Below are 60433 nucleotides of genomic sequence, written 5' to 3' on the forward strand. Positions count from 1 at the left end.
ACTGTAATAGCTTAGTAAACAGTAGGGTTTTAACTGGGCATAGCATATTATAGTACAGTGGGGCCACTAAAAATTGTGAAATAAAAAAAATTCAAAAGAAAAATAAAACCGACTTCAAAAACCAAAAACACTAAAAAGTAGAAAATAATTTTTGTTTAGCTACACATGTAATGTACCTAGGTATGAAGTCGGGCGAGCTTCACTCTTGGATTTCTAATTTTGTTTTAATATGCTCGCTCGACTTCATACCTAGGTACATTACATGTGTAGCTAAACAAAAAATATTTTCTACTTTTTAGTGTTTTTGGTTTTTGAAGTCGGTTTTATTTTTCTTTTGAAAATTTTTTATGTTTTATTTGTTCTCAATCACGACGCAACGGAGCAAAGAACAGCGTGATTTTTGCACGAGTATAGAACAATTTTTTTTTCTCTCGTCTGGCTTTACACTGATTAGCCAATGTCAAGTTTGTAGTTATTTACAAGTTAAGGAAACTATATGTATAAGTATGGACTCCGTCTGTGCCGGCGCCCGCCGACATACACGCGGCGCCCCTTTAGAGCGCTTCCCAGTCAGTTCCACCAGCAATGGACACCACCAGAACACAAAAACCGGCCACTTCTAACAAAAAAACACTCCAAAAAGTCACAACACGCGCGCCAGCAAACGCCACCACAGACGAAGTGCATAGTACTGCATAGAACAATTAAAGACCTGAAGACGGAAAGTGACCATAGACTATTTTTTGTCTCGGTTAATCAAAGAGTTCCCACAGGATTATTAAAAACCTAAATGCATGTGCAGAAAGACTCGAGTAAGCAATGACTTTCTAAGCAAGGACATCGCACTGGCGCGCATAACAAGGGACCAAGTAAGTGTGCTTATACTCGGTGTAAGCACACTTTCTTCATTAGTCGCATGTTGACTGCAAAGCTGTCAAGACGCCTAAATGCGCGATCAAAAAGTGCCAAAATAATACGTTAACGACGCAGAAAAGAGATGGTGTGACTTACCACCGGTAAGTTAATTTTATTTACGTAAGATAACATGCGAAAAAGTGTAAAATATTTAGTAAAACCATTGAAAACACTAGAAATATCTAAAATTATTTACAATGTTCCCATTCCTTTCTCTCACGCACATCGGAAAGAGACAGATGGAAGGGCGCGTCACGAATGTCGGAAAAACAAAACTGTGGAGTAGCTTTTTTTTGTTCAATGTAAAATCTATTGGCCATTATTGTATCACATTTATTTTATTACTAGCTGTGCCCGCGACTTCGTTCGCGTGGAATGGCTCTCAGCGCGCTTTATATAGCCACGGACGCTCAGGCGCGAGGCGTGTGTCTGTACGTTAAAAATGCTCGCCGTGATTCTTTAAATTGACATAACTTTTTTATTTATGAACCGATTGACATGAAATAAACACTAAATGTTAAGTGAAGCTTACTACAATATATTAGTGACAACCGTATCTAAATCGAATAAGCCGTTTCTGATATTAGCGTGCACAAACACACAGACAAACAGACAAAAAAAAATTTATTACAATTTCGGGTTCGGCATCGATAAAAAAAAAGTAGCAGGGGTTGTTATTATTAACAACCCCTGCTACTTTTTTTATATATTTCCATTGTACAGACACCACTTTTCTACAATTTTATTATATGTATAGATAGATCTTTTGACGACCTCCAGTGCGCAGTGGTAACGCGGTGGATTTGTATGACGAGGGTCCCGGGTTCGATTCCCGGCTGGGCCGATTGAGATTTTTCTTAATTGGTTTAGGTTGGCTGGTGGGAGGCCTTTGGCCATCTTGATTCAAGGCCCATCTTGAATCCGCCATTTTGGTTTTATTTTTCAGCTCCCTGTCAATTGGATGAAGTTCTGAGTGACATTTGTTCGAGCACCCCCCACCTATCTTCAATACCCTGGCCGTGCTCCTCACCGAAATCATCAGCTCTATCCATATTTTTCCTCCGGATCATTTTTTGTCCTCTATACGAAACCATCGGTAAAAAAAAAACATACAAAATTTTACAGAAGAGGTGATCAAATGAGTCAGTTAGTCAGTCAGTCAGTGAATCAGCACGAGCAGAATAGTATAATACTTATATAGTATAGATATAGTATAGATATAGTATAATAGTTTCATATTTACAAAAACGAAAAATCTCTCAAAGAAATAACAAAAATTAATAGTGCTACACTACTCCATTCCATTTTTTGTTCAAGTTTGCTTCTAAAATCACCTTATTCAGCTTCGAGTGCAATAATCGATTTACATTGCGGCTTAATCACTGAGGTTAGTTTACAGGACTTGAATGTTAGCGGGAATGTATAAATGGAGCAGTTGAAGCTACATAGGGTGAATTTAGAAACGTGTGCCATGTTTGGGCTCTTGTGTTGTACGCCACGATGTGTCCATGCTTAGAAAGTCATTGCGAGTAAGAGAGATAAGTTTATGATATTAGTAATTTTTATTCAATAAAATTAATTAGACGACCTTAGTGTTAAGCAAATTGTGAATTAAATGTGTATTTTAAATTATTATAGAATGAAATAATATTTGTATGCGGTATAATCGAATAAATTGCTTTTATGAATAATAAAACAAGCTTTTCTTTCGACTTCACCCGTTTCTTTTCACTTTACAACTTTTCAAATGTGCCATTGCATTTGAAACACTTATTACAGGCCCCTTTGCTAAACCAGTGCAGGTTAGCACTGGTGAAGTATGGGTGTGCAGGGTGTTTCCCCGCCTCATACCCTAATTGCCATATTGACCTATCGGGTACTTTATATTATTGTTGCAGTTAGTAGTTTAAAATCCTGTTTTTTTTCTATGTGAAATCAATAGCAAAACTATTACTAAGGTACTTTTTTCCTGGTAATCAAAGAGTTCCTGTAGGATTTTAAAAACGCCATGGGCATCATCTTGTTTATATTAATATAGCATAGCTGCTGGTAGTATAAAAAGGGAAAATTGCAAATAAAACAACTCATAAATACTTAGCCATACTTATAATTTACATAAAAAAGAACCTAATTTATTTAATGAAAAAAAAAAATCATTTCTTGTTTTTATTCTGTGGTCGACCCGCGTTCCCGCCGCCGCGTGATAAGGGCGCAGGCCTACCGCGGTTTCCAAACGCACCACGACTGCCTCCTCTACCAGACCTCATGTTTTGACCACCTCTACCCTTGTTCATCTCTCCACGACCTCTGGTTTTGACTTGGGTCTCTTCCTTCACCATATCGATAACTTCGTCAGGTATTCTAAGGTATTTGATCGTGCTGCCTCGTATATAGCACTCTGGCATCCTCCAGAACTTATCACCATCTCTCGAAGTGCAAATAACTTCTCGTAAGTTAATGTTCATCCAATTATCACAACTCACTAGATGCCCGTTGTATGTTTCGCCATTTTTCAACTCCACCAGCATAGGATGGTTTTGGGCCGTTCGTAACAACGATAATGGAAGCATTTTCTGTTAGTTTCGATTGAAATTTGCACAAAAACAGCGGTATTATTTAGAAAATCGGAAAATAATAAATTCAAGTTTATTTTTGTTTACTTGTCAGTTGTCAAATATTTGAGGTTATTACTTATGCCATTTTTCTAGAATGGTTTAACGGCTCTGGGTTCGTGCTTTTCTGAGCCTAGATTATACCATCCATAGACAATACCACAGACTACAGACCAAGGTTAGCATGATGACGGCAACCATCAGTCAATGTCAATGTCAAAATTGTTTTGAAAAAACAAGTGTTGATTTCTGCTTTGTAGATATTTCCAGAATTAATAACAATACCCCTAAGTTTAACTCTAAACTCAAGAGTGAAGATTTTCTATACTCCACTCCTGATTAACTTCATAAAATCTACGAGTAAGTGTTCCATTAGAAATCTTAATGATCACACTTTCACTACAAAATTAACCTATTTTTCGTGTGCTGTGCCCTTTGCTTTCTCTTTTCCCATGATTATCTCTGTTTGAGCCTTGTTTGAGCTGTTTAAATTAGTTTATTTTTTTAATAAAAATAGTGTATATTTTGATAATACCATGCTACGATTTGATTTTGCACTTTATCTGCATTAAAACCGGTAGAGCATGCGGCATGTACCAAAAACATTATAAAATACGTGTTTATTGAAGATCGTTTAAATGTTATTGTATTCCTACCCAGTCTCTTTATCCGTATATGATAAGGTACGTAAGGTACATAATATTATGCTGCCAACAAAAGATTATGTAAAAAAAAAGTAAATATAGTATCTAAAGTGAAGCTAATTTGGATCACATTTGTAGAGCGCTATCTCTTCTTCTCTCTTGTATATAGTATCTTCTGTCTTCTGAATTGCGATATTTCTACATCCAGACATTTTGCTTCTAGGGCATTTACTTTCATATCAATTTATAGTGCATTTCATGGAGAACAGTACCTATGGCGTTATCTTGGCTCACCTGTCTGTCCAAGTCATTGGCACCATATTTGCATAAGAAGATGCAGATTTTGTTTATTTTCATTTGATTTTCTTGAATGAATGAAATGAAAATCAAATGAAAATAATTAAAATCTGCGTTGTCCCATGCCAATGTGGTGCCAATGACCACCCAACAGACAGGAGAGCCAATATAACGCCATAGGTACTATTCGATGAAATGCACTATAGTAGTTGTGGCGTTATGGTGATACATTTTGTAATGTGGTCATTCTGATAGGCATCCATGAAATATTTCATAACCCTAAAAGAGTGAGACCCGACTCGCACTTGGCCGGTTTTTTTATAAAAACATTCTTTTTCAGGAAAACCCCAAGATGCCACAAGCTCGGCGCAAAACACCCTTCAGTGGAAAAGCTAAAAAACAGCAGCTCCAAGCCAAAAAGAATAAAACATTGATCATGAACAGTAAGTAGCATTTTTTTTTTTCTTTAAATCTGGCTTTACTCTGATTAGCCAATGTCAAGTTTGTGATATTTTCAAGTTATTGAATTTATACAAGTATGGACTCCGTCTGTGCCGGCGCCCGCCGACATACGCGCGGCGCCCCTTTAGAGCGCTTCCCAGTCAGTTCCACCACCAAAAAACACCAACTAACACAAAAACCAGCCACTCTTAACAAAAAAAAACTCTCCAAACAAGCACAGCACGCGCGCCAGCAAACGCCATGACAGACGAAGTCCAGTAGCATATTATAATGTAATTTTTTTTCATTTTTTTTTTTACTTTCACCTTTTTTTATGTAAATTTTTTCTTTTTTTTTTCACTTTCACTTTTTTTTTTAAATTAGCTTGTAATACACAAATTTCAAACCCCTATTCTACCTTTTTAGGGGTTGAATTTTCAATAAATATACAAGTGTAAATTAAAAATTTATAACATCGACAAGTGAAGGTTACAGTAACTAGAAAAGGGCTGATAACTTACAAATGGCTGAACCAATTTTCTTGGATTGTAGCTAAGAACACTCTCGGTCAAGCCACCTTTCAAACAAAGCTAAATTAAAATCGGTTCATTAGTTTAGGAGCTACGATGCCACAGACAGATACACAGATAAACATGTCAAACTTACAACACCCCTCTTTTTGGGTCAGGGGTTAAAAATGATAGGTGTAATACATTTGTATGAAGAAGTTAGTAAGAAGGGAAGAATTAAATGAATTTGTTTCATTCTAGCATCGTCTGGAACTAACTCCTACGACGTGGTGTCAGTCAACTACCAACCGAATCGTTCAAAGGGACGCGGGGATGCCAACCGGTATGCTCTCAAGTTCTACCGGGAGTCTGACGAAGAACTCCGGATGAAGAAGGAAGATGCATTGTAAGTTAATATATTTTTTAACCTCCGACCCAAAAAGAGGGGTGTTATAAGTTTGACGTGTGTATCTGTGTATCTGTGTGTCTGTGTATCTGTGTATCTGTCTGTGGAATCGTAGCGCCTAAACGAATGAACCGATTTTAATTTACTTTTTTTTGTTTGAAAGGTGGCTTGATCGAGAGTGTTCTTAGCTATAATCCAAAAATCTATATTTTCTAGTTATTGTAACCTTCACTTGTGGCCCCCCACAAGTGAAGGTTACAATAACTAGAAAATATTGTTGAAAATATATGTTGAAAATTTTTAATTTACACTTGTTTAAATTACTGATTCTGATGGCAACAAAATTTTAGAATATTTACATCTTTTTCTTACTGATGTAATAAGATTCACAGTTCGCACTAATATTTTAAAGGCGAAAGTTTGTATGTGTGTATGTGTTTTAGTTACTTTTTAACGCAAAAACTACAGAACAGATTTGGGTGAAATTTGGAATTTTGAAAAACCTAAATCCACGTGGACAAAGTCAAGGGCATTAGCTAGTTATTAAACAATCTTCCTAAAACGCTTAAAGAACAAATTAATGAAACAAATTACAAACACAAACTTAAAAAATATTTTTTGGAGCAACCTGTATAGTATGTAATATTCCAGTCATTGCAACCGGTTTCGCTGGCAGCGATGTTCACGACGTTACGCGTCGCGCTGCACATTGTTCTTACCTACCCACTAGATTAAGTACTATGTACCTACATTACCAATTTGTCATTATGCTGGTTTCTTTAATTTTATTTTTATTGTATAGCTATAATTAATAAACTCAGTGCCCGGTAAAACCAACTGTGGTTTTTGTGGCGCTGACTGTAACAAAAACTCTCTGTATATTTTTTATGTAAATAATAATTAAAAAAAAAAAATTAAAAAAAAAATAGTAAAAAATACTTCTATTCTATGTTTTGTTTCAGAAAGTCCTTAAATCCAGTGTCAGAGAAAGAGATGGAGATAGACCCAACAGATTTCTTCCCTAAGGAAATATCATTCCCCAAGAGACCACCTTGGGACTTCAGTATGACACCCGCACAGCTGGATGCCCAGGAACAGAAATATTTCAGGGTTTGTGCCTTTTTACCTGACTACGGCAAAGAAGGGTTATGATTTTAGCAGTCTATGTATGTATGTGTGTATGTATGTGGGTATGTATGTTTGTACCCAGACTCTGTGTGTTCCACCGTAGCGCCTAAACTACTCTTGTATCGAGTAGGATGTCAAATGAAAGAGGAAAAATTCTGAGTTCATAAATGTAAATGTACTACAACGTTAAAATATACCAAGCGATAGAAAAACAATTTTACTATAATATTTCAGCGATGATTTATTAAGACGATCAGACGATCGCAGTTGGGTTTTAGTTTTTAACTTTATCTTGTTTTTAACCCCCGACCCAAAAAGAGGGGTGTTATAAGTTTGACGTGTGTATCTGTGTATCTGTGTATCTGTCTGTGGCATCATAGCTCCAAAACTAATGAGCTGATTTTATTCTAGTTTTTTCTTGTTTGAAAGGTGGCTTGATCGAGAGTGTCATCATGATCAACCCATTTCCGCCCCACTACTGAGTACGGGTCTCCTCTCAGAATGAGAAGGGTTTAGGCCATAGTCTGCCACGCTGGCCCAATGCGGATTGGCAGACTTCACACACCTTTGAGAACATGGAGAACTCTCAGGCATGCAGGTTTCCTCACGATGTTTTCCTTCACCGTTAAAGCAAGTGATATTTAATTGCTTAAAACGCACATAACTGAAAAGTTAGTGGTGCGTGCCCGGGATCGAACCCCCGACCTCCGATTAGGAGGCGGACGTTCTAACCACTAGGCCATCACAGCTTTTTTTTTTTTTTTTTGATCGAGAGTGTGCTTAGCTATAATCCAAGAAAATCTGTTCAGCCGTTTGAAAGTTATCAGCTCTTTCCTAGTGACTGTAACCTTTGTCGGGGGTGTTATACATTTTTAATTTACACTTGTTTTTTAATTTTAAATTATCACCATCATCATCATTTAATCAATCATTTAATTTCTTAATATGAAATAAAATAAATATAAAATTCCAGGAATAATTTCATAATACGATATGAAACTAATATGAAATTCCAGGAATACATCCAAGCGCTCCAAGCCACGCCGCACTGGAAAGAAATGTCATATTTCGAGCTGAACCTGGAAACATGGCGGCAACTGTGGCGAGTGTTGGAAATGTGTGACATTCTGTTGCTTATCGTAGATGTTAGATATGCTGTGAGTATGTTTGCACTATTAACGGTAATTTTTAGGGTTCCTTACCTCAAAGGGAAAAAGGAACCCTTATAGGATCACTTTGTTGTCTGTCTGTCCGTCTGTCGTGTCTATCAAGAAAACTTATAGGGTACTTCCCGTTGACCTAGAATCATGAAATTCGGCAGTAGGTAGGTAGGCCAGCCAGGTAACCTCCCAGTGTGCCTGGATGCTGCTGGTCCCTTTTGGATGCGTCCGAGGGGGAGAGCAGTGTTCGGGCCGGTGCGCCCCGGTAACATGGCTAATAATTTCTCTTCGGAGATATTGTTGGCTATGGCTAATGACCTGGCAGGAGGGGAGATTTCTCCGCGTGTCCCTCTGACTAGCAGAGGGCACAGTGGACGAAGCGGAGGATGGGACGCGGGCGACGTGGGTGAGGGTCTGCCTTGGCAGACGTCGCTGGCTGGGTCGCGGTTGTTTGCTTCGGCCGTTCCCGTGACCCAGTCGCCAGGCGACGCGCAGTAGCGCCGCTGGGGTTTAGTGGGTATTCCGGTCGCCTCTCGGCCGGCGAGTCCCACATACCCTCCCTCAGCTGGCTGGCTGCCTCACGGCTGGCTGGCTAGCTTCCGGGGGGGATGCGTAAATGCATTCCCCAGTGTCAACAAAAAAAAAGGTAGGTAGGTCTTATAGCACAAGTAAAGGGAAAAATCTGAAAATCGTGAATTTGTGGTTACATCACAAAAAAATATTTAAATTCATGAACAAATAATCATTTCTAAACTTCCAAAGTAAGATTACTATACCAAGTGGGGTATCATATGAAAGGACTTTACCTCTACATTCTAAAACAGATTTTTACTTGGATTTTATGCATAATAGTTTTTAATTTATCATGCACAATGTCAAAAAAAAAATATCTTAGTAAGGAACCCTCTCTGTGCGCGAGTCTGACTCGCACTTGGCCGGTTTTTATATATTTAGATTCAGTCCACCTCTTTTACCTATTGAAGCATGATTCATGAGACATACTAACTCACTTTCTTCCTTCTCTTCAGGGCATGATGTTCCCACCCTCCCTCTACGAATACGTAGTGAATGAACAGAAGAAGAACATGATCCTCGTCCTTAACAAGATAGATTTGGTGCCGGCTTCGGTGGTGGCTGCGTGGAAGCAATACCTGGTTAATAGATGTCCTGAGCTGCGTGTGGTGTACTTCACTTCCTGTCCAGGGTACAACCTGGCTGGTGCCACGAGCGACAAAGCTGGTGAGTGGTCACCGCCAATATTTGTCAATATTCAGATACTTGGGTTTCGGCACTAAGAATGGGTAAGCAGTGCTTATGTGCCTCTATGAAGTGGTTTGAGCTGGATAGATACTCAAGAATAGGTAAGCAGTGCTTGTTTGCCTCTATGGAGTTTTTTGAGCTGGACAGACTGTCTAGTAAAACTTTATTATTTACTTACTACTGAGTTTTATTTACTTACTAGCTGATGCCCGCGACTTCGTTCGCGTGGATGTAGGTTTTTAAAAATCCTGTGGGAACTCTTTGATTTTCCGGGATAAAAAGTAGCCTATGTGCTAATCCAGGGTATAATCTATCTCCATTCCAAATTTAAACCGTCCAGTAGTTTTTGCGTGAAGGAGTAACAAACATACACATACACATACATACACACAAACTTTCACCTTTATAATATTAGTGTGATAGTACCTACTTTATTTACTTTGAGTACTTCATTTACTGTATGTTATCTAATTTGAGTACTTTATTTCTTTACAATGCATCATATTGTTTATGAAATCTTTGAAAAGAGCAACCGCCGAGTTTATTGCTGGGTCTTCTCGGTAGTTAAAGCATTCTGAACCAATAGTAAAAATGCATTTGACAATTCAAAAGTACTTGTAAAAGTTTGATTTAATAAAACATATTTTTATTTATTTATCATTTATTTAGAGTACCTACTTTATTTACTTATTGGACCTTATTTAATTTGAGCACTTTATTTCTTTAGAATCCTTTATTTATTCACTAGCTGATACCCGCGACTTCGTTCGCATGGATGTAGGTTTTTTTAAATTCCTGTGGTAACTCTTTGATTTTCCGGGATAAAAAGTAGCCTATGTGCTAATCCAGGATATCATCTATCTCCATTCCAAATTTCAGCCCAATCCGTCTGGTAGTTTTTGCGTGAAGGAGTAACAAACATGCACACACATATAAAATATTAGTGTGACACTACTTTATTTACGTATTGCCAGGTCTCAATGTGCGCCGGCGCAAGGGTCGACAGCGTATGTGCGCAGAGGGCGCCACAAAAATTCTAGAAGCTTGCAAAGACATCGTCAGCGGGGAAGTGGACTTGTCTTCTTGGGAAAAGAAGATAAAAGAAGAAACCAATGTGGAGTTTGAAGATGATGAGACTGAAGTTGGTAAGTGGAGGTATATTACTTAAGATTGGAGTGAAAGTGAATGAAAGTGGAAGTGAATGAATGATGATATTTCGAGTGAACAAGAGGTGAAATGATGAATTTCAATAAGTGAGTGAGTGAACGATAATTAAATGAGTGATTGAAATAATGTCTAAATTAAAAAATAAAAGACACGACTGCCAAAAACGATCTAAAAAGTTATAAAAAAAAACACATGTGAAGATGGTGAGATACATCTGTTTTTTTTTTCGATTATAGCCAGTGTCACAGTTAATAATAAAAATTTCAAAATGGCCACCATGAGAATAAAAAATAAATAAAGTGTTATTTTTTGTACGGTACAGAACCGTTTTTTTTTTAAGAATATTAGCCATGCTAATCATGACTAGTACTCCCCTTTCCCCTCCAATTAAGTGTCAAGCTTGTGCCAGGAGTGGGTACGACAATAGTGCAACGGGTGGGGTTTGAACCGCCGACCTATCGGAATTCAGTCCGCTCCTCAACCGTTGAGCTATCGAGGCTCCTAAGGCTTTTTGTTTGTGATGCGTTTTCTAAGGTTTCATATTTTGTTGTAGGTGAGACCATTCTAGAAAAATCAGACACAACATTCTACACGCATGAAAGATACAAGAATGGCATACTTACAATAGGATGTGTAGGTCAACCGAATGTTGGCAAATCTTCACTCATGAACGCCATAATGGGGAAGAAAGTCGTATCTGTATCAAAGACTCCTGGACACACTAAACACTTCCAGACTATATTCTTAACTCCAGAGGTAAGCACAGGTAACTTCTATTTTCACAGGTAATTTCTATTTTCTTAAACGCTGTAATTTTAACGCATCAAGTGAGTTCAGTGGCCATATGGTTACTATGGTATGGTGGCCATTCCAGAGGTAAGGACAGGTAACTTCAATTTTTACAGGCAATTTCTGTTTCCTAAAGAAAATGCTGTTATTTTGACGCTCTTAATGAGTTTGGTGCCCGCAGATAACATTCAGTGTTCACAGGTAACGTTTTTTGCATAGGTAATGGTTATTTTGACAGGTAACCACTATTTGATACTTTACGACGTACCGCAAAATGAGGACCGAATTAACTTAGGACACTGCATAGAGCTATGAGTATATCTGCCATGCATCACTTACCATCGGATGTTATTGATAAATGCTTACTTGTAATGGAATATACTTATAAAAGGCGTAGTACAATCAAATGTTGGCAAATCCTCACTCCTGGACACACTAAACACTTCCAGACTATATTTTTAACACCAGAGGTAAGGACAGGTAACTTCTATTTTCACAGGTAATTTCTATTTCCTAAGGGAAATCCTGTAATTTTGACGCACCAAGTGAGTTCAGTGGCCATATGTATCGTTAATAAGTAAGTTCTGTTTAGCTTAGTGATAACCTAGTGGTTAGAACGTCCGGCTTCTAATCGGAAGTCGGGGGTTCGATACCGGGCGCGGATCTCTGACTTATCAGTTATGTGCATTTTTAATCCCTGAGCCAAAAAGAGGGGTGATATAAGTTTGGCATGTGTATCTGTGTATCTGTCTGTGGCATCGTAGCTCCTAAACTAATGAACTGATTTTAACTTAGTTTTTTTATTTGAAAGGTGGCTTGATCGAGAGTGTTCTTAGCTATAATCCAAGACAATCGGTTCAGCCGTTTGAAAGTTATCAGCTCTTTTCTTGTCATTACTGTAACCTTCACTTGTCGGGGGTGTTATAAATTTTTAATTTAACTACACTTGTTAAGAAATTAAATATCACTTGCTTTTAATGGTGAAGGAAAACATCGTGAGAAAACCTGCATGCCTGAGAGTTCTCAAAGGTGTGTGAAGTCTGCCAATCCGCATTGGGCCAGCGTGGCAGACTATGTCCTAAACCCTTCTCACTCTTAGAAGAGACGCGTGCTCAATAGTGGGCTGGCAATGGGTTAACCATGTATTGTATCAAACACGCTGTATACGTATTTTTGTCCGTAGGTGCGTCTGTGTGATTGCCCGGGTCTGGTGTTCCCATCCAAGGTGCCGCGTCCCATACAAATACTTATGGGATCGTACCCCATAGCCCAACTGAGAGAGCCTTATACCACCATACGGTAAGCATTTGTGACCTTTAAGACAATTTTGAATAGAATAGAATAGAAATATTTTATTCTAATAAACTTTCACAAGTACTTTAGAATCGTCAAATGTATCTGCCACTGGTCCGGAATGCCTTTCCTACCGAGAAGAACCGGCAAGAAACTCGTCTGTTTGACGATTCAAAAGCACTTGTAAAAGTTTAATTGAATAAAAATATTTTGAATTTGAATTTAACCTCCCTAACAGGAGCCGGACCTAACCACTAGGCTATCACGGCTCTCCTGTAGATAATTAACTTTTATTTTGCAGATATTTAGCAGAAAGGTTGGACTTGCCACGTTTGCTAAGGATGGATCATCCAGAAAACGATGACACGTGGTCTCCTAGAGATATATGTGATGGCTGGGCCAAGAAACGTGGCTACCTCACCGCCAAGGCAGCTAGGTAAGTTCTGAATGAATTAATGAATCAGTGAAAGATTGAGCGAATGAAAATATGATTTGGTGAAAGAGTGATTCAATGGTTCATTGGATGAGTGTATGTATGTGACAGAGAAAGGTTTAATGTGTGATTCAGTGAATGAGTCAGAAATTGAGTGAATGAATGAAATCTGCAAACGTTGACAGTTTCTTAGGGATATCTGTGATGGCTGGGCCAAGAAACATGGCTACCTCACAGCTAAGACAGCTAGGTGAGTTCTGAATGAATTAATGAATCAGTGAAAGATTGAGTGAATGAAAGAGATAGTGAGCGAATGAAAATATGATTTGGTGAAAGAGTGATTCAATGGTTCATTGGATGAGTGTATGTATGTGACAGAGAAAGGTTTAATGTGTGATTCAGTGAATGAGTCAGAAATTGAGTGAATGAATGAAATTTGCAAACGTTGACAGTTTCTTAGGGATATCTGTGATGGCTGGGCCAAGAAACATGGCTACCTCACAGCTAAGACAACTAGGTGACTTCTGAATAAATGAGTCACTGCATCAGTGAATGAGTGAGTGAACGAAAGAGACAGTGAACGAATGAATGTATGATTTGGTGAAAGAGTGATTTAATGGTTCATTGAATAAGATAATGTATGTCACGGAAAAACATTGATTTGAAGTTTCGCATGAACTTGTATGACAAAAAGATAATATAAAAATGAAACTTGTAGGCTCTTCTCAGATCTGGGCGCATTTGGAACCCTCGTAGCTTTAGTTTTAAGTTTACGTAATTGTCACCACTATGTTATCATCTTACAAATCTAACAATTCAGACGATCAAAAGGCGTACAGTACCTACTTTGAATTAACGATGTTGATTTTGAAAACATTTTCTAAATTGAATTAATTTTAATCTACTAATTTTTTCTATTTTTATTTAATTAGGCTGGATACATACAGAGCAGCTAACAGCATACTGAGGATGGCGCTGGACGGAAAAATATGTCTTTGGTTGCGACCTCCCAACTTTACACAAGAAAGAGGTGCGTATTTACGGTCTCAAAATCAAACCAGATGCATTACAGCCTACTAGAGGATGCCCGCGGCTTCGTCTACGAGGTTTTTTTAGTCCCGTAGCCTATGTCCTTCCCCGGGATGTATCCTAAGTCTGTATCAAGTTTCATTAAAATCGGTTCAGCGGTTGGGCCGTGAAAACGTAGCAGACAGATAGACACACTTTCGCATTTATAATATTAAAGTACGGATTTTTTAATCCCAGAGACTAAAATGACAACTTCAAATGTCAAACTTAAAAAAATCCATACTAATATTACAAATGCGAAAGTGTGTCTGTCTGTCTGCTACGTTTTCACAGCCCAACCGCTGAACCGATTTGAATGAAATTTGCTACAGACATGGGATACATCCCAGGGAAGGACATAGGCTACTTTTTATCCCGGAAAATCAAAGAGTTCCCACGGGATTTTAAAAAACCGGAATCCACGCGGGCGAAGCCGCGGGTATCCTCTAGTAGTTAATAAAATAATATTTAGTGCATAGCGAGTGAAATAAACATACAAAAGGTGTAATTACGAGATTAAAAAATAGCACTAATAACATATTATTTGAAAGACTTAAAGAATTTTTAGAATAACCGACCCCTAACATGAATTATTGACCCCTACAAAAACCGAACAAAGAACTACTACAAGTGTAAATTAAAAATTTATAACGCCCCTAACAAGTGAAGGTTACAGTAACTAGAAAAGAGATGATAACTTTCAAACGGCTGAACCAATTTTCTTGAATTATAGCTAAGAACACTCTCGATCAAGCCACCTTTAAAAAAAAAAAACTAAATTAAAATCGGTTCATTAGTTTAGGACCTACGATGCCACAGACAGATACACAGATACACCGATACACAGATACACAGATACACCGATACACAGATACACACGTCAACCTTATAACACCCCTCTTTTTGGGTCGGGGGTTAAAAACCAATATAACTACCTAACTTTCTCCTTTTTTGCACAGAGAAATTCGAAACCTGTGAAGAAATCAAATACGTCAAATGGGTGCAAGCTCTCACCAAGGATGAAGACATTCCATCATCATCTATTCCATCATCAGACACGGATGATAGGTCGGCCGATGATGACAGCTCGGCTGATGAGAGTGATAATGATGAAGATGATGATAGTGATGATCGCACCGAGATCGTGAACAAATTCGCCGCATTGGCTGGTGATGAGTAGTTTTATTTGGTGATGATCAATTGGGTATATTCCTACTTTTGAATCTGATAAATATTATTACTTTATTATAAACTAGGATAGAAATAATGACGTACGCTGGAAAAAATATTAAAATCCAACAAAGATTTACAAAGTTACAGGCATTTTAATTTTGGAGTGGGAGGGTCTTCTATCCCTTTCTCGCAAAACGAAAATTTGTATGAAACCGCACGAAGCTACTACGGCATTAGTAAGGTGTGACGTCAAAATTCTATATCGCTATCTCTGTCTAATGCTTAAATGCTTATAACTTATTTGTTATTTGATCGATTTAATTAGTTTTTCAGTTTACGTCATTATTTTTATCCTAGTTTATAATAAAGTAACAAAAAAATTGGAGTAAAATACCCAATTTTAGTTTTCTTTTTTCGCATTTCAAATCTGGTTTATGTATTGACGAGACATAATTTCGTCGTCATTTCAAGCAATAGAGGTTCAATTGCTAGGCAAGAGTCCAGTTTCCATAGAACACGGTTCGCTTGAGGTCCCCCATCGCGATAGTGTGGGGTTTTCCAATGCTGCGTTTTTCAGTGCAGGGTCGCCATTATAACAATTTGGGACCCCCAACATAGTATCAGTACTTCTATTGTAATTTACGCTTAATTTAATGTTCCAATGTTAACTATTTATCGTAATTATTATTTTAAAATAAATGTTTACGCTTATAAAATCTTGTGGTTTTTCTTTTTCCTATGTATTTTTCATTATTATTATACACTAAAGAAGTTATGGCGAGTTCATCATCAGACAAGGATGCTAGGTCGGCAGATGATGACAGCTTGGCTGATGAGAGTGATGATGATGATAGTGATGATCGCACCGAGATCGTCAACAAATTCGCCGCTTTGGCTGGTGATGAATCATCGCCAATCAAAAACAAAAGTTCGTCACTAAGAAAAAACCGGCCAAGTGCGAGTCAGACTCGCGCACTGAGGGTTCCGTACTCAGGTATTTTTTCCAACATTTAAATTCAATTTTCAAAGTAAGATAACTATACCAAGTGGGGTATCATATGAAAGGGCTTTACCTGTAGATTCTTAAACATATTTTTATGCATAATAGTTTTTGATTTAGTTATCGTGCAAAATCTCGGAAAAAACCCGAGTATGGAACCCTCGGTGCGCGAGTCTGACTTGCACTTGGCCGGTTTTCTGTATAGGGCTGCGATTCTAACAATTTGGGAAACCAAAACCTATCTTTGTAAATAACGGTTAAATTAATGCAACTATTTATCGTTATTACTATTATGTTTACGCTTAGGTAGTTAGTTGGTTTTTAATTTTTCCTAAGTACATTTTTCATTAGCTGATGCCCGCGATTTCATCCGTGTGGACTAGGTACACTAATTCCAAACCCCTATTTCACCCCCTTTAGGGTTTGAATTTTCAAAAATTCTTTCTACTTCATCACACTAATATTATAAAGGCGAAAGTTTGTATGTGTGTGTGTGTATGTTTGTTACTCCTTCACGCAAAAACCACTGGACGGATTTGGCTGAAATTAGGAATGGAGATAGATAATATCCTGGATTAGCACATAGGCTACTTTTTATCTCGGGAAATCAAACAGTTCCCACGGGATCTTTAAAAACCTAAATGCATGCGGACGAAATCGCGGGCAACCTCTAGTATGTTTATAATAGCTATTTGCCTGCAAAATTTCAGCCCGATCCGTCCAGTAGTTTGAGCTGATTGATAGATCAGTCCTTGATCAGTCAGTCAGTCACTTTTACCCGACTGCGGCAAAGCCAAAAGGGAGGGTTATAATTTTAGCAGTCTATGTATGTATCTCCTTATTATATACATAGTCAGATGAATAAATCCAACAAAGTTTTGAGAGATAAATCTTTGAAAACGGGTAAGGGTAATCCCAGATGAAGATAGGTAGGTATATATATGCTTTGAGTTTAACAATAGGACATCTGCGAGTGATGTTCTTTGATTTAGATGTGGGTGCGGACCTTTATCTACTTATATTCTATAGGTACCTCCTAACTTTGTTAGTCGGTTTAGTAAGTACTAGCTGATGCCCGCGACTTCGTTCGCGTGGATGTAGGTTTTTTAAAATTCCCGTGGGAACTCTTTGATTTTCCGGGATAAAAAGTAGCCTATACGCTAATCCAGGGTATAATCTATCTCCATTCTAAATTTCAGCCCAATCCGTCCAGTAGTTTTTGCGTGAAGGAGTAACAAACATACACACACACACACATACAAACTTTCTCCTTTATAATATTAGTGTGAAGTAGTTTTGTGTGGAATGTTTAATAGTAGGTAGGTATTTTTTACTAGCTGATGCCCGCGATTTCATCCGCGTGGACTCGGTACACTAATTCCACACCCCTATTTTACCTCCATAGGGGTTGAATTTTCAAAAATTCTTTCTAATCCATACTTCCCCATACTAATATTATAAATGTAGTAGGTATGTTTGTTTCTTTTTCGTGGTTCCGTACCTCAAAAGGTAAAAAGGAACTCTTGGATCACTTCGTTGTCACATGTCTCATTTTGTTTCTAATTATTTTTAACCCCCGACCCAAAAAGAGGGGTGTTATAAGTTTGATGTGTGTATCTGTGTGTCTGTGTATCTGTGTGTCTGTGTATCTGTGTGTCTGTGTATCTGTGTATCTGTCTGTGGCACCGTAGCGCCTAAACTAATGAACCGATTTGAATTTAGTTTTTTTTGTTTGAAAGGTGGCTTGATCGAGAGTGTTCTTAGCTATAATCCAAGAAAATCGGTTCAGCCGTTTAAAAGCTCTTTTCTAGTTACTGCAACCTTCACTTGTCGGGGGTGTCATGAATTTTTAATTTACACTTGTCACTACACTTCTTATTTCTTTACTTGTGCTATAAGACCTATGTACCTATCTGCCAAATTTCATGATTCTAGATCAACGGAAAGTACCCTATAGGTTTTCTTTAGACACGACAGACGGACAGACAGACAACAAAGTTATCCTATAGGGGTCCGTTTTCCTTTTGAAGTACGGAACCCTAATAACATAGGTAGGCATATTTTCATAATATCTCTACTAACTAGTTAAGAGTACCTAATTTCGAAGACATTTAAAAAATCCCTTTTATAAAATACCTATCTCAAAAACATCAAATACAAGTGTAAATTAAAAATTTATAACACCCCCGACAAGTGAAGGTTACAGTAACTAGAAAAGAGCTGATAACTTTCAAACGGCTGAACCGATTTTCTTGGATTATAGCTAAGAACACTCTCGATCAAGCCACCTTTCAAACAAAAAAAACTAAATTAAAATCAGTTCATTAGTTTAGGAGCTACGATGCCACAGACAGATACACAGATACACAGATACACATGTCAAACTTATAACACCCCTCTTTTTGGGTCGGGGGTTAAAAACATCAAATAAAAGACATTTGGAAGGTAAAAATGTCATAATACGAACCCTAACCAGTAAAGTTAGATTTACCTTAACCCTTACACAAGTACGCAATAACCGAGATGGGGTCATTTGGACCCTGCGATCCCATAAACTAGAGCCGGACTGTAACGGGTTGGGGCTGTTTAGACCTGACGACACCATTGCAATACGATATTTTTAACCCCCGACCCAAAAAGAGGGGTGTTATAAGTTTGACGTGTGTATCTGTGTATCTGTCTGTGGCATCGTAGCTCCTAAACTATTGAACCGATTTTAATTCAGTTTTTTTTTGTTTGAAAGGTGGCTTGATCGAGAGTGTTCTTAGCTATAATCCAAAAAATTCGGTTCAGCCGTTTGAAAGTTATCAGCTCTAAATACTAGTTACTGTAACCTTCACTTGTGGGGGGTGTTATAAATTTTTAATTTACACTTGTAAGTTAACAATAATATTATGAGTAAAATGTGAAGTACAAAGTCACACGCAGCAAGTTGAAATTCAAAAAAATTAAAAACATGATCTACAAAAAAAAAACTTTAATAAACTTAGTATCGGGACTTGTGTTATTATAAACTAGCCGATGCCCGCGACTTCGTTCGCGTGGATTTAGGTTTTTGAAATCCCGTGGGAACTCTTTGAATTTCCGGGATGAAAGTAGCTTATGTGATAATCCAAGGTATAGTCTATCTCCATTCCAAATTCCAGCCAAATTCTTCCAGTAGTTTTTGCGTGAAGGAGAAACAAACATACACACACATACACACACACAAACTTTTGCCTTTATATTATTAGTGTGATTATTAATTAAAATTTTCATATAACAGCACGCATTAGTATTCATATCGTAAAGTATAAATGCATATAAGATTAGGTTTAAACTTAATCAAGGCAAACGATTTTGGTTTGAAGTAAATTTGAAGTTAGGATAGGATCCATGAAATTCAGAAGGCACTTACCTACACTAACTACCGTATAATAACGGTATCACACTATCACACTAATATTATAAAGGCGAAAGTTTGTATGTGTGTGTGTGTGTATGTTTGTTACTCCTTCACGCAAAAACTACAGGACGGATTTGGCTGAAATTCGGAATGGAGAAAGATAATATCCTGGATTAGCACATAGGCTACTTTTTATCCCGGAAAACCAAAGAGTTCCCACGGGATTTCGAAAAACCTAAATCCACGCGGACGAAGTCGCGGGCGTCAGCTAGTATATAATATGTCCCCATTCAAAGATCTGCGCGAGTGATATTATTAGGCTACAAGTGTAAATGAAAAATTTATAACACCCCCGACAAGTGAAGGTTACAGTAACTAGAAATATTTAATAGTAAAAAATAATTTTTTCTCAACTAATTATAAAAAAAAGGTTAAAATGAGGGATAATCCTAGAACAAATAGGAAGGTGAGATTTTCAATGCCAAAAATCTACAACTACTATGGTAAAAGAATAAGCGCATATATAGTACCCAAATTATATAATGCAATCGGCTGGGCTGAGGAGGACAGAGATGGGCTCAGTGAGAAGAGGTTAAAGAAACACCTACTTAGGGACTCCCTAACGGAGTAGGTCCATGCTTCATAAAATTAGTAATTTGTGTTTTGTGTTTTCTTTTGATTTGTATAGTAATGTGTTTTTGTTTGTTTAGTAAAGAAGTTAGGTTTAAATAAATATTTACGCGTAGTAAGTTATTATAAGTATAGATTAAGGTGTATGGATAAGTTAGTTAATATGTACGATAAAAAAAAAAGTTGAAAAAACTATAACCCGACTACGGAAAAAATAAGACAACTTGAACCCGACTTGGTACAAGTAAAATAAACTAAAAAGAAAGAAACAAGATTGTGCTTAGTGCTATCATCGTCTTGATTGAGATTCAACACAAAGGCCGTGGTCGTGCGTTGTCGACAGCGTATTTCTTATCCTTGATTGACGGAATTCCCAGTGATTTTATTTGTCTACCAAATTAGAATATTTTCTTTTTGCTGTCGACAACGCACGACCACGGCCTTTGTGTTGAATCTCAATCAAGACGATGATAGCACTAAGCACAATCTTGTTTCTTTCTTTTTAGTTTATTTTACTTGTACCAAGTCGGGTTCAAGTTGTCTTATTTTTTCCGTAGTCGGGTTATAGTTTTTTCAACTTTTTTTTATTTGAAACTTTTCCGTTTTAATAAGTCTATAATGCGACGATTAACCGAGGTCTCGTAAATAGCCAATAGGTGGCGCTGCTGTATGAAAAATAATAAAATTATAATAAAATGGGATTTCTGTCGCTTGGTATATTTTAATGATAACTATATACTATATATTTAAATAATAAAAAGAATAATCAATTAATCAGTTCATCGCGCACGGTCGCACCGTGTGCATCAATCGTACTTGCACTAACTTATTTTACAACTCGTTTTTAATGATTTTAATGTGTTTTAATGGTAGTTCTCAAGTATTGTGCATGTGAAAGTATTTCAAATGTTTTTTGGAGACCTTTCGTACACTATTTCAAATAAAACCTTTAAATAAAGTGAGCTAATTCAACATATTTTAATATAATTCATTAATTACGCACGGCGTGTGAGGTAGCTAACGCGTGTACCGGACCGGTCTAGTGGGAGGAGTCTTGTTGATTAAGGACGTGCCAAAGACGACGCGTGAGCGGCGATCCGGTTCTTTTCGGAAGGAAGTGTAATAGTATAGCTAAACTGAAATGTCGTCTAACAATACAAATAAATGTTCTGCGTGTGGAAATAAGGCGGTAAGGAAGACCTCATTAACGTGTGCTGATTGTAGTGATTACTTTCACTTCTTATGTCTTGGCATTGATGAAGAACAGTCGGCAAGCCTAACAAATCAATATAAAGCCACGTGGCGATGCCCCAACTGCATCTGTCGGCAAAAAAAGGGAGGCGACAACAGTAATACTCCTGTGCGCAGTCCACAGATTTCCACCGCTGCTAAAACATTGGATGACATCAGTACCGCATCGAGTCATGCTATCTCTAACCGAGAGGGCCAAAACATTATGCTTGGCGACAATTCCTTGGAAACGATGATCGACGACATCAAGAGGTCTGTCATTGAGGCGGTCCAAAGCACACTTCGGAACATGCTCGATTCTAAATTTAGTGAGCTAACTAAACAAATAAGTGAATTGTCCGCGTCAGTGTCATTTTTCTCAACAAAGTATGATGAAATTACCAAAAGATTAGAAGTACGCGATAAGGAGGTAACCGAATTGAGTGCAAGGAATAAATCACTTGAAGCCACGGTAAAGGACCTTACGCATCGTGTCGGTACTATGGAACAATATTCTCGAGAATGTAATATTGAAATTAATGGTCTGCCGGAGCACAAAGCTGAAAATCTGGCTCAAACGGTGATCCAGATTGGAAAAGCTGTCTCTGTTACTGTTGACGACTGCGAGGTTATGTCATGCTTTCGCGTGGCAAAAAGGGACAATAAGAATGATCGCCCACGCACAGTTATTGTTAAACTTCGCAGCACCAGATGCCGAGACACTCTTCTAGCGGCATATTACAAATATAATAGAATGAATCGTACGGACAGACTATCAACACAGGCAATAGGTATTGGAGGCGATAAAGCTCCTATATACCTCTCAGAGCATCTATCACCATCTAATAAACTGCTACTTGCGGAGACAAAAAAGAAGGCTAAAGAAGCTATGTATACATTTGTATGGGTCCGCAATGGCAAGATCTATGTTAGAAAGGACGAAAACTCCAGCGCAAAGATAATAAACAATAGTGATGATGTCCAGTTCAAACTCAAGTGATCATCACACATCGGTTTTACATTGGTCAAGACAAATCAAATTCACAATATACTATCAAAACATACGAGGGATGAGGACAAAAACCTCCGAAATCTATCAGAACATTTTAAAAAGTAACTACAATGCCATCGCTTTGACTGAAACATGGCTGAAACCTGAAGTTTTTTCATCTGAATTTATAGATGAAAGATATACAGTTTACAGGCGTGATCGTAGCTCAGTGATTAAATCCGATGGTGGCGGCGTTTTGTTGGCGATTGATGGTCGTATAAAATCTTTTCGTATGCAGCAATGGGAAAGTGAAGGCGAGGACCTATGGGTGGTAATTGAACTCAAAATAGGTAAGATAAAACGAAATATTGGTGTTTGTTGCGTATATATGCCTCCGCCTGCAAATGCCCAAAATCTGCAACAATTTTTAAATAATACCACTTCTGTTTTGAGTGAGGTAGACGATGTTATTATACTAGGTGATTTCAATCTTGGCTTCATTTCATGGAATAAAAATAAGTCGTACTCATTCGCTGAACCAAGTAACTATAACTGTAACTTAGGGTATGCTCTAGTTGATTATTTACCTCTAAACAATCTTTATCAATTTAATACCATTGCTGGATCCCAGGGCAGAGTGTTGGATTTAATTTTGAGCTCATTATTAGATTTATCTGTAAGCAACTCATCCGAAATTTTAAGTAAAATTGACCAACTACATCCTCCCCTGGAAGTAAAGATTTGTTCTGAGTTAGTTAGCAATAATGCAGTGAAAAGTAAACCTCGTTCGGACTTCAATTTTTACAAGGCTGACTACTCCAAAATAAAACTTTCCCTGCAAGGTATTAATTGGTACGAATTGTTGGCACCAAAAATGTCCACTGATGAGATGGTATCAATTTTTTATAGTAAATTGGCAAACCTATTTGATCTTTTTGTACCCAAGCATCATCCGCGACCTGCCTCCGTACCATTATGGTTTAGCACTCAGCTCAGGAGATTATTAGCTGAGAAGAATAAGCTGCGATCAAAGTTCCGGGTTCATGGCAATCCCCGCGATAAATTAGAATTTGAAATATTGCGTAGTCGCTGTCACTCACTGTTTAAAACCTGCTATAATCAATATAATAAAAATACAGAGGATAGCATTAAACTTAATCCTAAAGCTTTCTGGGGATATGTAAAGAATAAGCGTAAAGGAGCCACCATACCGGGACGAATGTATTATGGGGATCTCATCGCTACTGAAGGGACTGAAATCGCCAATTTATTTGCTGATCACTTTGAGTCAGTGTTTCTAAAAAGTACTGGTAGCACTGTTTATGATACCACAACAAAAGTGACCGTCAATGATGTCCTAACGAAAATTAAGTTTACTGAAACTATGATATTAAAAAAATTGAATCTACTGAACATTAACAAGGCTTCTGGTCCTGATGGTATACCAGGTATATTTATCAAAAAATGTGCTCGTGAACTTTGCTGGCCACTAAAAACAATATTCAATCGATCTCTTGAAACGGGTGTTTTTCCCTGTATATGGAAGAGAGTACGTGTAGTTCCAATTCATAAAAAGGATGATAACAGTAATGTTCGTAATTACAGACCTATATCTTTGTTGTCCATCTTTGCTAAAATCTTTGAATCACTAGTTTGTCCAATAATAACCGCTCATACAAAAACTAAGATTAGTCCTAAGCAGCACGGGTTTCAAAACAAAAAATCAGTCATTAGTAATTTGTTATCATATGTCAATTATATAGCAAAACACATGGATGATGGAACTGAAATCGATTCTGTATATACTGATTTTACCAGTGCTTTTGATAAGGTTCATCATGGAATTTTATTACATAAACTATCCCATGTGTATGGAGTATGTGGCAATTTATTGTCTTGGCTAGACTCGTACTTAAAGGATAGGGTTCAAGTTGTAGCTGTCAAGGGATATGAGTCAAGGCCTTATAAGGCGGGGTCCGGGGTGCCTCAAGGATCACATCTTGGCCCAATACTGTTTGTTCTGTTTATTAATGATATTGTTGATTGTGTGATTAACAGTGAATGCCTCCTTTTTGCTGACGACATGAAAATATTTAGGACCATTAACAATTTACAAGATACATTTTTGCTTCAAGAGGATCTAAATAGAATACAGGCGTGGTGTGAGCGCAACAGAATGGTAATCAACGCCTCAAAATGTTACTTTATTAAATTTACTAGGAAAAAAAAACAAATTTCTTCCGACTACACCATCAATTGTGAGCATGTGATTCGAACTAATCTTATTAGAGATCTGGGCGTAATGATGGATAAAAAATTAAGCTTTACACAGCACTATGATAATATGGTTTTGAGAACATCCAAAACTGTAGGTTTTCTAAAGCGAACTTGCAAAGAATTTCGTCTATCACGTACTAAAATTATTCTATTTAATGCCTATGTAAGGAGCACTTTGGAGTATGGTAGTGTAATATGGAACCCTTACCATGACTGTCACAAATCTAGAATAGAACGGATACAGCGATCATTTACCCGTTATCTATCATATAAAAACATCCGTGTTCCTAAACGCAGCACATATGAAGAGAGGCTAAAACTTTTTAGAATGAACAGTCTGGTTGATCGTAGGTATAAACTTGACCTATGTGTACTGCACAAAATCCTAAATGGACAGCTCTGGTGCTCGGACATTTTGGAACAAATAAAAATAAAAATCCCTCGCCTTGATGTAAGAATACGCGAAAAACGTCTCTTTCATGTTTCATATATTCGGACCTTATCGTGTAGCTACTCACCTGTTCCTCGCATGCTTAAATGCTATAATGACGTATGTGTGTCAGGCGCTAGTGATGTGGACATTTTTCACGACAAATTAAACAAATTTAAAAAGAGAATAGTTTTAATTAGTGATCATTGATAGTGGATATTTTTGTGTTTTTTTAGTTTAACTTTCCATTGTTTTAAAAATATATACATATACTAAGAATTTGTACTTTAGGTTAGTGTTAGATTAGTTTTATTATAAAGTACCTATACACCTGTAATTGACAACCATACTGATGTTATTTTTGTAAATTTTTTTAGTCTTATTTGTATGGAAGTTGTTGGTGTAATAATAAATAAAAAAAAAAAAAAAAAAATAGGGTGCAAGAACTGTGTGAGCTATGCGTTGTAAGCAGCTAGTGGCGCCATCGGTTATGTCTAATCGAAACGAATTTAATTATAGTAAAATGGGGTTTCTGTCGCTTGGTATATTTTAATACTAACTAAATTTATATTTATGAATTTATTTCGGCTTTAACGTAGTCGGGTAATAAGAGCGCCACCTCGCCAACAAACTGGCCCACCAGTTTGGCGAGCGATAATATTATAGATCCTTTGTTAAATTTTTTTGATTAAATAAATTAAAAAAAAAAAGAAAAGAGCTGATAACTTTCAAACGGCTGAACTGATTTTCTTGGATTATAACTAAGGCCACTCTCGATCAAACCAAATTTCAAACAAAAAAAACTAAATTAAAATCGGTTCATTAGTTTAGGAGCTAACGATGCCACAGCCAGATACACAGATACACACGTCAAACTTATAACACCCCTCTTTTTAGGTCGGGGGTTAAAAAAACATGTGTTTTATTAAAGTGTTTCTAATAGCTAGGATATGGAACACCCTTCCGGCATCAGTTTTCCCTCCCACTTTTAATATGGGTACCTTCAAGTCAAGAGTGAATAGGCAACTTCTAGGCAAGCGCGCTCCATCTTAGGCTGCATCATCACTTGCTAGCAGGTCTGATTGCAGCCAAGCGCTACTCTGTAAATTAAAAAAAAAACCGGCCAAGAGCGAGTCAGATTCGCGCACTGAGGGTTCCCTACTCAGGAGTCGGGTATTTTTTCCAACATTTTGCACGATAAATTAAAAACTGTTATGCATAAAAATAAAAATAAATAAAAATCTATTTCAGAATGAACAGGTAAAACAGCAGGTAGGTAGGTCTTATAGCATAAGTACAGGAATAAATCTGAAAACCGCGAATTTGTGGTTACATTATTAAAAAAAAAAAATTGTGTTTCAATTTTCAAAGTAAGATAACTATACCAAGTGGGGTATCATGTGAAAGGGTTTTACCTGTACATTCTAAAAGTGATTTTTATTTATTTTAATGTATAATAGTTTTTGATTTATCGTGCAAAACGTTGGAAAAAATACTCGAGTACGGAACCCTCAGTGCGCGAGTCTGACTCGCACTTGGCCGGTTTTTTGTTCTTTGTTTTGTGTGTAATAAAGTATTCTATCTATCTGTCTTTAATTTCATTAATTTTTGTGTTTAAAAATCTTCTCATTCCCTTTCGAATTCAGTAAAGGGGATGTAAAAATCGTAAGACAATAGGTTCGTTAGACGCCATGTTGATTTTTCCGGAACAAAGGTTGTCACAGGAATAATAATGATTCCGGGAAATTGGTTTAAATATCTTTTTTCCTTAACAGGGCTCTCTCCGTCACTTACTCCATACAATCGTAGCCCCAATTTCATTTGAATATTAAGCAACCTAATAGGAGGCCAAAGTATAACCACTAAGCTATCGCAGCTTTTTTAAGAGGGGTCTCTCCGTCACTCGCTCCATACAAACGTAGTTCGTCTCTAATTGGAATACTAACCAATCATACTCAATGGAATTTTGTAGAAACGCTCCGGGAACTAATATCTATGCCTGTGGTTTTCCAGATTTCCGTTAAAATATTCGGTTTCAAAGTTACGCGGTCTTAAAAATTCACATACAAATCTTTGAGCCACTGTAATTTTAAAACTTCTACTTTTAAAAATCTGTATAGATTTGTAAAAACGGAGCCTTATTAATGTCACTCAGAGCTGTCTGTCTGTCTGTCTGTTTGTGGGCGTGTCTCTATCTCAGAGACAAAATGAGTTACAAACCAGAAAATTTGGTATTTGGTGTAAAACGTTGACCCAAAACCAAATATTGAATTAGAAAAAATGAAAAATGAAATGATAAAAATTTTTTTTTTCTTACTCTAGCATGTGGGGGGGGGGGGGGGTATCATCGTTTAGAGCTCATTTAGAGTTTGAAGATATTTTTTTTTCTTAAAAAAAAGCCAAAGTTGTCAGTTTTAGACCATTTTTGTGACGGGGGCTATCTCAAAAACTAAACTAGTTTGGAATCTGAAATTTCAGCATATTAGTATTTAAATAATAAATACTAAAAACAACGATTTATATAATAGTTTGTAACCTCTGAACATTTTTTGGGGTTTTATTTCACGGTTTACTGCGATGCTCAGAAAATAAATATTTCATACACCCAAAATATTATGTTCATAATAATTATTATGTGAGCAGGCCATGCCTGTCGTAGAGGCGATGGCCGTTGGAGCCGGAAAGTCCTCGAGTGGAGACCGCGTAGTGTGGGACGCCCTCCAGCACGATGGACTGATGGTATAAAGCGGCTGGCGGGAAGTGGCTGGATGAGGAAGGCTGAGGACCGGGTGTGGTGGCGCTCTTTAGGGAAGGCCTATGTCCAACAGTGGAGGTCCACAGGCTGATGATGATGATGAATTATTATATACGGAACCATATACGAACGAGGCACGACTCGCACTTGACCAGTTTGGTTACTGTATATTTGCGTAAAAACCTTAGTTGACCAGCTTGACTTAGCTTGAGTTTTAAGTTTTTTACGAGTACTACAAGGGTACAAAATAAATCCAAAAAAGTCAGAACATGCCAGTCACGAGGCTGGAAAACCCGCCATCTTGTCACGTCTGAGTCTAGACACAGATATTAAAATAATTTAAAGCCTGGCCGTGAAGGCGTGGCTACACGGGGCGGTGTGGCCTAGCTAGCCCAGAAATATTATGCTAAAGACACATTGCCGCGCGTCGAAGCGAAATAATGCGCTTTTTTAACCCCCGACCCAAAAAGAGGGGTGTTATAAGTTTGACGTGTGTATCTGTGTGTCTGTGTATCTGTCTGCGGCATCGTAGCTCCTAAACGAATGAACCGATTTTAATTTCGTTTTTTGTTTGAAAGGTGGCTTGATCGAGAGTGTTCTTAGCTATAATCCAAGAAAATCGGTTCAGCCGTTTGAAAGTTATCAGCTCTTTTCGTGTTACTGTAACCTTCACTTGTCGGGGGTGTTATAAATTTTTAATTTACACTTGTTATAAAATCGGTATATTATTAACTAGCTGATGCCCGCGACTTTAGGTTAGGTTTAGGTTCTTCAAAATCCCGTGGGAACTCTTTGATTTTCCGGGATAAAAAGTAGCCTATGTGCTAATCCAGGATATTATCTATCTCCATTTCGAATTTCAGCCAAATCCGCTCAGTAGGTTTTGCGTGAAGGAGTAACAAACATACACACAAACATACATACACACAAACTTTCGCCTTTATAATATTAGTGTTGTGGCGACCGACCACTGTAGGTTGGTTAGACCGCGTTTTGGTCGTCGCGCAACTGTTTGTTGTGTGACGACGGTAAATCGCGGCGGGAAAATTCCAAGAATGCCACCTGCATATCGCAGCTGCGAGCGCACCTGCTAAACACACCTGCGCGCAGCCGGTAAGAACCGGTATTTACTGGCTTTGGCGTAAACAAGTTCGGTGGACGGGGAAAGACTATAAAAAGGCTTTCCCCAGATTCCCAGTGTTCAGTGCGTTTCATCAGTCTACTTTGACACTCGTTGCGTCCCCTTCGTGGACGACTCGCGATAATGAATAGAACGCATTCTGTTCCATGTAAATAATTAGTTAGCATTGTAAATACAACTTTAGTGTAAATTTTCTTATTGTGTATTATATAGTGTGGGTAACAATAAACCAGTGTACATAACTTTGGGTGTATCATTTAACACCAGCGGAGTCATATATATATACCCCACATATTGGTGACCCCGCCGCGATTAGTCACCACATATTGGTGACTTTCCGACAATTTTAAATCAACATTTTTAATATTTGTGTTTAAATAATTACGTAAATTATTTTTAATTTTTATTATTTTTACGTAAAATTTTAAATAATGCCGGACACACAGTGCGCGAGTGAAAACGCGACTGACTCTAAACTTTTCCGGATCGGTGTTAAAACTCCACCGTTTTGGCCTGAGAAACCAAAACTTTGGTTCGCGCAGCTTGAAGGACAATTTTCTTTAGCTAACATCACCGCGGACAATACCAAGTTTTATCACGTGATCTCAGTGCTCGAACACAAATACGCGGCCGAGGTCGAGGATGTTATTGTGAGCCCTCCCTCGGAAAATAAATACGAAATTTTAAAAACTCAGCTCATCGAACGATTATCCGCGTCGCGCGGTGAACGGCTCAAACAGCTGTTAATGAGTGAGGAGCTGGGTGACCGCAAACCTAGTCAGTTTTTGCGGCACATACGGAGTTTGGCGGGCGCCGGATATCCCGACGAATTCCTACGCACCTTGTGGTCGAGCCGGTTGCCTAACCTGCTGCAAAGTATCATTGCAATGCAGGAAAGCTTACCGTTAGATCAGGTGGCCCTTTTGGCCAACAAGGTCCATGAGGCTTCGCCCGCGCATAATACGCAGGTCGCCGCCGCGTCTTCTTCTTTCGCGTTAACCCAAGTGAATAGGAAATTAGATGATTTAGCGGCGAGATTCGAAGCTCTGGAGGCGGTGAGTGGTCACCGCACCACCGGGCGGCACCCTTCGAGACCGCGCGGACGCGGCCGCGGCGCACACAAGTCGCGCAGCCGCTCCCGCGCCGACGGCCAGGTTCTGTGTTGGTATCACGAGAAGTTCGGCGCAAAGGCAGCTAAGTGCAAATCACCGTGCCATTTTTTAAAGTAGCGCGGCCGTCTACGTCGGCCGCGATCCCCTACCACGAGTCTGATTCTCCCCCGTACCAAGAGTGTAATTTTGACCCCTACTACGAGTGTAAGGATGACCCCTACTACAAGTGTAATGTTGTCCCCTACCAAGAGTGTAATTCGGTCCCCTACCATAAGTGTGATTCGGTGTGCGGTCGATTGTTCGTAACCGACGCAAAGACTAAAGTGCAGTTTTTAGTTGATACGGGATCGGACTTATGCGTTTTCCCGATTAGTTATTTAGGTAAACGGCAACGTCCAAAGACGAACTTTGAACTCTTTGCTGCCAATAACACCGTCATAGCTACTTATGGTTGGCTAAGCGTTACCTTAGATTTAGGTCTGCGCCGCTCTTTTAACTGGCGTTTTATAATTGCCGATGTCAGCAAACCTATTATTGGCGTTGACTTTTTATGTTTTTATAATTTACTTGTTGATGTTCGAGGCGCTCGTTTAGTTGATAAGACTACGTCGCTTACATCAGCTGCCCTGGTTGCATCCGCGTGCGCTTACCCTAAGGTCAAAGTCGCGGTTACTGGTGATTCTAAATACCACCAATTGCTGATGGAGTTCCCTGACATTGTGAGGCCGACTGGATCTCCTCTAGAGCGGGAATGTAAACATCAAACGCAACATTTTATAAAAACTACATCTGGCCCGCCTGCCTGCTCTCGGCCGAGGCGGTTGGCGCCTGATCGGTTAAAAATAGCGAAGCAGGAGTTTGAAGATATGGTTCGCACGGGTGTCGCGCGCCGTTCTGAGAGTCCTTGGTCATCGCTTTTACATTTGGTGCCTAAAAAGGACACGGGTTGGAGACCTTGCGGTGACTACCGGGCGCTTAACGCTCGTACCGTACCGGATCGATACCCGGTACGGCATATCGCCGATTTCTCTCATAATCTTCACGGTTGTAAAATTTTTAGTAAACTAGACCTAGTGCGTGCTTATAATCAGATTCCTGTAGCGCCTGATGATGTACAAAAAACGGCAATCACGACACCTTTCGGACTTTTCGAATTTCCATACATGAGCTTCGGTTTGCGCAACGCGGCCCAAACGTTTCAGCGTTTTATGGACGAAGTCCTAAGGGATCTTGATTTCTGTTTTCCATTTATCGACGACGTGCTCATCGCTTCGGCCGATGAGGCACAGCATGTCGAGCACCTACGCATAATCTTTCAGCGTTTCAACGAACATGGCATTTTGCTTAATGCTAGCAAATGCGTGTTCGGTGTTCAGGAAATAGAGTTCCTAGGCTACCTGGTTTCTCCTGACGGAACTAAACCTATCGGAGATAGAGTCCAGGCCATACGAAATTTTTCGCGGCCAAAGACTATTCGGGACCTTAGGCGTTTCCTAGGTGCGTTAAATTTTTATAGACGTTTTATTACTGGTGCTGCTAAGTTACAGGTTCCTCTTCACGGTCTGCTTAGTGGTCCAGCAGTTAAAAGTAGTACCGAAATTAACTGGACTCCCGCCTTAGAAGAAGCTTTTAACAAGTGCAAAGAGAGTATTGCTGATGCTGCCCTTCTGGCTCATCCAGATTCATCTGCCCCTCTTGCTATCGTTACGGATGCGTCTGATTCCGCTATCGGGTCGGTTCTCCAGCAACAAGTTCAAGGGCATTGGCAGCCGCTCGGTTTTTTCTCGCGGAAGTTAACGCCAGCTCAGAGTAAGTACAGCGCGTACGATCGTGAGCTGTTGGCGATTTACGAGTCGGTTAAATACTTTCGTTATATGGTCGAATCAAAACCTTTTTACATACTTACCGATCATAAACCGATAGTCTCTACATTTAAAAAACCCTTGGATTCGTGTTCTCCGCGGCAATTTCGATATCTTGATTTCATATCGCAGTTTTCTACGGATGTTCGGTATATCGCCGGAGAAGACAACGTAGTCGCGGACGCGCTATCAAGGACGGAGGCTATTGCACCGGTAGATGAACTATTAAACGCGTTAGCTAATTCACAAGCTACAGATTCCGAATTAAGGGAATTATTACGAAACGGTTCGTCTCTTAAATTAGAAAAAGTACATTACGGATCTGTAAAATTATTTTGTGACGTTTCTGGTACTAAGCAACGCCCTTATATAACACCAGAGTTTAGAAAGATAGTTTTTGATAACCTTCATAGGTTAAGCCACCCTAGCGCCAGGACCACTATTAAATTGGTGACTGAGCGATACGTGTGGCCAGGTATTAGGAAAGATTGCCGCAACTGGGCACGCGCCTGTATCGCCTGTCAAAAATCTAAAGTTTCGCGTCACGTACATGCCCCAGTTAGCGATTTCAAACTTCCGTCTAGCCGTTTTTCTCACGTCCACATAGACTTAGTAGGTCCTCTCCCTGTTTCTGACGGGTACAGGTACTGTTTCACCGCGGTCGATAGATTCACGCGATGGCCTGAAGCAGTACCACTTCATGATATAACAGCGGAGAGTGTTGCTAAAGCTTTTATTTCCTCATGGATATCCCGTTACGGGTGTCCATTAAAGGTAACAACGGATAGGGGAAAGCAATTTGAGTCGCACCTCTTCAGCAAATTGTCAGCAATGATCGGTTCTCAACATCTTAAAACGACTGCGTACCATCCGGCTGCCAATGGTCTTGTGGAACGTTTCCATCGACAATTTAAAGCAGCATTAATGTGTCACGCGAATGATAGTTGGACCGAACAACTTCCACTCGTTCTATTAGGAATTCGCAGTGCATGGAAGGACGATCTTTCAGCGTCCAGTGCCGAGCTTGTTTATGGAGAGCCACTCAGGCTACCCGGCGATCTATTCGAGCCATCTGCTGACAAACAGACTGACTACACCGATTTTCTTGACAGGTTCCGTCTTCATATGAAGAAGTTACAACCTACTCCAATTGCTCGCCATGGTTCGAGCAAAGTTTTCGTTTTTAAAGACTTGTCAACGGTTTCGCATGTCTTTTTACGACAGGATTTTGTCAGAAGATCGTTGCAACCTCCATACGCCGGCCCATTTAGGGTGGTGGAACGGAATGATAAGTTTTTTAAGATCGACGTAGCAGGCAAAATAGTTACCGTTTCGATAGACAGGTTGAAGCCAGCCTATATCCTAACGGATAAACCAGGTAGCGTTACTCCAACAGCTGCTGTTCTACCTGCGAGGGATTCTATCGCGGTCCCTCCTTCAGAGCAACCACCTGCAGGTCAAACTACCTCTCGCTCTGGTCGCCGAGTTAGGTTCCCGGATTTTTATCGACCCTAAAGGTCTCCGGGGGGGCTGATGTGGCGACCGACCACTGTAGGTTGGTTAGACCGCGTTTTGGTCGTCGCGCAACTGTTTGTTGTGTGACGACGGTAAATCGCGGCGGGAAAATTCCAAGAATGCCACCTGCATATCGCAGCTGCGAGCGCACCTGCTAAACACACCTGCGCGCAGCCGGTAAGAACCGGTATTTACTGGCTTTGGCGTAAACAAGTTCGGTGGACGGGGAAAGACTATAAAAAGGCTTTCCCCAGATTCCCAGTGTTCGGGCGCAGCAGTCGCTAGCGCTCCGCACCATCGCCGGAGCTCCACGCTTCGTACGGAACGCGGTCATCTCCAGGGACCTGCGCATGGAGAGCCTCGACGACCACGTTCGCCGCCTGAGCACCTCGATGTTCGCGCGCGCTGATGGAGCGCAAGCCCAGCACCTGCGGGGCATCGCGCCATACCATCGGCGTCCGCCGGACAAGTTAGGTCTGCCACGTGACCTGACCACCTGAATAGTCACCACTGCTTCCCCGCCGCTGGCTGACGGGCGCTCGCCGGAACATCGCCGGCGGGCTCGACCTCGCCGAGCCGCGGGCGTTAGCCTCAAGGACATCCCACGCCGCCGCAGTAGCCGATCGCTCGCGAACACCCGCGGGCTCGATCGCACTGCCGTGCGGCCACCACCGGACATTACAACCCGGACTCGACTCCCCGACCAGTGATCCAACCCCGTGCCCCGCCCGCAGTCGCAGGCGGCGTAGCCACCACTGAAGAGGGCCATCGCCCTGATCAGTTACCCCGGGACCCGTAAGGGTCCGCGTGGAGGACCAGACAGCCCAGTGTTCAGTGCGTTTCATCAGTTTACTTTGACACTCGTTGCGTCCCCTTCGTGGACGACTCGCGATAATGAATAGAACGCATTCTGTTCCATGTAAATAATTAGTTAGCATTGTAAATACAACTTTAGTGTAAATTTTCTTATTGTGTATTATATAGTGTGGGTAACAATAAACCAGTGTACATAACTTTGGGTGTATCATTTAACACCAGCGGAGTCATATATATATACCTGTAAGCTTAGACCAAAATGGGCGTTATAATTTAACTATTCTTATAAGTTATTAAATGTTCTTTCATATTAAGCTTGCGCGAAGACATAAGTCACAACGCGTAGAGGCTTATCAAGAGTTTGAATCTTTAAATAACCTAACTGCAATATTAATTTGATCGGGGCGCAATTGCTATTGCAACCACTCAATCAAAATGGCGACCTAAACACAAAAGTATTTAATAGTCGTTGAGTCTCGAGTCGGAGCGAGACTGGCTTAAAAACCGTCAAGCACCCGTATTTATACAAATCGATTCAAGATGGCTGCTCGGAAGAAATCGTGTGACGTCGAATGAGTCAAATATCTGTTTAATTATTTTAAATTTTAAATAGTTTTTTTGAAAAAGCTAACATACCCCACAGTGTAATGCCAATTTAGAGAAGGGTTTAAGGCCATAGTCTGCCGAGTATATTGGCAGACTTCACACCTTGAGAGCATCATGGAGAACTCTCAGGCATGCAGGTTTCCTCACGATGTTTTCATTCACAGTTAAAGCAAGCGGAAAAGTTAGAGGGTGCGTGCCCGGGATCGAACCACCGACCTCACAAATAGAAGACCGATATCCTCTCGTCTTCGTCACCGACGAACTCAAAGGTGTGTGGAATCTGCCAGTACATGCTTGGTCAGCGTGGTGGACTATGACCTAAGCCCTTCTCATTCTGGTAGAGGGCTGGCGATAAAGTTGTTTTCTATTACAATGTAAAGGATTATCACACTAATATTATAAAGGCGAAAGTCTGTATGTGTGTGTGTGTGTGTTTGTGTGTGTGTGTGTGTATGTTTGTTACTCCTTTACGCAAAAACCACTGGACGGATTTGGCTGAAATTTGGAATGGAGATAGATAATATCCTGGATTAGCACATAGGCTACTTTTTATCCCGGAAAATCAAAGAGTTCCCACGGGATTTCGAAAAACCTAAATCCACGCGGGCGAAGTCGCGGGCATCGGCTAAATAATAAGAAAGCTTGGGAATGAGTTTTATACTTTTAATATGGGTACCTTCAAGTCAAGAGTGAATAGGCAACTTCTAGGCAAGCGCGCTCCATCTTAGGCTGCATCATCACTTGCTAGCAGGTGTGATTGCAGCCAAGCGCTAGTCTATACATTAAAAAAAAAGGTTGGCAAATAGCTTTGATAGTTCTAATAATATAACGTAAGTAGATTTTGTAAAGTGGTGATAAAAAAATACCCGGCTGAGTTTGTTGTGGGCTCTTCTCAAACTTGGGCGCGTTTGGAACCCTCGTAGCTTTAGTTGTTAACGTATTAATTATCACCACTACATCATTGTTTGACAATCAGAAAGTGTACAATAGCACCCAATTTGAATAAATGATTGCAATATTTCTGTAAATCTCTGTAAAGATTGACCATAGTGGCCGAAATTCGGTCAGGAGGATATTAACCTTTAGGACGAATGACTAGGCGTGTCCGTAAAATGTTCCTCCCTGAAACACGCCTCTCAGTCCCTCCCTAATCAAACTTATCTTTCAGTTTTCACTAAGACTCCAACGCGTGAAAACGTTTTTCCTTATTCCGTGACCAAAAATTTAACAAAAACTGTTATTTTCTATTAAATTACAAATAAAAACTATTCATTTCAACGTTGGTTGAACTTTCAGGAGTTGTTTTATGGTTTTCCAGTGAAAATTCCTTGTTTTTCAGTTGTTTGTGGAAATATTAACTTTGTTTACAAACAAATTGTGAGAAAGGTCAACTTAGGTCAAGGACATATTTGTTTTGACTGCACATTGGTTGTTATTGACAGGTTATTTTGACAGTGCACGGTTTCAAAATATTTTTACAGTGTTAAGAATGACTGGATTGAATGGATTGCAATGATTTTTTGGTGACTTTAATTCGTGTTAATAAAAATGGTTAAAAATGACTTTACAAAATGGTACCTAACTAAAATAGAACATTTGAAACTGTAAAATTAAATGACTGTAATCAGTGTTAAATACAACTTTAATGTACTTAATTATGAACAAAGATTAGTGTAAAATAAAATTTTATTGAATAACTATTGAATGAAAAAGAAATTTTACGTAAAAAATATTTTCCCAAACAAGTAATTAAAATTTAAAAGTGATAGTGGACTTTGTAATATAGATGGGGGATAGATTTTTTAAATAGAACAATACCTAAATACCCATAAAAAGTGCCAAAAAAATAAAATAATAATAATTGTTATTAATACTTAATTAAAAAAGCAATGACAGAGAAACACAAAACGTAAATCTTTTTGGAAGAATAAAGTTTAAGAAAATAAAATAAAAATCATTTACCTAAGTACTATTCCGTAAAATAAATTTATAAAACAAAAAGTTTTTTATAAAAAATCAAATTGGATTCATTAAATACCTCACAGCCCCTAGGGGCCGAAAAAACTACAAAAACTTTACTGGTGCACCCATTTCTAAACAAAAACCACAGAAAAGTGACCGAGAAACCAAAATATCTTCTGGAAACTCCAACAGAACTAAAAAGAAAACCGCCTCTTTTAGAAATACCAAAAGATTTCAACAAAAGACCAAAATTATATACAGCAGAAACCCAAAAAACAACAGAAACAAATGAAAAATCAATCGCCACTGAAATGAGAAACACTTCAATACAAACCAGTGATACGGACTGTCAAAATCAAAGCCACTGTCAAAATCAAAACTTCTGTCAAAATCCGCCTGTCAAAATCTGTCATCATTGCTGCTGTAGAGACTCGTGTGCTGAAGACAGGGTCAAGAGTGAAGCGAAGTGTGTGAGTGAATTGTCAAAATCTTGCGGTTGTCAAAACCAGCCTGTCAAAGTGATTTTCGCTCCAACCATGATGCCATCTATGTTTTCGATGCCTGGGATGCAGTATATAATGAAACCGCCTGTCAAAGTTAGCGAGAAGGTATGTATTCATTTTTTTCAGTGATACGGACTGTCAAAATCAAAACTACTATCAAAATCTGTCACTTCTGCTGCTTAAACTGGTGTCTATGTTTTCGGTGCCTGATATGCAATATGTTCTGATAAAGCATTTAGTGGAAAGCTGAAAAACACTTCAATGCAAACTAGTGATACAGACTGTCAAAATCCAAACCACTGTCAAAATCAAAACTGCTGTCAAAAATCTGTCACTTCTGCTGCTGAATGTGGCTTTGTTTTTTGTGCTATTTATTTCATTTCATTGTAGAGATTTTCATTTGGTTTTCATCAATGGATAAACTAGACTGGGGAAAGACTAACAAAAACTACTGGATGGATTTGGCTGTTTGGAATGGAGATAGATTATACCCTGGATTAACACATAGGCTACTTTTTATCCCGAAAAATCAAAGAGTTCCCACGGGATTATTAAAAAACTTATATCCAAGCGAACGAAGTCGCGGGCATCAGCTTTTCCATACTAATATTATAAATGCGAAAGTGTGTCTGTCTGTCTGTCTGCTACCTTTTCACGGCCCAACAGTTTAACCGATTCTGACAAAATTTGTTGCTGGGTTAGCTTATATCCCGGGGACGGACATAGGATACTTTTTATCCCGGAAAATCAAAGAGTTATCACGGGATTCCTAAAAACCCATCCGCTTAACCGATTTGTATGAAATTTGGTACGAAAAATAAAACAGTTCCCACGGGATCTTTAAAAACCTAAATCCACGCAGACGAAGTCGCGGGCATCCTCTAGTAAATAAATAAAACAAATCATCCATAGCAATAACACATTGCATTCTCTCGAAATAAAATGTAAATTGAGGGTACAATTAAGTCCCTACATAAATTGTTCACGCGCTATAAATTTAAACTCAAACTACAATTTTATTCATAGGATACTTTTCCACCTCTTAGAAAAAATGTAAATGATAAAAAAGCATGGATTTGTCTCGCTCCAGCAATGCGCGGGGCTGCAATTGCTTGTATAGTATGTCATATTATTGTAAATTGAACACTTGAAAAGAGCAACCGCCGAGTTTCTTGCTGGTTCTTCTCGGTAGGAACGGCATTCCGAATCAGTGGTAAATTATTTTGACGATTCAAAAGCACTTGTGTACCTAATTACTTGACTTGTAAGTCTACTTGAATAAAAATCTATTCTATTCTATTCTATTCTCATATGAATACTAGTTCACTCCCCCGGCTTCTTAGGGACGGGATTAGGTACCGTCATCATGATCGTCCAGCGATAGACGTGCATTGCTGGACATAGTAGGTCTCTTGTAAAAATGTCACTTAGGAAAATAATTTTAACAAATCACTGGAATGCCCTCTCAAAACCTACGCGATGAGCACAGATTCAACGCGTAGGTTTTTCGAGGGTTTTAATAAAAACCCCAGCCAAGTGCGAGTCAGACTCGCGCACCGAGGGTTCCGTACTCGGGTATTTTTTCGACTTTTGCACGATAAATCAAAAATAAATAAATGTCTGTTTTAGAATGTACTTACAGGTAAAGAAAGCCCTTTCATATGATACCCCACTTGGTATAGTTATCTTACTTTGAAAATTGAAAATACTAATTAATTATTATTTGTCCATGAACACATATACTTATTTTTTTTTTGGGATGCAACCACAAATTCACGGTTTTCGGATTTTTTCCTTTACCTTATGTTATAAATCCTACCTACCTGCCACATTTCATGATTCTAGGCCAACGGGAAGCACCCTATAGGTTTTCTTGACAGACAGACAGACAACAAAGTGTTCCTAAAGGGTTCCGTTTTCTCTTTTGAGGTACGGAACCCTAAAAATTTAATCGTTTGAAAACTGAAAGATCTTACACTTGACAGATTTATAGCTATCCGAAAGTGCTTGTATCCGGCTCGAAGGGGGATAGAAATCTTAGGCTCCGTCCACACATTGGAAAGTCAACGTCTACCCTTGAGGCGTAAAGCGATGTGATCGTTCTATTGAAGACGATTCAAACCCATTCGTTGTATAGAAGCAGGTGTTACTTTGCGGAAGTCCATGATATACAAGTGTTCAAGACAATCGCCTGACAAAAGTGTGGAGCAAATGAACAACTTGTTATTTTAACTATGTGTGCCTTGTTTTTTCTTGTTGTCATAAAAAGGTCAAGCTGTCAGTACTATAAGTTTTTTCTGTTCCTTAAAAATAATTAAATTCAGTCCTGTGAATTCGAAACCAAGTTGTTTTAATATTTTGAGCCACGAAGTGCAATCATTGGTCAGCTTCGAGCCCAGATTTGCGCCAGAAATCAATAATCAAGAAGATTCGCTACAGGCGTGGCTAGTGGCGGTGGAGGTCATTTGGACAAAGAAATTTGGAAAGAATTTCAGGAGTGAATCTCGGACAAAGTCGGTATAATTTGTGCCTTAGCCCTTTTGTGTTAATAGGATGTTTGTAAATTTGTTATTTCAAAGAAAATTTTGTTCAGTTAGGTTATGTTGTACATGTTACATTGTGGTAAATTGTAGTAAAAGTTGAACTTAAAACTGTTAAATTGTGACAATATTTCTGCCTAGATTAAATATATTTCAACATTCAACATTAAGTAGCATGTTTACAGCCAAATAGACATAGATTACACATTGTAATATTGCTTAAATTTACAAACTAGGTACTACTTAACCTTAAAGATTTTTACAAACTTTTGACATTGAATTATTTTATGAATTATTTTTGTTTTTTAGGTGTCTAAGTGTAAAATAAGAACTTGTTTATATAGTTATTTAAGCGAATTCTGTATCAAATTCCAGGATTTTACAACCATCTCCCAAATATGGCAGAAAAAGCTGAAATTGTGAGAGAAATTGCTGAGCTAACCAAGAAACGAAGCAGTTATAAAGGTCGGATCACAATTTTTTCTGGCTATTTGAAATCACTGGACAGTAGCAAAGCTTCACCAACTACTAAGGACATTAGTGAGTTGGAATTACGCATAGGTAAGTTGGATATGTTGTACGCTCAATACGATGAAACTCAAACACGGTTAGAGTGCATCTCAGATAACATTGATCAACAGTTGGCTGAACGTGAGGAGTTCGAATGTAGGTACTACAAGGCACTAAGCCAGGGACAAGAGATGCTGGCAAATTACAAACGGTCTCAAGTGCCGCTCCCTACTGATTGTGGTTCACACTCTGGCAAACTAAACCCCGTCAAGTTACCTACCATCCAGCTTCCCAAATTTAGTGGGGCATATAATAACTGGCTGGAGTTCAGAGACACCTTTACCAGTCTCATTCACAACAATGACGACTTAGATGATGTTAATAAATTCCACTATTTAAGAACAGCATTAGAGGGGTCTGCCGCTGTGGTAATTTCATCCATTGAGTTCTCATCTAGTAATTATAATGTAGCCTGGAAACTTATGTGTGATCGATTCGATAATAAGCGTTTGTTGATACAAAACCATGTTGCTGCTTTATTTAATATCGAACCGGTCACACGGGAATCCGCTACTAATTTAAAGCACATTTTAGATCAATTAAATAAAAACCTCCGTGCTTTAGAATCATTAGGCGAGCCTGTTAAGCAGTGGGATACGCTTCTCATTTACATTATTACACATAAGTTGGACAGTAAAACTTATCGTGAATGGGAAGAGTACAAAGGCCGCTTGGACAGCGACAAACGTATAGAGCTACAAGACTTCCTAGATTTCGTAAGAATGCGTACGAATATACTTGATACAATTGAATTTTCGCGTCAGACGCCTCAACATAACTCAAATCATAAATCGTCAAAAGTAAAGGCTATGGTGACAACACAAACGAATGATAATAATTCAAGTTCAAAGGACTTTTGTCCCAAATGCAGTGCCATGCATAAATTGAGTACTTGCCCTCAATTTTTAGCGTTAAGTAATGAAGAGCGCCTGCAATTATTACCTACTTTTAAGGTTTGTTTCAACTGTTTTTCGAAATCTCATTTTTCAAATAATTGTAAGAAAAATGGGTGTAAAATTTGTAAAAGAAAGCACTCAGTTTTAGTACATGTTACAGACAAGCAGAAGCCGGCTGTGCGTAGCGAGAGCACTGAAAGTGTCAGCGCGACTCCCTCCACCACCAATCCAAGTAATAACTTAACCTTATCAGCGAGCGTGTCGTCCGCGAGTCTTAATGTAACTAGTCGTCGCGGGGACGTTCTATTATCGACTGCGCTAGTTAAGTTATATGATTCAAATAATCGCGAACATATCGGACGCGCTGTTTTGGATTCTGGTAGCACTTCCAGCCTACTGTCAGAAAAGATGTTTCGTCAGTTAAATCTGCCTTATAATCATATCGATCAATCTGTACTGGGTATTAATAATGCATCCACGCATATTAATAAAATGTGTCGTTTACGGTTGAAGTCATTAAATGACACATTTATGACTAATTTACATTGTTTTGTTTTGCCTTCGTTAACAGATAATGTACCGTGTCGTTCGCTCGACATTTCAAAACTCAATCTACCTACTGACGTTTGCTTAGCGGATCCTCATTTCTACGCACCGGCGTCAGTGGATTTAATATTAGGTGCTGATATTTTCTGGGACATTATAGGATCGCAAAGAATTAATTTAGGCGATGATAAACCTACTCTTTGCGAGACTAGGTTAGGGTGGATAATCTCTGGCCCGATGAATAATAGATTTTTTACATCATATCTACCTAACCCTATTAAATGTAATTACGTCAACACTAATTCAACCACTGATATACAAAATCAAGATATACAGAATCAACTTGCGCGTTTTTGGAATTTAGAAGAAGTAAATATTTCAAATTTATCTACTTATTCACCGGAACAGAAATTATGTGAGGAGCATTTTATAAAAAACACTACTCGCTTAGAAGACGGTCGTTTTTGTGTGAGAATCCCATTAAAAGAAAATCCTAGTGTTTTAGGTGATTCTTTACAACGAGCCAAGCAGTGTTTTTTGTCTTTAGAACGCAGGCTTCTTAAACAACCAAAACTTTATGAAATGTACCGCGAGTTCATGTCAGAATATCAGTCGTTGGGTCACATGTCAGAATGTGAACTTAGTTTGGATAGTAATGCACATTTTATCCCACATCATGGTGTGTTGCGTGAGAGCAGTGCAACCACAAAATTAAGGGCCGTATTTAACGCTAGTTCTTCTACCACCAGCACTAATATTAGTCTAAACAGTATTCAGATGGTAGGTCCAACGGTACAGGACGATCTTCTGTCCATTCTTCTGAGATTTAGGCAACACAAGTACGTCATTTTAGCCGACGTGGAGAAAATGTATCGGCAGATACTTGTGCATCCTGACGATAGGTACTTACAGCGTATAATATGGCGTGACAACCCTAACCAACCACTTAAGGCATTTGAATTAAATACTGTAACGTATGGTACAGCAAGTGTACCTTTTCTTGCTACCAGATGCCTTAAGCAGCTAGGACTTGAATGTAAGGACAATCAGATCGCTGAAATCATCCTTCATGATTTTTACGTCGATGATCTGTTGAGTGGCGGGGATGATTTGAACGTAGTGCGGAACATTCGTAGTGAAGTAACGGCTACCCTCGCCTCTGCTCGCTTGCCACTGAGAAAGTGGAAGTCTAATGAGCCTCAGTTAGTTTCAGAGTCCACTGAGTCCACGCATGATTTAAATGTAGGCGGTAATGAGCCAAGCAAAACATTAGGTTTAGGATGGCAACCTGAATCTGATGAGTTGCATTTTCCGATCGGTACTTCGATCGCAGTGAAGGGAAACTCAAAACGTGATATCCTTTCTGTTATTTCTCAGATATTCGATCCATTAGGGCTGGTCTCTCCGGTTGTTATTAAATTAAAAATAATACTGCAAAGTTTGTGGTTACAAAATTTATCGTGGGATGATCCATTGACGCCGGAGATTCAAGAAGCTTGCAAAGCAATTAAAAACCTGCATGTTTTGAATGATCTACGTGTACCACGCCGCGTAATAATAGATTCGTTCATGCGATTAGAATTTCACGTATTTTCCGACGCTTCGGAAAGGGCTTACGGTGCGTGTCTTTACGTCCGTAGCATTGATAGTAGTGGCAAAATCTTAGTACGATTATTACTTGCTAAGAGTAGGGTGGCACCCATTAAAGCCACAACTATCCCTAGGCTTGAGCTTTGCGGGGCTCAAGTTGCAGCTAAGCTGTATGAAAAGGTTATCAGCTCGCTAAGAGTCAAAGCAGCGTGTACCGTTTTTTGGACCGACTCCACTATTGTATTAGGTTGGCTTAAGATGTTGCCAAGTAAGTTACACACATTTGTTCGTAATCGCGTCGGAGATATTTTAGAAAAGACCGGTGATTGCGTATGGCGACACGTTCCTACTGAGGAAAACCCAGCGGATTATGTGTCACGTGGAGTTAGTGTTGACACTATTCAGTCTCTCGATATGTGGTGGTCAGGGCCAACTTTTTTGAAGGAGCCTAATAGCTATTGGCCTTCTACGTCAGTACGTTCCGATTCGCTACCCGAAACGCGTGCTGAATTGTCATGTTTAGTTAAGACGGAAAATCCATCTGAATTTATTGAATTTGATCGTTTTTCTAATTTCAATAGGCTTAGACGTGCAGTAGCGTATATGCTACGTTTTGTTGAAGCATGTAGAGGACGACGCGCTACAACCAATTTTCTCACTGAAACTGAATTAAATAATTCATTAAACGTCATTATTCGCACATCTCAGAAGGAATCCTTTACCGAGTATGATCTTTTATTGAATAAGAAAAACTTGCCTGCGAAGAGTGCTTTATTAAAATTCAACGTGTTTTTAGATGACAATAATTTAATGCGAGTTGGCGGTCGTATCAGAAACTCAGATTTTTCGTATGATAAAAAACATCCTTTAATTTTACAGTCCACTCATCGATTTACTCAGTTATTATTTAAATACGAACATACGAAGCTCATGCACGCTGGGCCACAATTATTGTTGGCATCGATTAGAGAGGTTTACTGGCCAATCGGTGGCCGTAATTTAGCAAAATCTACTTATCGTCGTTGCATTAGATGCACGCGAATGAAAGGAAGTGTTGTAGCTCCTATTATGGGTGACTTACCGCGACGGCGTCTTATTCCCGGTGGTTACCCCTTTGAAACCGTTGGCGTTGACTATGCGGGCCCTATATCTTCCGCAAGTCGTCAAGGACGTGGTTGTCGTGTTGTGAAGGTGTACATCGCCATTTTTATATGTTTCACTACAAAGGCCATTCATTTGGAATTGGTGGGAGACTTGACAAGTAATAGCTACATTCTAACTCTCCGCCGACTAGTGGCTCGTCGAGGAAAACCACGCCATCTGTATTCTGATAACGGAAGTTCATTTGTTGGAGCGTACAACAGTCTATCTAAGTTTTTGCAACAAAATTCTGACTCACTGTCCAGTGAGCTTTCAAATGAAGGAATCAATTTTCACTTCATCCCGGGGTATTCTCCACATTTATTATTATTATCTTGGCGGTATTTGGGAGGCGGGGGTGAAATCCACAAAATTTCATTTATTGCGGGTGCTAGGCAATTGTCATTTAACTTTCGAAGAATTGTATACGACTTTAACACAAATTGAGGCAATTTTAAATTCGCGACCACTCACTCCTTTGTCTTCGCATCCAGAAGATTTGACCCCACTGACCCCCGGCCATTTTTTAATTGGACGTCCACTCACAGCGATTCCGACTGAAGATTACCAAGACGGCAAAGCGGACACACATCTTACGAGATACCAACGGATTGAGCAACTCCGGCAGCATTTCTGGGCACGATGGAGCAAGGAGTACGTTTCGGAACTGCAGAAATGTACAAAATGGCAGACACCATACCGCTCATTGGAACTCAATTCGTTGGTCCTTCTGAAGGAGGAGAACCTGCCTCCGTTAAGGTGGAAACTGGGTCGAATTGTGGCACTTTTTCCCGGCCCAGATCAAGTCGCACGAGTGGCTGACGTGAAAACCGCCAGTGGCATAGTAAGAAGATCGTTTGCTCGGATTTGTCCGTTACCAATCAGTGATGTCAATTAAGGTGGTTGACGGCGCAGCCCTCAACGCCCGGGGGCATGTTCAAGACAATCGCCTGACAAAAGTGTGGAGCAAATGAACAACTTGTTATTTTAACTATGTGTGCCTTGTTTTTTCTTGTTGTCATAAAAAGGTCAAGCTGTCAGTACTATAAGTTTTTTCTGTTCCTTAAAAATAATTAAATTCAGTCCTGTGAATTCGAAACCAAGTTGTTTTAATATTTTGAGCCACGAAGTGCCAAAACCTTAATCACACTTCACACTTCACACTATAATATTATATGGGCGAAAGTTTGTGTGTATGTGTGTAACTGTGTGTGTGTATGTTTGTTACTCCTTCACGCAAAAACCACTAGACGGATTTTGCTGGGAATGGAGATAGATAATACCCTGGATTAACACATAGGCTACTTTTTATCCCGGAAAATCAAAGAGTTCCCACGGGAATGCAAAAAACCTAAATCCACGCGGGTGAAGTCGCGGGCATCGGCTAGTCTGTTATAATCCGCTAAACCAGACAAATCTGTATGGTGCAACATGCAGCTTGTAATATGGACCGCTCGCTCTCCCACTGCTAAACATGCAGGAAAAGCCAGCCACCAAGCAAGGACGCACCACTACCACGCAGCACCACAAAAATCCCAAAACCACTTAACGCACCTTTCGATCGGGAAATGTAATAGTAAGTTATGAATTCTGTTTATTGTGAAAACTTGAATGGCTTATTGTAATTATCTAGACTAAGGTCAGACTAAGGTTAAAATGATGTAAAACTAGCCGATGCCCGCGACTTCGCCCGCGTGGATTTAGGTTTTTCGAAATCCCGTGGGAACTCTTTGATTATCCGGGATAAAAAGTAGCCTATGTGCTAATCCAGGATATTATCTATCTCCATTCCAAATTTCAGCCAAATCCGTCCAGTGATTTTTGCGTGAAGGAGTAACAAACATACACACACACACACACACATACACACACACACACACACACACGCATACAAACTTTCGCCTTCATGTTATTAGTGTGATGTTTTCCAAATTAAAAAAAGAGCGGCCAAGTGCGAGTTAGAATCGCTGTTAACGCTCGACTGTTTAAATTATCAAAGTAAGATAACTATACCAAGTGGGGTATCATATGAAAGGGCTTTACCTGTACATTCTAAAACAGATTTTTATTTATTTTTATGCATTATAGTTTTTGATTTATCGTGCAAAATGGCGAAAAAATATCTGAGTACGGAACCCTCGGTGCGCGAGTCCGACTCCCACTTGGCCGGTGTTTTTTTATCAGTGTTTTCACGGACTGGGATCGGATGAGTGCTTAACCGCTCTTAGGTATAAGTACGATGGTTTTAAGGCGGGTTGAGACATAGTATTGATACTTAAAGCTTGAAGCGATAAACCCATTCGCTAGTGATGGATTTATTAGCGACTAGCCGACTCGCCCCGGCTTCGCACGAGTGGGCTACTACCCTTTACTGCTCTCAAGTCTCAATACATATCACACATTAAGAGGGGTCTCTCCGTCACTCGCTCCATACAAACGTAGTTCGTCTGTCATTGGAATACTAACCAATCATACTCAATGGAATTTTGTAGAAACGTTCCGGGAACTAATATCTATGCCTGTGGTTTTCCAGATTTCCGTTAAAATATTCGGTTTCAAAGTTACGCGGTCTTAAAAATTCACAAACAAATCTTTGAGCCCCTGTAATTTTAAAGCTACATATTTTTAGAAAAATCTAAAACACCACAGGCACAGATATTAGTTTCTAGAATATGTCTGCAAACTTTTTACTGTAACCCCCGACAAGTGTTACAGTAACTAGAAAAGAGCCGATAACTTTCAAACGGCTGAATCGATTTTCTTGGATTATAGCTAAGAACACTCTCGATCAAGCCACCTTTCAAACCAAAAAAACTAAATTAAAATCGGTTCATTAGTTTAGGAGCTACGATGCCACAGACAGATACACAGATACTCAGATACACACGTCAAAATTATAACACCCCTCTTTTTTGGTTGGGGGTTAAAAAGATTATACTCATTCCAGAAATGACTTTTCGATCTTCCTGAGGCGGCGCGTAGTCGCTAGCTTATTACGGTTTCTAGTATTGAATTGGCAAGCAACGGTACGGAACCCTTTGTGTGCGAATCCGGCTCGCACTTGACCGGTTTTAATCACACTAATATTATAAAGGGGAAAGTTTGTGTGTATAATTTAATTATTATAAGTGGTTACCTATATCATATTGTGCTGTACACTATATTATGGGAAGACACAAAGTCTGTAAATAATGTTCTGTTCAGATAATAAAGATTTATTTATTTATTTATTTTATGTATGTGTGTGTGTATGTTTGTTACTCCTTCACTCAAAAACTACTGAATGGATTGGGCTGAAATTTAGAATGGAGATAGATTATACCCTGTATTAGCCCATAATATACTTTTTATCCCGGAAAATTAAAAAGTTTCCACGGGATTTTTGCGAACGAAGTCGCGGGCATCAGCTAGTATATCTTATAAGTTATAACCAACCACAATTCTCACGTACAGACTATAAAAGGCAAAGTCTTTATTACGATCGCGGTAGCGCAGAAAATCTCCTTTATACAGGATGTTTAAATTCTTTACAGTACATTGCTCGTAAAGTGGCTCTTACTTCACTATTATTAAAACTATAAAGTAGACTTTTTGGTACTCATAAGGTGCCCACGTACTCGAATTGAACTGCAGCTGAACTGCGCGTCGCGGCAGCGCCCCGCTCGATATTCTCTCTTGCCGCGACCCGTGGCAGTGACGCGCTACGCGGTACGCGCGTTGCGGCTGGTGAGAATATCATGCGGGGCGCTGCCGCGACGCGCAGTTCCGCTGCAGTTCAGTTAAAGTGCGTGGGCACCTTTAAGCTATAAGGGTGAGCCGTGATGACCTAGTGGTAAGACGTCGGCCTGCTATTCGGGAGATCGGGGGTTCGTTCCCGGGCGCTCACCTTCAACTTTTCGGAGTTATACCTATGCGTTTTAACTTTTAGGCAATTTAATATCATTTACTTTAACGCTTCACCGTTGTGCAGGTTTCCTCACGTTGTTTTCTTGAAGGAAACCTGCATACCTGAGAGTTTTTCATGATTTTCTCAAAGGCGCGTGAAGTCTGCCATTCCACAGTCGACCAGCGTGCGCTTAAAGATGCAATTTTGTATAAGTACCTACTCTGTAAGATAGCCTGTAATGTAAGATTCATATGTACATTCTTCATCATACTATCACACTTCACACTAATATTATAAAGGTGAAAGTTTGTATTGTGTGTGTGTGTATGTTTGTTACTCCTTCACGCAAAAACTACTGGAAAAATCTATACTATTCTATTCTATTCTATTCTAAATATCCAGGATTAGCACATAGGCTACTTTTTATCCCGGAAAATCAAAGAGTTCCCACGGGATTTCAAAAAACTTAAATCCACACGGACAAAGTCGTGGGCATCATCTAGTGGAACAATAAATATCTTAAGCCCAAGTTTCAATCGTTTTTAGTGTATTAAAAAAAGCTTTTTGTTTAAAAAGTTTTTATTTAAACTTAATCTTAAATATTTTTCGGAGCATCCTATACATAAAGGTGTGAGTCTTACCCTTTGTGCGAAGAGTTTCGTGCCATGAATGTGTTAAATAATGAAATATGGACTCCTCTACGCTTTACTTTACAATTACTATGCGTTTCGCGAGGTGATATATACCCACAGAAGCTGTGATAGCCTAGTGGTCCACCTTCAAATCGGAGGTAGGGGGTTCGATCCCGGGCACCTCTAACTTTTCGGAGTATGCGTTTTTAACAGGGCTCTCTCCGTCACTTACTCCATACAATCGAAGTTCCAATTTCATTTGAATATTAAGCAACCAAAGTCCAAGAAATTTTGTAGACATATTCTAGAAACTAATATGTGTGCCTGTGGTGTTTTAGATGTTTCTAAAAATATGTAGTTTTAAAATTACAGGGGCTCAAAGATTTGTATGTGAATTTTTGAGACCGCGTAACTTTGAAACCGAATATTTTAACGGAAGTATGGAAAACCACAGGCATAGATATTAGTTCCCGGAACGTTTCTACAAAATTGCATTGAATATGATTGGTTAGTATTCTAATGAGAGACGAACTACGTTTGTATGAAGCGAGTGACGGAGAGACCCCTCTTATGACGTACTCGTATTAGGCATCCTATTCTGGTACTCCAGGGCTCAATCTCGCACCTCTAACTTCGTACTTGGGAGCATTTTGAATATTATTATTTGTTTTAATGGTGAAGGAAAGCGTTATGAGGAAAACTGTCTGAGAGTTCTCCATCAAATACTACCTATGTATGTATGTAACAAGATCATTGGAAGTAAACGTTTTTATTTATTTACTAGCTGATGCCCGCAGCTTCGCCCGCGTGGATTGGTCAGATCCCCTGCAGCATCAGGATTGAGGAGTTGGAATCCAAATTTTTTATGAAATAATGTCGCAAAGTTCCTCTATCGATTAAAAAAGAAATGACGCAAATCGGTTCAGAAATCTCGGAGATTTCGGTGTACATAGGTGAAAAACGCAACTCCCTTTTTGAAAGTCGGTTAAAAAAGTAGCCTATGTTACTCCCTGGTCAATTCTCTACTTGTCTGTGAAAATCCCGTCAAAATCGGTTCAGCCGTTCCCAAGATTAGCCTTTTCAAACAGACAGACAGACAGACAGACAGACAGACAGACAGACAGACAGACAGACAGACAGACAGACAGACAGACAGACAGACAGACAGACAGACAAAAATTTTAAAAACGTGTGATTCAGTTATGGTATCGTTCAAATAACCATATGACCTTAATATGTGGTAGTTATTTCGAAATTACAGACAGACACTCCAATTTTATTTATTAGTATAGATTAAAAAAAAAAGTTAACATCGGCGCGTTAAGTCTAGGTCAATTCACACTGGGCCAGCGTGGCAGACTACAGTCTAAGCCCTTCTCATTCTGAAGGAAGACCTGTGTTCAGTAGTGGACCGCTGATGGTTTGATCATGATTGGTTGTATACATTCTTTCTGTCAAAATATTTCCTACGGAACCCTAAATGGCCGGCGGTCAAGTTATCGAGTTACGGTGGGATGTGAAGACACACTCAGTAGAAATAATATTGTCTTAGCTTAGCTGCGGACCTCTGATAACAGACCCCTGGTCACTCGGTACAGTCGGTGACGAAAGTGGCAATCAACCAAAATAAACATTTTTAACCGACTTCCAAAAAAGGAGGAGGTTCTCAATTCGTCGGAATCTTTTTTTTAATGTCACTCTAGTTGATCCGCCCCGGTTTCTATGATATGAGTTTCGGTTGATATGAGTCAAAAAAAAATTTTTTTCCTAACTGATTTTGAAAAAAATAGACAATATGAGTGATTCTATGTCATCCAGTATCATCTTTAAACAAGATAAAGTTAAACAATACTAAAACCCGCTACTAACCTGCGAACAAGCCCAGTAATTTAGGCGCTACGGTGGAACACACAGAATTTGATACATATACATACATACTTATTTTACAAGGAAAACTTACAGCTTACAGGAAAAAGTAAATAGATAAGGACAGAAGAAAACTGAAGCTAATAACAAGTTTTCACAGACTGAAGATACATACACACATACATAAACTGCTAAAATCATAATCCTTCCTTTTGGCTTTGCTGTAGTCGGGTAAAAACTGTGTCTGCCTGCTATTCACGGCCCATTCGCTAAGCCGATTTTATTGAATTTTGATACAGAAATAGCTTCCATTCCAGATATAGACACATTAGCTGATGCCTGCGACTTCGTTCGCGTGGATTAAGGTTTTTAAAAATCCCGCGGGAATTCATTGATTTTCCGGGATAAAAAGTAGCCTATGTCACTCTCCGTCCTTTCGACAATCTCTGTGTCCAAATCATGTCGATTGGTTGCTTAGCTAGGGCATGAAAGAAGGACAAATAAACAAACACACTTTCGCATTTATAATATTAGTATAGACCCTACTTTTTAACCCCCGATCCAAAAAGAGAGGTGTTATAAGTTTGACGTGTGTATCTGTGTATCTGTCTGTGGCATCGTATCTCCTAAACTAATGAACCGATTTTAATTTAGGTTTTTTTGTTTGAAAGGTGGCTTGATTGAGAGTGTTCTTAACTATAATCCAAGAAAATCGGTTCAGCCGTTTGAAAGTTATCAGCTCTTTTCTAGTTACTGTAACCTTCACTTGTCGGGGGTGTTATAAATTTTTAATTTACACTTGTTATCCCAAATATACAACGAGGATAATATTTTTCCTCGCGTCAGTACCCATCACTTCAATGTTATGTCAGGGACTGACCGTGGATAAGTGCGCGAAACTAATATTGCCCTCTACGGATCATTTCTTCACTTTTATTACATAATCCATACCATTATTTATTATTATAAATCCGTAAGTGTGTCTGTCTGTAGGCTTTGTATAATATGCTTTTTTTAGGACTTTTAACAGATTTTTTAAACTTGATGACTATACCGTTTCTGTCCCGCTTTAACTTATTGATCGCTGGGCACCCTACCTACCCCCGTCTCGTTCTAACGCTTAAGAAAACAGTGATTAGCGAAGAATGTAAGCACCCCCATCTGTATGCTTATTAGGACCCCGGACATTTGACAAACTTGCCCTATTAAGACATAGGCTAAGTCATAAGCGGTAGCGGGTCACATAAGCAAGCTGCAGCGGGATAATGTGTGTTTTCCATCAGTGTTTTGTATGTTTACTAGAAGCCAAAACATTTGTCAAACTTGCTCTATTAAAACATGGGCGTGGGCCAAGGCATAAGTCATAAGCAACAGCAGGAATACATAAGCAGTAGCGATAAAAGTCATACACTGCAGCGGAATCATGTAAACAACCCCATCTGATTTCGTCCACGTGGATTCAGAAAGAAGAAAGAAAGAAAACTAGTTTATTCATCTTGTGTGTGCATGAACAAGTACAGACAAACTTAGGTTAGTAATGGGTTATTTTATTTATATGATTTTATATTATTATGTTTTTTAAAAATCCCATGATTTTCCGAGATAAAAAGTAGCTTCTTTCATTTTCCAGATCTTTATATCCTTGCATGTCGATCCGTTGCTTCGATACGACGTGATTGAAGGACAAACCACCAAAACAACAAATGAACACTTTCACATTTATAATATGGATAGATTAGAATAGAATATATCTTTATTCAAATAAACTTTTACAAGTGCAAGCGTCAAAATAAATTACCAATCGTTCGCTGACTCTTGTACCTTGTACCACGTTCTAAGGATCAAAAGAAAAAACTTTAGAAGCAAGTCTAATTATTAGGAAGATTTTTATAGCAAGAGGATGACTCGGGCAATTTTATATTACGAACTTTTGTGTTTTACAGTCTTTACAGTCTTAGCCTGGATATTTATAAGGCTTTTAAATGAAAGCATTATTGGCTTCATGGTGAAAGTTTTTGCTATAGAAATATTTTTAGGGTTCCGTACCTGAAAGGTGTCTACGGGACCCTATTACTATGACTCCTCTGTGTACGGGGTACGGAACCGTTCGTGAGCGAGTGAGTTGAGCCGTGCGTTGATAGATCAGTCAGTCAGTCAGTCATTCGAGTTTTCTTTTATATATTTAGTTAATACTAGCTGTGCCCGCGACTTCGTTCGCGTGGAATAGTGACTTTTCGGGCAGCATATTTTGAATTACATAATATACCGTCATAACTGAATCCTTATGGCAGCGGCGCGGCTCTCAGCGCGCTTTATATAGCCACGGACGCTCAGGCGCGAGGCGTGTAGTACGTACTCTGTACGTTAAAATGTTCGCCGTGATTCTTTAAATTGACATAATTTTTTTATTTATGAACCGATTGACATGAAATAAACACTAAATGTTAAGTGAAGCTTACTACAATATATTAGTGAAAACCGTATCTAAATCGAATAAGCCGTTTCTGATATTAGCGTGCACAAACACACAGACAAACAGACAAAAAAAATTAATTACAATTTCGGGTTCGGCATCGATATAATAATAACCCCTGCTACTTTTCTTTTATATATTTCCATTGTACAGACACCACTTTTCTACAATTTTATTATATGTATAGATTATGGAGTAGCTGGTAGGAATATATTGCCATTACAATTGGAAAGGGAAAAAAGATATTAAAGGTCCAGATCACATGTGTTCCGAGATGTAATATTCAAAATTTGATATATTGGTATGGGGTGCCGGAAATTGCATTAACCGACTGAGAACAAAGAGGTGTGACATATTTTTGTATGAGTAGGTTCTTCGCCATCAACCGAAGTTTTTACCCGACTACGGCAAAGTCAAAAGGAAGGGTTATGTTTTGCGGCTATCTATACTATCTAATAAATAAAATTGGAGTGTCTGTCTGTAATTTCGAAATAACTACCTCATATTAAGCTAATATGGTTATTTGAACGATACCAACACTGAATCACACGTTTTTAAAATTTTTGTCTGTCTGTCTGTCTGTCTGTCTGTTTGAAAAGGCTAATCTTGGGAACGGCTGAACCGATTTTGACGGGCTTTTCAGAGACAAGTAGAGAATTGACCAGGGAGTAACATAGGCTACTTTTTAACCGACTTTCAAAAAGCGAGTTCTGTTTTTCTACATATGTACACCGAAATCTCCGAGATTTCTGAACCGATTTGCGTCATTTCTTTTTTAATCGATAGAGGAACTTTGCGACATTGCTGCGGGCATCAGCTAGTTTTAAGTACGAGAAAAAAACTGATTGAGTCTTCAGTCGCGTTTAAATTTAACTCCATATTCTTTTCTTGCATTCCTCATTCCATTATTTCATTCCTATTCATTCGTTCATGGGGATAAAGATAAACATGCGACGTTTACGCACCAGCGGATTCAATTTCAGGATCGAATGATGTGGAATGGTCGCCTAATGGGGATAAGACGTAACCCGGAAGGACCTAGGTTCGATTCCTGATTTTCCTTTCAAAAAGCAACATTATTATTACTTGACTACAGGCAGATGTAAATGCTAGGATAGAAAAAATATTTTTTTTGGCTCCTTTTTCATGTATGGGAGCCCCGCTGAAAAATAATAATCAATACTTAATATTATAAATTCGAAAGTGTGTCTGTATGTCTGTCTGCTACCTTTTCACGGCCCAACAGTTTAACCGATTCGGACGAAAGGTTCAGGGTTAGCTTATATCTCGGGGGTGGACATAGGCTACTTTTTATCCCGGAAAATCAAAGAGTTCCCACGGGATCTTTAAAAACCTAAATCCACACGGACGAAGTCTTCTAGTTTAGTTTTTCGAATTCAATATTTGGTTTTGGGTCAACGTTCTGCACCGAATATCAAAATTTCAGGTCTGTCCGTCTGTCGTGTCTGTCAAGAAAACCTACAGGGAACTTCCCGTTGACCTAGAACCATGATATTTGGCATGTAGGTAGGTCTTATAGCACAAGTAAAGGAATAAATCCGAAAACCGTGAATTTGTGGTAACATCGCAAAAGACAAAATTAAAATGTGTTTCAATTTTGAAAGTAAGACAACTATACCAAGTGGGGTATCATTTGAAAGAGCAAGAGAGATTTATCGTGCAAGATGTCGGAAAAAATACCCGAGTACGGAACCCTCAGTGCGCGAGTCTGACTCGCACTTAGCCGGTTTTTTAACGGACGTTAAAAAAGCTCTCGTGTAAATGAGGCCACTGTGCTGAACTTTGACACTGTTCTTGCTTCCTCGTTTCCAATCCGAACCGCTAGGATATGGAACGCCCTTCCGGCATCAGTTTTCCCTTCCACTTTTAATATGGGTACCTTCAAGTCAAGAGTAAATAGGCAACTTCTAGACAAGCGCGCTCCATCTTAGGCTGCATCATCACTTGCTAGCAGGTGTGATTGCAGCCAAGCGCTAGTCTATAAATTAATAACTCAAAATTTAAAAAACCCTCGACACAAAAACCTAAAAAACTAGAAAAGAGCTGATAACTTTCAAACGGCTGAACCGATTTTCTTGGATTATAGCTAAGAACACTCTCGATTAAGCCACCTTTCAAACAAATAAAAAACTAAATTGAAATCGGTTCATTAGTTTAGGCGTTACGGTGCCACAGACAGATACAGAGATACACACCTCAAACTTATAACACCCCTCGTTTTGGGTCGGGGGTTAAAAAGAGCTGATAATTTTCAAACGGCTGAACCGATTTTCTTCGAGTATAGCTAAGAACACTTTCGATTAAGCCACCTTTTAAAGAAAAAAACCAAATTAAAATCGGTTCATTAGTTCAGGAGCTACGATGCCACAGACAGATACACAGATACCCACGTCAAACTTATAACACCCCTCGTTTTGGGTCAGGTGTTAAAAAAAGTCTTATCTCTTCTATTACGAATGGAAGACAAAATAATCATCGAAAGAAAAGAAATGTTCCAATCTTGTAGAGACGCGGGCCCCGGTTCCGATGCAAATTAGGATTTTAAATAAAACATTGTTTCAGGGAAAACGGGGAAAAATGGCGGAAAACTGCCGCCTCCTTGCCATGCTACATTGCCTGCATTCTAAAAGAATTAACAGGGCTCTCTCCGTCACTTACTCCATACAATCGTAGTTCCAATTTCATTTGAATATTAAGCAACCAAAGTCCATGAAATTTTGTAGACATATTCTAGAAACTAATGTCTGTGCCTGTGGTGTTTTAGATTTTTCTAAAGATATGTAGTTTTAAAATTACAGGGGCTAAAAGATTTGTATGTGAATTTTTAAGACCGCGTAACTTTGAAACCGAATATTTTAACAGAAATCTGGAAAACCACATAGATATTAGTTTCTAGAATATTATATCTGCAAAATTTCATGGACCTTGGTTGCTTAATATTCAAATGAAATTGGAACTAGGTTTGTATAGAGCGAGTGACGGAGAGACCCCTCTTAAATTGTCTCGTTGTTTAATTTTTTTTACCTCCTATTCAAGTAAGTTGTCGGGGGTTCGATCCCGGGCATGCAACGCTAATTTTTCAAAGTTATATGCGTTGTTAGGGTTCCGTACCTCAAAGAAGAAACGGAACCCTTATCACTTTGTTGTATGTCTGTCTGTCTGTCCGTCTGTCGTGTATGTCACGAAAACCTATAGGGTACGCTCCGTTGACGTAGAATGATGAACTTTGGCAGGTTTGGGAAAATCCAAAAACCGTGAATTTGTGGTTATATTACAAACAAGTGTAAATTAAAAATTTATAGCACCCCCGACAAGTGAAGGTTACAGTAACTAGAAAAGAGCTGATAACTTTCAAACGGCTGAACCGATTTTCTTAGATTATAGCTAAGAACACTCTCGATCAAGCCACCTTTCAAACCAAAAAAACTAAATTAAAATCGGTTCATTAGTTTAGGAGCTACGATGCCACAGACAGATACACAGGTACACTACACAGATACACACGTCAAACTTATAACACCCCTCTTTTTGGGTCGGGGGTTAAAAATACACGAAAGGCATTGAAACTGAAACCTTTGAAAACTGTCTAGAAATAATATTATACCCGTTGGCGCGATCTACATGTACCTAGCAATGTCACGCCCCACTGCAAAGGCCATCTGGACCAAAAACGAGAGAAAAATTACGCTGGGGGTCTGCGAACAGTCAATTAGTGATGTCTGCAACGTGTCGCCTCGCTAGACGGAAATCGAAAAAGGATACAACCATTCTTAGGGTTCCGTACCTCAAAAGAAAAAACGGAACCCTTATAGGGATCACTTCGTTGTCTGTCCGTCTGTTGTGTCTGCCAAGAAAACTTATAGGGTAGGTACTTCCCATTGAGCTAGAATCATGAAATTTGGTAGGTAGGTAGATTTTATAGCACAAGTAAAGGAATAAATCCGAAAACCGAGAATTTGTGGTTACATCATTTAAAAAAAAATGTGGTTCAATTTTCAAAGTAAGATAATTATACCAAGTGGGGTATCATATGAAAGGGCTTTACCTGTACATCCTAAAGCAGATTTTTATTTATTTTTATGCATTGTATGTTTAGATTTATCGAGGAAAATGTTGGCAAAAATACCCGAGTACGGAACCCTCGGTCAATCACCATTCCTGAGACATCGTGGTTCTAAAAGTTTTCCTTCAAATCGCGATATCGCTAGGATATGGAACGCCCTTCCGGCATCAGTTTTCCCTTCCACTTTTAATATGGGTACCTTCAAGTCAAGAGTGAATAGGCATCTTCTAGGCAAGCGCGCTCCATCTTAGGCTGCACCATCACTTGCTAGCAGGTCTGATTGCAGCCAAGCGCTAGTCTATAAATTAAAAAAAAATCGCGATGTATAATCTAAAGAAAAACCTCAGATCAGATTTTCATTTATTAGCCCATCACTGCAATTAGAGAGTGAAAAATTTGCACCTCAGGGGCGGGGAAATTGGTGAAATTGTTCCCGAGTCGGCGAAGGGTTAATTGACATTCCAGAATTTTCCACCCTTGGTTTAGTTAACCTGTAATATCCCCAAGAACCGTGATAGCCTAGTGGTTAGGATGTCCGCTTACTATTGGGAAGGTCGGGGTTCGATTCCACGCATGACGCACCTTTTCGCAAGCAAACTAACAGGCGGGTCACCTGATGTTAAGTGATTACCGTCGCTTATGAACATTTGCAGCACCAGAGGTACCACCGATCCGTTGCCGGCCTTTCAGGAATTTGTTGGTCCGCCCTTTTGTAATTTTCGGAGTGTGTTTCACTTTATGTGTGTTTTAAGAAATTAAATATCATTTGTTTTAAGTTCCCTAAGAGCACTGCATCCGATGCGAATACACTGAAGTAGTAAAAAAAAAATTTATGCCAATAACGCCCATGAAAACTTGGATATAAAAAAAATTTAAAATTTTGTATGGAATTTTTTATAATTTTATTTCGTCTTTATACTTCAGCATTGTGTTTATCAGATCAAAGTAGCATGGGTATGTGTCGTCATTATATACTAATTACCAAACACCCTGTATAGAGTGTACCTTGGCTTTGCACAGACTTAAGTTTGAATTAGAAAAAGACAGAGTTATATTAGCGATAACGCTGTCTCGTTTTAACAGTGTCTAAGTCAAAGTGCGCTCTATAGATGCCTTATTGTCGTGAACTGTGCTTTCGACGCAATTCGTTCTGTCTGCCCCGAGGGAAGCTTTTCAAAGGGTCTTATTTTGTTTAACTTTAATTTCTCGCTCATTTAATATTCATTAATATATTGTCTGATGATCTCCCTTGCACAGTGGTGTGCCCTGGGGTCCGGGGTTCGATTCCCAGGCGGGGTATCGAACCCGGTATACTTTCTAGCGTACCACTAAATTGCTTGGCGGCACGGCTTTGTCTATAGTAGGTATAGGTGGTTACTAGATGTGTAGGCAAATCACACTAATATTATAAAGGCGAAAGTTTGTATGTGTGTGTGTGTGTGTGTGTGTGTGTGTGTATGTTTGTTACTCCTTCACGCAAAAACTACTGGACGGATTTGGCTGAAATTTGGAATGGAGATAGATAATATCCAGGATTAGCACATAGGCTACTTTTTATCCCGGAAAATCAAAGAGTTCCCACGGGATTTCGAAAAACCTAAATCCACGTAGTCGCGGGCATCATCTAGTTATGCATAAAAATAAATACAATTGTAAGTTAAAAAATTATAACACCCCCGACAAGTGAAGGTTACAGTGACTAGAAAAGAGCTGATAACTTTCAAACGGCTGAACCGATTTTCTTGGATTATAGCTAAGCCACACTCTCGATCAAGCCACCTTTCAAAAAAAAAACTTAATTAAAATCGGTTCATTAGTTTAGGAGCTACGATGCCACAGACAGATACACACGTCAGTCTTATAACACCCCTCTATTTCGGTTGGGGCTTAAAAAATCAGTTTTAGAATGTACAGGTAAAGCCTTTCATATTATTATGATACTGCATTTGGTAAGTTATCATACTTTGAAAATTAAAAATACCTATTAATTATTAATTGTTCATGCACATTTTAATAATATTTTTGTGATGTAACCACAAATTCGGTTTTCGGATTTCCCCATTACGTGTACCCTGCTTTTAATAATTCTAGGCAACGGGAAGTATACCCTATAGGTTTCTTGACAGACACACAGACAGACAGACAACGAAGTGATCTTATAAGGGTTCTCTTTTCCCTTTTGAGGTACGGAACCCTATTAAAATCAAAACTTTATTGAACCATACGTATTAAATTGGTGATTTACAAAAATCGTAGGGTGGGAAGGGGTGCGATGGACACAGGAACCGCTGACCAAATGATTCATGTGCTTTTTATCCCCCATCTACCCTGATCTTTCAATTAACGCCCGGACCGATTGCAATCTTTATTATATTTATTGCTAACTTGCTGTTTTCGTACGTTATTTTTATCCGACTACGGCAAAGCCAAAAGAAATGGTTATGATTTTATACAAGTCTATGTTTGTATGTAGGTTCCACCGTAGCGCCTAAACTACTAAGTCGATTTTGATGAATGTGGTATCAATTGATTCGTTGTAAAGGTCCGAGTGACATAGGTTATATTTTATATGAAAAAAATTGACCTAACGGATGTAACATAAAAAAAAAATGGAGGTCTCCAAAATTTTTTTGCTATTGTATCGAGTGGGGTGTGAAATGAATTAATGAGGAGAAAATTCTGAACGTATGAATATAAATG

At 39.0% G+C, this 60433-nt stretch overlaps 2 protein-coding genes across 4 annotated transcripts; one reads left to right on the forward strand and one right to left on the reverse strand.

Moving 5' to 3' along the window:
- Positions 1–3002: 3002 nt before the first annotated feature.
- Positions 3003–3611, reverse strand: LOC123879654 (U6 snRNA-associated Sm-like protein LSm4). The gene has a single exon (XM_045927480.1). The coding sequence runs from the start codon at positions 3483–3485 to the stop codon at positions 3069–3071; it is 417 nt and encodes a 138-aa protein (XP_045783436.1). The 5' UTR covers positions 3486–3611; the 3' UTR covers positions 3003–3068.
- A 139-nt stretch (positions 3612–3750) lies between these two features.
- Positions 3751–25449, forward strand: LOC123879649 (guanine nucleotide-binding protein-like 1). Of its 3 annotated transcripts, none has more exons than XM_045927477.1 (13): positions 3751–3887; positions 4809–4911; positions 5680–5824; positions 6787–6934; positions 7969–8109; positions 9141–9351; positions 10347–10517; positions 11093–11295; positions 12512–12627; positions 12923–13057; positions 13987–14084; positions 15082–15326; positions 25439–25449. In XM_045927477.1, exons 2-12 carry the CDS (start codon positions 4821–4823, stop codon positions 15300–15302), a joined length of 1680 nt encoding a protein of 559 aa, XP_045783433.1. In that variant the 5' UTR covers positions 3751–3887; positions 4809–4820; the 3' UTR covers positions 15303–15326; positions 25439–25449. The 3 variants fall into 3 exon arrangements, with proteins under 3 accessions (XP_045783433.1, XP_045783432.1, XP_045783431.1); XM_045927476.1 differs by lacking the exon at positions 25439–25449 and adding an exon at positions 15700–16006; XM_045927475.1 differs by lacking the exon at positions 25439–25449 and having other exon boundaries at positions 15082–16006.
- The last annotated feature ends 34984 nt before the right edge of the window (positions 25450–60433 follow it).

This window comes from Maniola jurtina, chromosome 28, assembly GCF_905333055.1.
Source record: "Maniola jurtina chromosome 28, ilManJurt1.1, whole genome shotgun sequence".
Lineage (NCBI taxonomy): Eukaryota > Metazoa > Arthropoda > Insecta > Lepidoptera > Nymphalidae > Maniola > Maniola jurtina.

What these genes read in the sequence shown, in the direction of transcription:
- LOC123879654 (XM_045927480.1), bottom strand. Translation starts at nt 3,485, where the DNA reads ATGCTTCCATTATCGTTGTTACGAACGGCCCAAAACCATCCTATGCTG.
- LOC123879649 (XM_045927477.1), top strand. Translation starts at nt 4,821, where the DNA reads ATGCCACAAGCTCGGCGCAAAACACCCTTCAGTGGAAAAGCTAAAAAA. An exon ending in TAAAACATTGATCATGAACA is followed by an intron (nt 4,912 to 5,679) that starts GTAAGTAGCATT and finishes GTTTCATTCTAG; the next exon opens with CATCGTCTGGAACTAACTCC. An exon ending in CAACTTTACACAAGAAAGAG is followed by an intron (nt 14,085 to 15,081) that starts GTGCGTATTTAC and finishes TTTTTTGCACAG; the next exon opens with AGAAATTCGAAACCTGTGAA.